This window comes from Protopterus annectens, chromosome 11.part0, assembly GCF_019279795.1.
Source record: "Protopterus annectens isolate FY-2018-M chromosome 11.part0, PAN1.0, whole genome shotgun sequence".
NCBI lineage: Eukaryota > Metazoa > Chordata > Ceratodontiformes > Protopteridae > Protopterus > Protopterus annectens.
The window spans coordinates 554,849,603-554,921,691 of record NC_056745.1 but is presented as its reverse complement, the minus strand read 5'-3'; positions in this window follow the sequence as shown (position 1 = coordinate 554,921,691).

Here is a 72,089-nt window from a genome sequence, read left to right as displayed (position 1 = left end):
ATGATTGTGTCTGTTTTATTACACTGCGGTTTTTACAAGGCTTCATGCCCTAAATGATCTCAAAATGAATGCTTTTAACTGTAATATTAGTGTGCCTTGCTTCCATTAGTATTTGTACTAAAATGGTATTATAGACCTTAGTATTTTCTTGTATCCAAGTGTACAAAAGGTGAAGTGATGGTGCCAGGTTATATCAAAGCCTGGACTGACACCCCACCAATATTTGTTGCTGACTTACTCTTTGGTACCAATATTGAAGATTTGTTCCCTTTATTTTCCATTACCAGAAAAATTATTGCAACTCAATATCCCTCACTAGATCACCTGCTAGGACTAAATTATCATAATTTAACTTGGGAATTGCCTTATTTATTATGATCTGGACATCAGTTCCTAACACAACCAGGACATTAAACATTGAGTTTCCCAGTACCCTCCAAAAAACTGACCCAACCAATCTACACTAGACTCCAGTTTCATTGCCTGTATAAGCATCATCTTCCAGAGTGATTCATAATCAAGTGAATGAATACAGATGAAATCTGAAATCCTAATTGAGTGCCAGCATTTCATGAGATCAGGTACATCTATGCCTACCATATGGTAGTAAAATAAACTTATCACATTCTACCCTTAGTTTATGGTCTCTCATAAGAAATTCTTCATAATTTTGTTCAAATTAGTAGAGAGCATATGAGGAGGGGATGCCCAGAATGAATTAGCTAAACAGAGTATATAGGATAACAAAAACAAATGCAATGCTTGTACTTTTTGATCCAATTCCATTACCAAATCCCCCCATTTTTTGAATATATTGCATACAGATATTTTGGTACTTTTCCATTATCAGGGCAACACTGTAAATGCGCTAGCTGGCGGTTGTAATTTTTGCACAGCTGTTACTGAGGGTTCTGATCACCAGCTAGCACATTTACGGTGTTGCCCCGATAGAGCTGCATCATTTTTCTTTGTGCTTTTTTTTTTTTTTTTTTGTACTTTTCCGTTATCAGGCCTTGTATGCCTAGCTACACCAAGTCTGCAAGCTGCAATGAACTGGCCAGGTAAGAATGAACTGCTCTGATGTTGGCAAAATTTCGGCTTCCATGCTGTTGTGTGACAGTGTGGTAGGCTGTCCACAGACAATAACAGTTCTGCTATTTACATAGTTCCCGATGGACTGTACAGTCAGAGGTCACAGTCCTCAAACCTGTGCATCAGGAATCAAGCTGTGTTACATTTAGACATTGTAAGCATCGCACTTTGCGTGACTGCAAAAAAAATAAAATAAAAACGAGATTGATTTTATTGAAGATAAGTGATATGCGCTAACCAGATTATATTCGAGAAATGATTTTAATATCAGTACAGTCATAGTGGGAAGTAATATTCTTTTGTCCATGTACACACATCATATTACAGTGTAGACTTTCTCAAGCTAAAATGGCATTTCATTCCACGCAACTGTCCAGATTTTTGCCATATTTCTGGTGTTTTCCACATCAAATTTGTGTTTTTTTCAGTGACTGAAGTCAGTAAATAATGACATACATTTGAGTTTCTCTGCACGTGAATCACAACATCAAAGCGATTTCCGTAGAGACAATCCGGGCTGGGGGCAATGGTCAATTTGTTACCCGATGAGTGCACTAGCTCAAGGGAAGTACACTGAAGAGCTTTGCACATGCCACCACTAGGATAGGCTGCTGAAATTCAAAGTAATGTACCAGACATATGGAAGATAACAGCTGTGAGAAAATTACAAGTGCCAGCTACCACATTTATAGTGTTGCCCCGATAACAGAAAAGCACCAATATTTCTTAATTGTTCATAGTTCCATCCACAACCCCTTTTTCCACATTTTTTTGCACAGGGGTCAGGGTGTCACTTCAACAGTGACGATCATCTAGAGCCAAGGATTTCACTGCCGGATGTTCATAGTTCCAATAAGGATAGAATTCAGAATTTGAAGCAAACCACACTTCAAGGTATTCCATTTTATCCTGTCTGGTGAAAAAGGGGTGGTGTGCCTCCATTGATTGAGTAATTTAGTAGTTTAAGGATATTGCTGCTATTTTGGTTAAGTTAATTTTATAGCTTGGTATTTTCTCAAATTTCAGTAACAGACTTGTTAGGACATGTAGGTCCTCTGAATAATTAGTATGAATGAAGAGATTTTTAAATTCATTGTGCCCCATTGCCAATGTTGAAGGGAAGATGCCTTAATTTTTGTGGCTAGCAGTTGTAAATAGATTGGAAATAACAGTGATAGAGAGCATCATTGATGAGGGACCCATGTTGCCTTAAAGTATCCAGAAATTGCTGAGGAAAGTCTGACTGCAGCTACTGCTCCCTGATGTTACTTCTGCAGAAGGAAGACAGATTTGGGGGAGTGAAATTTCAACTGAACAAGGACATTATAAAAAACAGTAGAATAGTCTACCTACCAAAAGCTTTTTTCTACATCTAGGCTTAACAGAAGTAATAGGCTAGCTGTTTCTTCAGCATCCTGTAGTTTTAGACTCATTCTTGTTAAGTTATCAAATGCTCTTCTTCCCATGACTAACCCACATTGAACTGGTTGTATCAATTCAGGTAAGTGGCAAGACAGCCTTATGGCTATTATATTCATAAACACTTTATGAACATGGTTAAAAACTGAAATTGGTCTATATGACAAAGAAAATGTTGGTGCTCACCTGATTGTAGTATAACAGATATCATAACTTGTTTCCAAGTATTGGGGTGAGGGGGGGTGTCACTTAATAAAATGTTATTCATCATAGTGAGTCATAGTTTATTTATCTCTTCCTCTCATAGCAACCATACTTCAATGTGTATGCCGTCTAATCCTGTGGATATCCCTTTCTTTTGACCCCTCATTTTTCCTTCAATTCTTGCAATGTTTTTGGAAACAAAAGATAAATTGCTTGATCTTGGGTTAACCTCTTGAAGTCCAGCTCCTCAAAAAACTGATGTCTGGCATTAGCTTGTTGCTGAGAGTCCCATTCTGCCTCATATAGGTTTGCGTAGTATTCTTTAAAGTATTTAATATACTCACTGGTTTGTTTATCACCTCTGTTGTTTCTGTTACATGAATTTGAGACATCTGTCTGTCCACTTTTTGTTGCCTATGGTAGACAGCTAAAAATTTACTACCTTTTAGAGATAAGAATTGCAAAAGTCGACTGAAGCACCACTTGTTGGAATTTTATTTTGGCATCAAGAAATGCCACAATATCCCCTTTAGCTTGTCATAAAAAAGTCATTTTGAATCAGTTCTTTATTACTAGTTTGCAAAATTCTTAACAGCTCAGAGGGTTCCCTAAATTTGCAAGTACTTTCATACCTCTTCCCATTGATATGGGTCACGTGTTTGTCTCTAAATTTACCTTTGAGATCATCCCAACACCTAATTACTTTTTTGTTTCTGATTCAAATATGTAATACATAGCCTCTTAACTTTTATTTTAAACTTTAAATCCTCAAACATATTGGTAGGAAAATGCCAGTACTTTCTAAGTTGTTCTGTCTCCCCCAGTTGTAAGGTTAATATTAATGGCATATGAAGAGAGTACGAGAGGACCTGTTTAAATGATTCAGACACATAAACCTGCTCGGCAAATATGTATATCTTAACTATCCTAGATCATGTGGCATATCTGGGGCAGAAATAAGTATATTCAGGATCTGTATTCAAAGTAGCAGTCCTACCTATGACAACCAGGCCCATGTCCCATGTGAAGGCTTTAACCGGTCTATTTTATATATTTTTCTGCCTTGGGTCAGCATTTATATCTTATTTATTTTATTTATTTATTTACTTTTGTTAACCAGGATAGTCCAACTGTGCATCAGTCCATTTTCAGCAGAGTCCCAGGGGTAAAAGCCCCAAAAACAGAGAAAATATACAAACAGCACAATAAATATACCTAAATTAAGAGAAAATTAGAGAGGAAAAAAGAAGCACGGAATATATTAAAAAAGAAAACATATGAATACACTAGCAAAATAATAATCAAGTGAATCAATGATTAAGAGAGTAAATAGACAAGTGAAGAAAGCAAATAAATACGACTACTACTTCTGCTCCACCACAATAAAAACGACAATCACCCAGTGGACCAAACAAAAAGGCACATACAAAACTTTTATTTTTACTCTCGCGCTTTGGTGTGACCACCTTCCAGGAGTAACAAACAATATCATACATTTCTCAAACATTTATACAAAAAAATCTTCAATTAACAGTCAATTAAACACTAATTAAAAATCTCATCCACATTTAAAGCAAACATTTCCAATTTAAATCATTGTTGAGTCCATTTGGCACAAGTGTTTTATACTTTAAAATATAGATGCATTCTTTATAACATTACTTATGCTTCAATATATTATCATCATCATAAAACCACTTAACAGTTTCTAAAATTGTCCCTTTCAATTTAGTTACATCACTTCCATAGAACATATGAAAATGTGCAGCTATTATTTTATCTTCTTTTTTATTTTTAATGTCTCTAATGTGTTCCGTGAATCTAATACGAAACTCCCTCTTAGTTTCCCCTATATAAAACAATTCACATGGGCATTTTAATGCATAAATTACCCCTTTACTTCTACATGTAAAAACATCCTTGGGCTCAAATTTAATACCATTGATGTTATCAAAAGTTTTAACCACATTGGTACAAATACTACATTTGTTACAACACAACGTCCCCTTCACATTCAAAATGTTTGGGATACCAACTGCCGGTAAATAAAATCTCCCATGTACAACCATATCTTTTAAATTCTTACCCCTCTTATACGAAAAAAGGGGTATATTGGGTAAGATTTTTTTCAGTGAGTTGTCCTCTAACAAATACTTCCAGTAGTATTCAATTAATGTTCTTATTTCATCACTACTAGTATTAAATACTGATACATAATAAATTGAATTGTCCATGTTATTCCTGCTTTGGTTACAACCAACCATATTGTATCTTTTTCCCAATGTGCATTTATGCTTTGAGCTACCATCCCCACCCTCTAACTCTTTATTGACCCTATCCTGAGCCTGATGTAAAATCTCAGGGTCATAACCTCTTCTTACGAACATCTCCTTAGTTCGTTCCATCTCTTCTTTTATTTCCTCTCTATTATTACATAATCTGGCAATACGAACCAACTCCCAATAAGGTAATGCTTTAATCACATGTGGGGGATGGCAACTGGTTGCATGTAGGTATTGATTCCCATCTACAAATTTTCTATGGATGCTGGAAGAGATACTCCCATCAACTCTCCCTTCCAAAACCATATCTAAATAAATCACCTTGTTGCCTTTTTGCAGCCCATCAAAAGACAAACCATATGGATTATTATGCATTTCTTGTATGAATTGATCTATTTCTTCAAAACCTCCATTACACACAAAAATTAAGTCATCTATAAATCTAAAATAATAATCCACATATTTCTTCATAAAATCTAACTTAAATAAAAATTGTTTTTCAAAATAAGACATGAAATGGTTGGCATACATGGGGGCAAAAGTTGCCCCCATAGCCTTACCCTGTCTCTGTCTATACAACTCATTATTGAAGAAAAAATAATTGTTTTTTAAACAAAAATCCACCATTTCCACTGTAAACTTAGAAAGAGAATTATTTCCCATGAAGTATTCAATAGCTTTTTAACCATCTTTATGCCTAATGGAGGTATATAAACTTTTAACATCAAGGACCAGCCAATAGCTGTCCTTATGCCACACTATTGGGGATATTTTTCGTAATAAATCTAAACTATCTTGGATATATGTTGGGAAAACTTTCACAAAAGGTAGTAATATCTTATGCAAAACTAAACCCATGTTGTGCAAAAAATAGTTGCAAGCTGAGATAATAGGTCTGCCTGGTGAGTCCCGCATATCTTTATGTATTTTCAGCAGACAGAAAAAAGTAGCTACTTCGCTATTAACAGGAAAAAGTTTGTCCTTTACATCTTTCTCCATTAAAAAAACCCATCCTGACACTTTTATCCAACATTTTTTCAAATTCCAATATTGCTTGCTTATATTTACTAATAGTGCATTTTTCATATACTGCCACATTATCTAAGTGTGTTCTACACATATTCAAATACTGCAATGCATTCATTACTACAATTTTATTACCCTTATCCGAGGGTTTAATAACAATATCCCTTCTTTCACTCAAACTTTTCAATGCCTGCCATTCTTTAAACGAAAGGTTATATGACACCTTTTTTCTATTTAAAGACGCACAGTCACAGATCCTCTCACCTCCAAACCTCACCATAGATCCGAACTGTGCAATCCGTTGATTCTCAAAAGGTGGTACAAATTTATTATGTGTCGGAATGAAAGATATATCAATCAAACTTCGTACATCAAAACATTCAATTTCTGTCACATTTCCACTCACTCCTTCAATCTCTCCAGAACAGGAATAAAAAATATCATCAGATTCATCAGATGAACACTTATTTGTAGCTGCACAAACAACATTAGAAATAAAAAAAAAATGATTCTTGAGATATAATTTCCTCAAAAATCTAAACATCTCCTGCCTCATAATATGTTCCCTTGGTAGTACCGTGGGCACAAATTTAAGCCCTAGGTTCAACACTGAAACTTCCTCCTCTGTTAAATTACAGCATGACAAGTTAACAACTAAATTTAAATTACGGCTAAACTCACCGTCTAAATTTCTTGTTGTAATATTGTCCATTATAAGAACCCTGTTTGAAATTTGTTCTGTCCCCTCTGTTAGACTCCTCGTATTGAAATCCAAAGTTTCTTGTTCGCTTCTGTCCCTGTTTAGGTTGTTGTATGGGCTGCTGTTGCCTCTCCTGATTACAAAATGTCCGCACATGTTCGGCAGGTTGTTCAGCTGGAGGCAGCTCTGGAAAATCCTCACTCACATCAGTTTCATATCGGCTCTCATCTCCAGATGACGCAAATGATGTAGATGCATTATTTTTAAACCTAATGTGCTGACGCTTTTGATTTCCCCTCTTCCGATTGGAGGAGTAAGTAAAGGCACACCCAGCCTCATAGTCTCTAACATCCCTCGTCAATTTAAACTTTTTCTGTTCAATAAGTTCAATTTTCAAAGACACCAAATTTTTATTAGCTCTCTCCAAGAAACTTTTTATATTTAAGGCTTCCATTGAGTCACTGATAGTCTGTGACAAAAGCGAAAGTTCCTGCCTCAAATTTTTGAGCTTGATTTGGTCTCTCTCCAATAAAATGTGCAACCATTCGGTAACACATTTATGTGACGCTTGAAACCAACATTCCTTAAACTGTTTGTCCAAGGAACAATTTAAATCAAAAGGCGTGCTTGGATTTTTAACAAATCTCAACCCTTTTGGGGTAATATCTAAATCAATATACCGTTGTAACCCCAAAATGTTCAAATATGTCCTGGTTTCTTTCTCAGATAGTCTTTCATGTTTAGCACATACCTCTCTCATATCAGCAGGAATAACATTTACGGTTTGTCCCACAGAGTTAAAAGAATCGGACACTCTTTTAGCCCTCTCTTTGATAAAATTATCAAAAAAAGGATTCACAGCTGTGCTTGTAGGTCTATTTTCTTTAGTTGAACCTAAGCGCACGTATTGACCCATTCAGATATTGTTCCATTGTCCTCTGGGGAGCTGGATATGCTCCCAAATTACCAACGTTTCCACCAGTCTGTGCCAAATCTTCCCAAAAAATACGGGGTACATCCACATTAGGATCAGACACCATCCACCTCACAAATAAATACGACTACTACTTCTGCTCCACCACAATAAAAATGACAATCACCCAGTGGACCAAACAAAAAGGTACATACAAAACTTTTATTTTTACTCTAGCACTTCGGTGTGACCACCTTCCAGGAGTAACAAACAATATCATACATTTCTCAAACATTTATACAAAAAAATCTTCAATTAACAATCAGTTAAACACTAATTAAAAAACTCATCCACATTTAAAGCAAACATTTCCAATTTAAATCATTGTTGTCAATGATTTAAATTGGAAATGTTTGCTTTAAATGTGGATGAGTTTTTTATTGTTTTAGTGTTTAGTATTTTGTTAGTAAAGCTAAAGACAGCAGTAGTAGTGCTATGATGGGGTGAAACCCATGTTGAGTGTTGGCTAAGAGGTTATTAGAAAGAAAGTAGTTTAAAAGCTGCTGGTGGATCCATTTTTCCAAAAATTTTAGAGAGATAGCTTTGGATATATGGTAAGAGAACTCAGTGGAGTTCCCTCCCTTATGTAAAGTAGAGTAATTGTTTGGGTAGTGTGTGTTTAATTTTATTTTTTAAGGAGGTTAAGGGAGGGGGTGATAATTTTATTTTTGGAATGGGAGTGGTAGGGGGAAGGATGGATGGACAGATTTGCAGCTGTTGTTGGGGTTTTGTACTTAGGATGAAAGTGCAGTTAGAAGAGTGGAAATGTGAAGAAAGCAGTTGGGAGTGGTAGGAGGTGAGGTAGCAGAGGATATAGAATAGGGGTAGTAGGAATATGATTTGTGTTTTAGAAGACATGATAATATCCAAGAGTAGTGAAGAGTGATACAGGGAGTGGATAAGAGTTAGTATAGGATGTGCTGTAGAATAGTTAAGTGGGTATAAGGAGGTGCAAAGTGCAAGGGGTGTGTATGAGGGGAAGTTGTGGGGAGGGGTTTAGTGAGGAAGTAGGGAGGTGTGGTTTGAATAGTTAGGTATAAAGGAAATAATATGGGGGTAGGTAAGAATGGGGGTGGGAGAAGAGCAAAGTGAGTCTGAGAGTAGCGAGGGCGAATGAAGCAGGGCTACACCTACTGAGTAGGAATGTTGCCAAAAAGAAATCAGCCAGCCCTGTGTTAGAAAGTCAGGATCACTGCTAGTACTAATAAAGAAAAATAAATGCCTTGATACACTTTTACAATTTAGAGAGTTTGTTAGTCAGTGTTTGTAAGGGGTGAGTGGTAGGAAGAGTGATATAATACTGAGGGGGTATGAGGGTGGGTAACAGTCATCAGGTTATTGCAGTATTGTGCTCACCCAGGGCTAAAATACCTAGGTTTCAAGAAGGACTAGGATAGATAAGTTTGCAACAACAAAGCTATCAAATTACTAGTGCTAAATATTCTGAGGGAGGGATTATCATACTTTGTTTCAGACTCCTGAGTTTGCTTTGCAGGTGTGGATTTGGTCCGGACTTGGTTCCAAGTTGGCAATGCTTTATACTGAGATTTGTTCAGACATATATCTCTTCTCCCCAAAATTTGAGCTTCATACTGGATTGGGTAACTCTTACCGCCCTTTGAATCAGTTGGCACAATATATATTAAGTATATGTCCTGGAAAACACTTTGCTACTGCAATGCTAGGCAGATTAATTCCAGAGTATTAGACCCCCAAGTGCAAGCCATGTTAAACAGTGTTTCATAACAAAAGTGTCCCTTTTAAAACCTTCCTATATATAGGTGCAAATGAATTATTTCTTTTTAAATTGCATATTTGTCTTTAAGGAAGACACTGTTACAGAAATGTAGTTACCATGTGGCATAGCATTCTGTGTCATTCTGAGGTAAATCTTCATGGTGTTAAGAGGTATATCTACTGTATCTCATTGATTACTTTTGACAATTTGTATACCTTCAGGTGTACATATACTACATGGTTTCAGGATGAAACTTAGATGATGCTAGATGTGTTTTCATTCTGCTCTGTATTTTGAGCTATTTGAACTGTTTCTGTCTTTTCTTATTCCACCAATTCAGATACTACAGTGACAAATCCACGAGACCGAGACCAACTATTTTTCTGTATTATTAATATTATTATTATTATTATTATTATTATTATTATTATTAATTATTATTATTATTATTACTACTACTATGCCCTACAGTCGGCATAATGGTTAAGGTCTTCACCTCTCATGTACAAGGTATAAGGTTCGATCCTGAACTCTGGTCAATGGCTGTATGGAGTTTGCATGTCCTCCCTAGGTTTCTGAGCCATTTCTACCACCTCCCAAAACATGCTGAGTGTTTCCATCTCATCCACCAAAAAATGGAGTTTGTTGCACACAGACTCTGGATGGAGTCCGATAGTGGGAAGAGCTGTATACACCAACCATTTTAGGCATCTCCTGGGGTGCACATTATTCTCAAGAATGTTGGAGGTGTGAAGAAGAAAAAAGAGGTAATTGGGAACATATTATCTGGGAGTGCACTTAATTGGTGGACTTTAGGGGTTCCTAGCAGAATGCACTGCCAGAGATGCTAGGTGGGCAAATTGGTCTGAAGATGAAGAAGATTTTTCTGAGTTATGATCCACACTCGGAAATGCCTAAACATGGAAAGGCCTTGCTGTGTCTTATAATGGTGGCTGCAAAAAAAAAAAAAAAAAAACAGTTTACTCGAAAATGGAAATCAAAATCTAAACCAACAATACAGGAAATAGTGAATATAGTAACAGAGATAAAACAACTGGAAATGAGAACTTTAAAAAAGGGCAGGAGCAAACTACATAAGAAAAAAGGAAATTGTGGGAACAGTGCATACAAGGGATGAATGAGGTTTAAAAGGTGTCAGGGCTTAAATGAGCTATGTAATGTCTGAGTGAGAAAAGATCGTGTAGATCATAAGTGATGTATAGTGTCTGCAGCTAGGAGTGCATGGTGTATGATGTAAAATGCTTGTAACTAGGACTGTGTTGGTGTGGTTTGTGATGTAAAATGCTTGTAACTAGGACTGTGTCGGTGCGGTGTGTGATGTAAAATGCTTGTAACTAGGATTGTGTCGGTGCGGTTTGTGATGTAAAATGCTTGTAACTAGGACTGTGTCGGTGCGGTGTATGATGTAAAATGCTTGTAACTAGGACTGTGTCGGTGCGGTTTGTGATGTAAAATGCTTGTAACTAGGACTGTGTCGGTGCGGTTTGTGATGTAAAATGCTTGTAACTAGGACTGTGTCGGTGCGGTTTGTGATGTAAAATGCTTGTAACTAGGACTGTGTCGGTGCGGTTTGTGATGTAAAATGCTTGTAACTAGGACTGTGTCGGTGCGGTTTGTGATGTAAAATGCTTGTAACTAGGACTGTGTCGGTGCGGTTTGTGATGTAAAATGCTTGTAACTAGGACTGTGTCGGTGCGGTTTGTGATGTAAAATGCTTGTAACTAGGACTGTGTCGGTGCGGTTTGTGATGTAAAATGCTTGTAACTAGGACTGTGTCGGTGCGGTTTGTGATGTAAAATGCTTGTAACTAGGACTGTGTCGGTGCGGTGTATGATGTAAAATGCTTGTAACTAGGACTGTGTCGGTGCGGTGTACGATGTAAAATGCTTGTAACTAGGACTGTGTCGGTGCGGTTTGTGATGTAAAATGCTTGTAACTAGGACTGTGTCGGTGCGGTGTGTGATGTAAAATGCTTGTAACTAGGATTGTGTCGGTGCGGTTTGTGATGTAAAATGCTTGTAACTAGGACTGTGTCGGTGCGGTGTATGATGTAAAATGCTTGTAACTAGGACTGTGTCGGTGCGGTTTGTGATGTAAAATGCTTGTAACTAGGACTGTGTCGGTGCGGTTTGTGATGTAAAATGCTTGTAACTAGGACTGTGTCGGTGTGGTTTGCTTTCATTTATATAAATGTATGATTGCCTATGTAGTAAGTAATGGTTTAATAAAGATGTTTCTTGTTTAAAAAAAGCAGGAATTGAATAACTTATGAAATATTGATTAGGTTACACAATATATAGCAATATATGTGAAGTATAATGTTTGTTACCTTAATTTAGTTTGATTATTTTTATATGAATGTAAATTTGCCTATGTCACAAGTCATTATCTTCTTTCAGCTGTTCCCATTAGGGGTCACCACAGTGGATCACCTGTTTCCATTTCTTCCTGTCCTGTGCATCTTGCTCTGTCACACCAACCATCTGCATGTCCTCTCTCACCACATCCATAAACCTTATCTTAGGCCTTCCTCTTTTCCTGTTACCTGGTAGCTTCATCCTTAGCATCTTTTTCCAAATATACTCAGCATCCCTCCCTCAGCACATGTCCGAACCAACGTAATCTTGCCTCTCTAGCTTTGTCTCCAAATCTTTCAACCTGGGCTGACCCTCTAATATACTTATTCTTAATCCTGTCCACCCTCGTCACACCCAGTGCAAATCTTAACATCTTTAACTCTGCCACATCCACCTCTAACTCCTGCCTATTTGTCAATGCCACTGTCTCCAACCCATATAACATAGCTGGTCTCATTACCCTCTTGTAGACCTTCCCTTTCACTCTTACTGGTACCCGTCTGTCACAAATCACTCCTGACACTCTTCTCCACCCACTCCATCCTGCCTGTACTCTCTTCTTCATCATCTCTCTTCCATCACCGTTACTCTCAACTATTGATCCCAAGAATTTAAACTCATCCACCTTCACCACATCTACTCCTTGCATCCTCACCATTCCTCTATTCTCCCTCTCATTCACACACATATATTCTGTCTTAGTCCTGCTGACCTTCATTCCTCTTCTCTCTAGAGCATATCTCCATCTCTCCAGGGTCTCCTCCACCTGTTCCCTACTGTCACTACAGATCACAATGTCATCTGCAAACATCATAGTCCACGAGGACTCCTGTCTGATCTCATCTGTCAACCTGTCCATCACCATTGCAAATAAGAAAGGGCTCAGAGCTGATCTTTGAAGTAATACCACCTCCACCTTAAACGCATCCGTCACTCCCATCACAGACCTCACCGCTGTCACACTACCCTCGTACATATCCTGTACCACTTTTACATACTTCTCTAACACTCCTGACTTCCTCATACAATACCACAACTCCTCTCTAGGCACCCTGTCATTTGCTTTCTCTAAATCTACAAAAACACAGTGCAACTCCTTCTGACCTTCTCTGTACTTCATCAACACTCTCAGAGCAAACATCGCATCTGTAGTGCTCTTTCCCGGCATGAAACCATATTGCTGATCACTAATCATCGCGTTCCTTCTTAACCTAGCTTCCACTACTCTTTCCCATAACTTCATGCTGTGACTGATCAATTTAATCCCTCTGTAGTTACTACAGCTCTGCACATCACCCTTATTCTTAAAAATCGGTACCAAAACACTTTTTCTCCATTCCTCAGGCATCCTCTCACTTTCCAAAATTTAATTAAACAATCTGGTTAAAAACTCCACTGTCATTTCACCTAAACACCTCCATGCTTCGACAGGTATGTCATCTGGACCAACAGCCTTTCCATTCTTCATCCTCTTCATAGATATCCTTACTTCCTCCTTGCTAATCCATTGCACTTCATGATTCACTATCTGCACATCATACAACCTTCTCTCCCTCTCATTCTCTTCATTCATCAACCCCTCAAAGTACTCTTTCCATCTGCTCAACACACTCTCCTCACTTGTAAGTATGTTTCCCTCATTAGCCTTTATCACCCTTACCTGCTGCACATCTTTCCTAGCTTGGTCCCTCTGTCTAGCCAATTGGTACAGGTCCTTTTCTCCCTCCTTAGTGTAGAACCTTTCATACAACTCTTCATATGCCTTACCCTTAGCCTTTGCCACCTCTCTCTTTGCCATGCACCTCATCTCCTTATACTCCTGTCTACTTTCTTCATCTCACTGACAATCCCACTTCTTCTTTGCCAACTTCTTTCTCTGTATAATCTCCTGTACTTTCTCAGTCAACCACCATGTCTCCTTGTCATCCTTCCTCTGTCCAGATGTCATACCAAGCACCTTTCTAGCAGTCTCCCTTACTAGCTCTGCTGTAGTTACCCAGTTATTTGGTAACTCTTCACTGGCACCCAGTGCCTGTCTTAACTCTTCCCTGAACTCCACCTCACAATTACCCTTTTTCAATTTCCACCATTTGATCCTTGGTGCTGCCCTCACACTCCTCCTCCTCTTCTTGATCATTAATGTCATCTTACAAACCACCATCCTATGCTGCCTAACTACACTTTCCCTGATCACCACTTGGGAAAAAAAGATAGGAGAACATGGATTGCCACTCATCAGTGTAAAATATGGCTCTAGGTGATTCGGTCATTTTAACTAATGTTGTTAAATGGACATGGGTATTTGTAAGTGATGAATGGGTTGAGGATCCATCATACTCTGACCTACACCAGGGACCCATACTATAGTTGGGAGGGGGTGTGTGCCCCTGTTGAACAGTGTCTGCCTATCATAATGCCCAGCATTAGCATTGGGTCAATAAGCTAGTGTGATCATCCAGTGACCAGATGCCAAGCTTGGGTTACCCGGGATAGCTCTGTTGAGTGAGAGCAACTTGACAAATATGAACTAACAATTGCTATAATCAGTGTAGGTTCCCTGACAGGAAGCTGCTAAGGAGGTAGATGACATGATAAGGAGGAGGCTGGAGATCCTATATATCCAGCAGACAAGATGGAAGGGCAGTGCAGCAAAGCCACTTGACTTGGGGTCCAGAGTCTACTACAGATAAAAAGGACAAACTAGAAATGGTATGGGAATTGTAGTGAGAAAGAGGCTTCAGAAGTCAGTGAGGAATATCATCAGAATTAGTGACAGACTCATGGCAATCTGACTACAGTGTAAGGATAGGATACTCTCAGCCTGTGCCCCACAGCAGGGATGTGATAGTGAAGAGAAGAGTGCATTCAGACAGCAGATGCAGGATGAACTAGATACAACTGGATAACACAAATTGGTGTTAATAATGGGTGACCTGAATGCACATATCGGGACAGATAGAGCAGGATACAAGGACTGCCTTGGTCCACATGGGTGGGGCAACAGGAATAAAGGATAGACCATCCTAGATTTCTGTCTGGCAAATGGCTTAATGGTGGTTAACATGTGGTTCAGCCATAAGATCACATACAAGAGTGGTCAACATGCAACTCAGGTAGACTTCTTCCTAGTAAAGAAAAGGCACTGGGATAAAATCAGTGATTGCAAAGTCATCTTCAGAGAAACAGTCGGCCCACAGCATAAACTACTGGTTCCAACAATCATTTGCAAGCATTGGTCAGAGAAAGCCCTAAGATCAACAGAGACTAGGCTGAACACCTGGAAGTTGACTGGAGAGAAAGCACAAGAGTTCATGGAATTACTCAGGGCTGTAGCACCTCAGAAAGAAGAGGAAATAGATGGAGTTGATGAAGAATGGCAACACCTCAAAACATAATGAGTGAGGACTATAGAACAAGTATGTGGCTGAGCCAGATATGGAAATAAGGTACATAAGGAAAGCTGGTGGTGGAATGAAGAAGTTCAGGATGCCATCAAAAGAAGAGGGAGTGCAGGGGAAAACAGAAGATAGAAAAGATGGGTCAGGCTAAGAAGGAATACTGGTTGGCTAATAAAGGTGCTAAGACAGGAGTTGCAATACCAAAGTACAAGGCATCAGGGGGAGAAATGCCTCCTGAGGGTACTCAAGGAAGTATGGAGATAAAGGTATATCCCAGATGACTGGAGAATAAGCATACTAGTGTCAGTGTACAAGAACAAAGATGACATTCACAACTGTGGGCAACATAGATGTATCAAACTCCCTGACACTGAAAAAGGTGACTGATAAATGAAAGAGTAGTAGAAAATAAGAGAGGAAATGAGCAGTTCAGCTTCAGATCAGGATGCAGCACTATTGACTCAGCATTTGCAGTGGGACAAATATTTCAGATGAAGCTAGAGATGAGGAAAGAGTCCAACTGAGCGTTCTTAGACCTGGAGAAAGCATATGACAAGGTTCCAGGTAAGGAGATCTGTGCAGTCCTGCATTGGTTCAAAGTCCCAGAAACATTGGTATAATTAGTGCAGGCTATGTACAAGGACCCAGTGACTCACGTATGAACAGCATTTTGTCTCACAGAGGGGTTACTAGTGGGAGTGGGTTTGAATCAGGGTTCATCTCTGAGCCCACTGCTGTTTATACTGGTGATGGATTTCATCTGCAAAACAGGTCAGAGGGGACAGATCAACAAAGTTTCTGTATGCAGATGATTTGGCATTACAGGCAATTTCTGAGCTAGAACTTCAGCAAAGGGTAGGGAAAAGGAATGCAAGGCACATAGGATGAAACTGAGTACAGATAAGACAATTGTAATGGCAGCAAATTGGGAAATCAGAAGAAGCTGAGAACTGAGATAGAAAGGAAAACAATGATATCTGGAAGGGGTGGTTGAGGAGAAGGGAAGCCTGAATGAGGAAGTCAAAGTTAAAATCAGAGAGGCTGCAGCCAACTAGTACACAATGTCAGGGGTACTGTATAACAGATGAATGCAAAAGAAGCCGAAAAGTAATGTGTACAAAACACTGGTGTGACCAGTACTACTCTGGGGTAAAGAAACCCAGGCAGTAAAGGCAGAGAAGTTAAATCCAGAGGTGATGGAGATGAAGTGTCTGAAACAGTTAGTAGCATACACACTGTGGAACAGGTGAAGAAATGAGCACATCAGAGTAGAAACCAAAGTAGCTACAATTGTAGAAAAGGTCAAAGAGAACAAATTACAGTGGTTTGGCCCCATGTGCAAAAAAGCAGAAGACAATCTGATGAAAAATATTTAGAAAAGACAAGAAGAAGGCAAAAAGAAACAAGGGCATCCCACAAATAAATGGATGGATTGTATGAAAAACGTTCTGCAAAAGTCAAGCATGACTGTTGAAGTAGGTTGGAGAGTGGCACTGAATTGAGAGAGATGGTGATAGTTGACACAATACCCCAGCACCATGTAAAAAAATGGAAAAAAGGAGGAGGATGATGATGAGGATTATGAGGAGGAGGATGATGATGATGATGATGATGATGATGATGATGATGATGATGATGATGATGAATCATACTTTAAAAGTCCTGGCTTCACATTTTTGTAGCTTCATCACTGAAGCAATGTATTTCTGTTTTTCTCTTATGCAGTATGGGATTGCTCCACTGGCTCATTCATTCCTTCAGGGCAAACGGCCTAGCATCCTTAAACTAGATAAGAGCCATATGGCCCATTCATTTTTGTTTAAGAGCCTGATTGGTCTATTTGTTCCCTGAAGTCAAGAATTGGAAATTAAGAAGAAATACAGTTTTAGTGGCTACATAAAGGCCTCCCCCCATCTCTCATAGCCTCTCCCCATAGGCTGCCAGGGTGGGGAATAGTGTGTGGGCTCCCACCCACATTTTTCACAATTCACTTGTGCATATATCACTTAACAGCACAAGCCTGCTCTAAACACTTTCACCAGTGATTTCCTACGCATGGGTATGCAAGGCTGTTGTGATGGGCTAGGCCACCTCTCTTTTCCAAGAATAGAAGAGATGATGTTTGCCATTCAAACCCATCCTTTATTATCATATTCATCAATGTCCATGCCACTAACTGAACATGGGTCACCTGGGTCATAAAACTTATTACTTAACCAAGCAGTCTGAAATCTCACCCTCAAATGGATTCCTTTCATCATTTTTTTCACTCTGCCAAATCACCATTTTTTCAGCTGCATCTCTTCAGTTTTGGTTTGAGATTCCTTTATTTCAAATACCACCAGGTCCTAAGCATCAAAGCAATCTCTCAGAAAATTGGAAGTTTTGGATTATGTCACCATTAGTAAACATATCATGTCAGAGGTAAGGAAGCTATCAAAGTACTTAATATGTCTAACTTTCTGCCCTGAAAAAAAAAAAGTTTAAAGGATACCGCAAGCCAAGGAAGAATGTATAGGATTTAAGTCAATGTCTGTGTAAATGACAAAAATGAAACCAAAGAGCACAAAGCATTAAGTCTGCAACTTTTACAGTTCACTGATAATTTTTTGATAGGACTGTGACAACCCCACTTTGGACTAGTAATCAAGGAGCTTGAGTCCTCACCACTGGCACTGGAGAGGGACATTCACTTGGAACAAAAATGGAAGCACCCTATATTTCCAGATGCAGCTCTCTGCATCAAACACAGTTTCCCTTAACAGCACACAGGGAACATACTGAATCCAGGGTCCAGATTTCTCTATCTGTCTCCCTCCAAGTCCCTAATAAGACTCCCCACTGTTACAGCTATAGGGCTGAGACCTCAGCCGAGTGTCCAAGTAAAGTCTTCCAGCACCCTCTCTGTGAAACCAGTGCTTAATGTCCCTGCTCCAACTAGCTGACACACGCACACAAGCATTGACATTTGATTTACATACATACACACACACACACACACACACACACACACACACACACACACACACACACACACACACATGCCACACACACACACACACACACACACACACACACACACACATACACACACACACACACCTGGGAAAGGCTGGCACAGATTTACTAATTATGCCTTCTGCCTAAACTATAAGATAGTTACACTGCCACCAGACACCCCAAAGACAGCTACTCTAAGGCTCTTGCAAGGGCACCCAAATATACTGAGTGAAATTAATATTAATACAAATGGCAGTTTGACCAAGAGCAAGGCATTCAGAAGTGGCCAGAGCTGTCACCAAATGTATATAAGTACTCTCAGAGATTAAAATATTCTATAAAAGACAAGTCACAATGAAAATAATATATATATATATATATATATATATATATATATATATATATATATATATATATATAATATTTAATAATAAATAATAAAAGAACATGAAATACTAAATATCTATTTACAATCAACACCAGAGTTTCAGTCACAGGAAATATTAAAAATAACACAGGTGGACAAGTTTACACAGTTACAGAAAAAAACAGCACTTAACTAATCTCACTAGATTTTCCTGACTGATCTAAAGAATTATTATTCCCTGGTTACTTTCTAGAGCAAGGCAAGATGAAGTATGAGAGGGGTGCTTCGTTGTCAGGTTTCAAGAACAGAATGCTCTGAGATGTCAGTCTCACCTAGTATTAAACATTATTTTTAGTGACGGATTACAGAATGATATCACATGCATCTGGTCATCTGACTATTGGTTACCATGCAACCCCCCATTGCTAGAAACTGTCAGGATTTAACACCTATGTGTCAATAATATACACACAGAGCCTTGCTAAGATCTGCTGCAGCTCCTGGAAGTCACAAAACAATTTCAAACCTCCACCCCAACAGAATAACAATTAGTTCTCCCCAATGATAATGCAGGAAGCTTCCTAGTACAGACGTTTTGTCTCTGGCTGCATTGAGAACTGTAAGATACAATCTTTGACATAAATTAAGTAATTTAATTTCTTACTATTTTCCAAAGTCAGGTGGATTGAGATTAACATCTTCTCTTCCAGTATCCTCTAATAGAATATATACATTTCAACAGTTACAATAATACATGTACATTTCTTCCTCTGTTCAGCAGGACACACTGTTGATACATTTTTAACACAAGCAACTGTACAAATACATTTTCAACACAGGCATCTGTACAAATCAGTTTGATATTCAAATAACATATAATTCTTTACTAAATTCCAGCTAACTGTGCTGGCATATGTTACTCATACATAGCCCTACTTCTCCTGGCATAGCTGGCAATACCTGACATCATCACAAGGACATACCATTCTATCAGGTGATACGTAGATTATTTGTGGAAACTGATCTGATACCGGGAAAATCAAGTGAACTTTCAAGTATACAAAAGAAGAGCATGCCCTAACAGTTGGAATGTATACAAAATAGAGTGTGTGAGTGAAGAAAAAAAAGAAAGCAAAATGAAGTAAAGAACTGCTAAAGATGAAAACAAAAGCAGCAATGGTGATGACCTCATGAAGGCATTACAATACATTATCTTTGCCAATTTCATTTGGATTGTACAAACAGCGTCCTGCTTGGATCCTGCAACTACCTTAAAACATTTTCCTAGTCCCTGATTACCAGCTCACCAACTCTATCATCATCAAACTTCTGTTGATTTTTTGCTTTTGTAATATCCTGTATTAATTTTCTGTATTAATTCTTGCTGATTTTTGTTTTGTATGTATGTAAATGGAGCTTTTCTCCCGGGACTGCATTGAAAAAGGGCGCATGTCAGCCCAATGGACTTTCCCGGTTAACAAACCACAAATAAATAAATAAATCCGTTTTTTATCTCAGTCTACTCAAACTTAGACACTGTTTCACCCCACACTTTTTTCCTCCCCTAAACTCTGCTCAACCTCCACTTTCTGTGGCCTTGTTTGTGTCTTTTTTCTCAAACCTCCTCTGCTATTTAAGCTTCACAGTTGTAGAATGCTTGGCTCATAACCTACGAGCGAGCCAAGAGTTATATTACCATATCCTCTGTTTTGGCGAAGCAATGCCTAGAAACAATCTGTATAGATGCTGATATCTCAGTGAAAGTCCCGTTGTAATCTGTGTAGATGCCGATCTCTCACAGAGTAAGTTTCCTTTAAAATATCCTTACTATCTAGACAGATTGTTTTAACTACTGAAGCATCTAGTTCACACATAGCTGAGCATTGCTCATCAAGTTCCTTGTGTTATTGACCTGCTCAATATTTAAATGTCCTTCACTCTTCCCTAGTAGACCAGTAGCCATGGATAAGCACTTCCTGACTCTCTGTGGTCACTCTGGTTGAGATAGGTATTCTGAGGTACTGTGGCAATTACCTTATGTGCACTGACAACCCATTTATTCTTAATAAAACAAACAAAATAAAGTATGTGAGATATGTAAATGCACTTCAACCCTGGAGGCAAAACTCTTGTACAATTAAAACTAATTCTATAGAGGTTATCAGTGACACTTGCACCACAAATACTGTACAGGATAAAGACCCTGCACATAAAACTACTCATGCTGAGGCACTTAAATGTATCTTTCCTAAAACACTAAGACCTCCTGCATAGCACAATCAAAAAAGGGTCCTCAGCTATCCCATAAACACTCCGTTAAGACACCACCCACAGCTATACATAGTAACACTGTATGCAATGCTTGTACTGCTAAGCCCTTAAGGCAAACCAGCATACAGCCACATTTCCTGGTCACTGGTGATTCTGTAGTGAGGCACATTGATGTCCCCTTCAAAAGATTGAGTAAGGAGAGAGTAAAGGTTAGCCACCTTTCCACTGCTATGATTCATTAAGTCACACAGGCACTAAGGCCATTGAACCACAGGTACCAGTATGACTCTGCCATAGGCCATGCGGGTGTTAATGACCTGAGATGTACATCCCTTGACTATATGAAGTGAGATATGCTCGAGCTCGCTGATTATGCATCTCAGGCAGGTATGAGCCTAACAATGAGAGGCATACTACCTTTCCAAGGATGATGCCACATTACCAACAGAAAATTATTGATTTTAACAACTGGCTTAGCTTCTGGTGTCAGTCATAGTGGTACAATATTTGTACCTGGGAGGACATGGTTGACAGACCATGGTGCTTTGCCAGGGATAGTCTCCACATTTCTCTCTAGGCCTTCAGGTATTGGCAAAGACCATTTCCACTTCAATGGTGCCTTTTTTTAGGCAATGCCAAACTGATACACCTCCTGAGTTAACTGAAGTTATGAAGGAATTTCTGAAGGTGGTACTGCTCAATGCTAGAAGTCTTAACAAAAAACTCCACTCCCTGCAAACCTTCATCTCCCTGGAGAGTGTAGACATCCGTGGCAAAGGAGATATAGTTTAAAGCCCGAGAGAGTACTCCGGCAGTGCAAGGTTATAATACCTTTCACACCTTTAGTCCAGCTACTGCACAGGAGGGAACTAAAGGGGAGGAGTCTCAGTTTATATTAAAAACAACCCCACATCTACCCTAGTTAAAGTGAAGGACCCACTGGAACTCATACATGTGCAACTCACCATAAATAGAGTCTTGTACCATATCCTTACAAGTTATAGGTCCCCCTCCATGTTCCAGGTACCCACACTATCTGTCTCAATGTACAAGAGTCCTTCACCCTTCAACCCAGTATGATCTTCATGGGGGAATCTCTACTACCTCTCTATTTATTGGGAATTCTACACCACTTCTAATGCACAAGCCCAGTGATTTCTAAACTTTGTTAATACCAACATCTTGAAACAGTTCATCCATTCTCCTACCATGGGTAGGAACACTTCTGACCTTTTACTCATGAACATGGAGGAGTGATGTTTCTCACCAAATGTAATGTCCTCACTGACCATAAGGCAGTACTGCCTGAAATAAAAATTAATTCCAGCGACCCAGTGAAACCAAAAAAACTTTAGGAATTATTCCAAGGCGAATCTCTCTCTACCAAGTGACATCTTGACTGAATTCCAAGCACCCTTAAACCCAGTAAACACCATAGCATATACTAAGCTATATAGCGCGAGTTATGCCCACTTGTATTAAGAATGAGACAAACTGAAAATCCAAGCCACCCTGGTGGAATCAAATATATCAATCAGTTACACAACAAAAGAAAAAAAATCTTAGTGAAGTATAAGAGCTACAAAGCCCAACATACAAAAAAAGCCCCCTGATCAATCTAAACAGGTAGCTAATAGGGTTAATTAATACTTCAGAGGTTACATCTGAAGAAAAAAATAGCCTCTTAGGCAAAGGACCACCACAAAGCTTTCTACAATTATGTACATAACCTCAAAGGAAAATCGCAATAATGTGCAGACCTTATTGTAAATGGCATCACCTACACTGTACCACAAACCATTGCCAGCCTTTTGGCTGACATGTTCAGCTCAAAGTTCTCCCCTGATACTCCAAAGAAAATACCACATACCACAATCCTCCCAACCCATAACAGGGAGCAGGTCATCAATGCACTTTCCAAGACTAAAAGCACTGCATTGATGGGCCCTGTAACATCTTGGTATTTTTACTAAATAGCATGAAATATGACCTCTTAACCTCTGTAGTCCACTTGAATCACTCTTCAGCTGGATCATACAGTCAGGTTTTGTGCCCAAAGAATGGAAGATGGCTACAGTCAATCCCCTGCACAAAGAAAGTCCAATCATTAATCTGGGTAACTACAGACCCATAAGTCTGACCAAGCTTATATGTAAGGCCGTGGAAATAATGATCATGGACATGGTAATTGGGGACATAAGCAAGCTGAATATGATGGACTCATCACAGTTTGGCTTTGTTAAAGGTGGGTCATGCCTATTATTAAATCAGGTGGACTTTCTTATGAGCATCACCAAAGTAATACATGAGGGAAAGTCTGTGCACACAGCTTACCTCGACCCGGCCAAGGCTTTTGATGCAATGCCCCATTCAGGCATTATAGACAAGCTCACTAAATTAGGTATAAACCCTATTATTTATTTTATAATTTGCATTTTGATTACCAGGGAAGTCCACTGGGCTGAATTGACCCATTTTTAGTGGAGGCCCGGGGAGAAAAGCTCCAAGATGCATTATACAATTTAGATACAAATGATAGTTAATATTAAAGATCTTATGTAGAATAGTTACTCATAAATGCGTTCAATATCATGCATAGTTAACAAATTCATGAAGCTTGAAGGTAGGGATCACACAGTTTAATTTGAGGAAAACAGATATGGGCTAGGTGTGGAAACAGTTTACATACACACCTTTTAAGAAAATGTAAATATGCTTTATATACAAACATCAACAGTAGAATGCTATTTACAATATTTACAAGGTTGGGCTGTGTGAGGGTAGCTGTAGGAGGTGAGAGCTTACAGAGAAGCTATAGAAATTGTTGAGAGCTTAGATAGGCTCATAGGAAGATAACTATGAGAGTTATAGAGCTTGGGAACCAGAGTGAGAACCCCCTTGGATTAGGTTGGGTGAAGGCAGGTACATTTACATTTAGTGGACAGGTGTTTGAATAGTTGGGTTTTAATGTTTTCTGAGTTTGGTATGGTTCTTAGTGTGGAGGGAAGGGAATTCCATTTTTTGCCTAGTGAAAAGGATAGGAGAAGTTGGCCAGCAGGACGTTTAGGTTTATGGATAGTAATTAAGTTCTGATGTTCAGATCTGAGAGCTCTGTTAGGTGTATAAGGGGGGAAGGATGTTAGCTAGAGTGGGACATTTTGTTGGGTGAAATATGAGTCTATGTGCAGTAGTGAGTTGGAGATAGTCTAGGTAGTTTGGGAGTTCAAACCAATTCAGGGATTGTAGGGATAGGCAGTGATGGGTGGTATTTTTAGATTTCGAGGAAAATTTAGAGATTTTGTTGTAGCAGTTTTCTAGTTTAGAGGTGATAGAGGAGGACAGGTTGGTTAGGAGAGGAGGCTCCGTATAATAAAGAAGGAAGAAGATACGTCGAGGCCAGAGTTTGCCTGGTAGAGTTGGAGAGAAAGCGATTATTCCCATACAGCATACCTAGCTTTTGGTGGGTTTTCTTAATATTTTGTTGAATGTGAATATCAAACTTGAGGTGATCATCTACAGTAATGCCAAGTAGTTTGGCAGAGGAGACTGCTTCTATAGGTGAGTTGGTTTGACTATAGACTTTGAAGTTGTTTTTATCATAGGAGAGGGTCTTTGTGGAAGGGAATAGTAGAATCTTTGATATATTTGCATTGAGAGAGAGGTGGTTTTGGCGCATCCAATTTTCAGTTGTTGAGAAGGCAGTTTGGGTTTTAGTCAGCAGTTCAGAGATGTTTGAGGCAGAGCAGACTAAGGTTGAATTGTCTGCGTATTGAATGATTTTAGCATCAGGAATAGCAGTGTGAAAGTTATTGATGAAGATGTTAAAAAGCATTGGTCCAAGGATGGATCCCTGTGGTATGCCAGTTGGGGTAGGTAGGAAGGAAGAGATGGAGTTCTTCAATTTGACTGCCTGTGATCTGTCTGATAGATAGCTGGAGAACCAGGATAAAGCATTATGTGAGAGATTAAGGTTTGAGAGATGACAGAGAAGGTGCTTGTGGGAAACAGTATCAAAGGCTTTAGACAGATAGAGTAAAACAGTAGAAACTAAGGGGCCTGAATCTTGGGCTTGATTGACAGTTTCTAGGAAAGAGAGTAGAGCAGTTATTGTGCTATGGCCTGGACGGAAGCCAGGATGGGTAGGAGTGAATAGATTGTTTTGGGTCAGGAAAGGCATAAGTTGGAGGTGGATGCATTTTTCTAGGATTTTGGAGATTGCTGTGAGCGAAGCAATGGGGTGAAAGTTTGAGATGCTGGTATTTTTGCCTCCTTTATGAAGAGGAAGAATATAAGCTGAGTGCCAGAGTTTGAGAACATATGATTCTTTTATGGATCGGTTGATAATGATATTGATTGGGAGTGCAATGCCATCAGCAGCACATTTTAGGAAGGAAGAGGGAATATTGTCGGGAGCGTTAGAGCAAGGTTTAAGTTTGGACAAAAGTTTTTTTATAAAGTTATGTGAGATGGGTTTGAGTTCAAACAGATGAGGTGAGTCAGAAGGGGGAGAGTGTAGAGCAGTTGGGTTATTACTGGGAAATGTCTTGGTGAGGGTAGTAATAGTGTCTATGAAAAATGAGTTAAATGCAGAGCCTAGTTCAAGATCCGATTTACTTGGGTCAAGACAGGGATTACTCTTGGAGCCTGGCTTGAGGAGTGAGTTTACCGAGTTCCAGAATTTATGGGGGTTTTTATTGTTATTGGACTGAAGTTTAATATAGTAGGATTTTTTGTCTTTGGTGATTAGTCGTTTTGCATGGTTGCAGAGCTGTTTATATTGGAGCAAGGTATTGTCCAGTTTATTGTTTTGGTAAAGCTTCCATAGTTTGTCTCTGTGGTGCATAATCTGTTTTGTCTCTTTGGATAGCCAAGGAGCAGTTTTAGTTTTTATCCTTTTGTTTCTTAGTGGGGCTAGTGAGTTTAAAGTATCAAGGAAGACAGAGTTGAAGTATTCTATAGCCTTGTCAAGAGGAAGGATGTTTAGAATTTGCCAGTTCATTTGTTTGAAAGTATTTGAGAAAGTAGTTGGGTTGAAGCTACTGAGGTTACAATTTTGAATGTACTGATGCTGGTGTGGGGAGGAATTAGTTGAGCGATGCATGAAGGCTGGGAGGTGGTCACTAAAGGTATCAGGAATTGTGCCAAAATTGGTTATTTTATTTGGATCTGAAACTAGAATCCAATCTATAGTGGATCCAAGAGGGTTTATTTTGTTAGGTCACGTGATGGAGATGATTATTTGAGTGAAGTTATAGAGGTTAATGGATAGGGAGGGAGAGGGGCAATTGATTTTATTCCAGTCAATATTCACATCACCAAGGATATATGTTTCATAGTTAATTTCAGCAGAGGCCCATAGGAGAATATTTTCGAGTGCAGAGATATTGTTACCAGGTGAGATATATAGGGCAATGATGCAGATATTTTTATGTTTATTTAGTTTTAGAATTCCAGCAGTTAGTTCAGTGTTCTGGAATTGAGGAATTGGAATTCCTCAATTCCAGTATTAATGTAAGAAGGTTGGAGTAGACTAGGGCAGTGCCTCCACCTTTTTTATTTAGTCAGTCATTTCTGAGACAATGACATCCTGGGGGCAGAATCTCAGAGTTGGAGATAAAGGGCTTGAGCCAGGTTTCAGAGATAGCTAAGATATCTGGTTGGTTACGACTTAACCAAGCTTGAAATTGGTGTACTTTGTTGTTTAGACTTTGTGCAGTAATTGTAAAAATCTTTAGGGTGTTGAGATAGGAAGTAGAGGGTAAGGGATGAGTGTTGTTAATAAAGGATGTAGGACCAGGGTTAGGATGGATATCATCAGCTTGGACTAGGTTGTTGAAGGAGATATCCTTTAGCCATATTGGTCTGCCAGGCATGAATTTTGGTAGATTGTAGATTGGATCAGGTAACAGTATCTTGACTTTAGAGAGAAAAGTTTAGGGTGGAATAATTGCAGAGGGTTGGGCTGAATGAGAGAAGAGGAGATAGAGTGGAAATGGGAGTAAGAGTGAGGGGGGAGGTGGGTTTGTATGGTAGTTGTCTTTGTAGGTAGTATTGGACAAGCATATGTGGAATATGAGGTAGCATAGTATAAGGGAAGTAGGAATAGAAAGAGGAGGCTGGGGGACTGGATGGTGTGATAATTTGAGGAGAGCTTGTTGGAGCAAAGAGAGAGTGGTATGACTGGTTAGGAAAATAGAGAAGGCTATGAAGAAGAAAGGGTTTAAAAAGTGATGGAGGTATTCTAGAGATTTAAGGAAAGAGGAGGGGACAATAATTATTGGGTGGAGTACAGATTACAGAGTTTAAGAAGGATGGCTATAGGTAGGAGGAGTAATGAGAGAGGAGCTGGTATTGGGTAATTAGGCTTAGAGGGTGGGGTAAGATAGGAATAAAAATAGGAGTACTGAAGGTGTGTGGGAAATGGGGGAAGGGTAGGGGAGTAGAGTGAGCCCATAGAGCGAACGGAGCAGGAAAGAACACTAGAGGTGAGTATGGCAGAAAAAGTATCAGCAAAGAGCAGTTTAAAGGCTGTAGTTGGAATGTATGAGCTAAATATTTCCAGCCAGAAAAAGAAGGCTGCCTTTACAGAGGGTAATTTAGCAGGGGAGAAGATATTTACAGTCTAAGGATATTAACTCATAACCAACTGTTTGTTAAAAAATAAAACTTGTTGGGATTATAAAGAATATCTAGGATTTATATTGGTAAATGCTGCCACCTAATGGTAGAAGGAGATAGCAAACAGCAAGGATAGTTGGACCAGTCTTAGGTTTAAATATATTCTAGGGTAGTGATAACAGGAGGGGGAGAGGGCAAATGGTCTACGGTAGGCTGCTAGAACACACACACACAGGAGGGCAGATTAACTCTATAGATAGTACATTAAGTCTACATTTAGTATTAAGCAACATACATTTACACAATCTTGTTGGGGGGTCTTCTCAGTAGTATTTTTCTAAGTACCAGGCAAGCTGGCCAATTCAGGGTGTCTTCAGGTGATGGCCGGAGGTATTCCTTTTGTGTTTAAAGCAGGGAGGGAGCACCTGGAATGGATTACTGTAGAGGAGAGAGAGACAACACTGAGTTAGTTAATATTGCAGATGTAGAGGGGAAGGTAGAAGGTAAGGGATGTTTAGAGAAGAAAGGAGGGTGTAACAAAGCACAGTAGTAGAGAGAGGCTATGGTTAGTTGAGGCTACAGCAAGTATGTATAGGAAGATTAGGTTTAGGGAATTAACAATGGAAAGCAGCAGACATTATGCCATGAACAATACAAGTTAGGCAATATAGGCTCAATTAAATAGAACAAAACATTCATTCAGCAGTTCAGCATGCTATAAGCAGCAGAAAGCAAGGGGTAAATGATAAAGTAATACTATAAAATCTCTAAACAGTGCAATGTATAGTGCTCAACAGACTAACACAGTAAACTACGATATGTTCATGCTGTGTAATAACTTGCGCTGAACAGTTTTCAAAACAGTTTTCATAACACTATAAAAGCCATGTGGTGCCCTTATAGAGACAAATGGAAAAGAAAAATAGCTGCTAAGCCAGTAATTAAGCTAAAGGCTCTAATAGGACCATTGATCCACCTTAAAAGAGAAATAAAGGCTTTCAACGATATATGTTCATTGGCATCTTTTTAATAGGACATCTCGCGAGCAGACTAGGCCAGCAAAGTGCAACAGTTGAGCCCTGTATACTCAGACTAAAGTAATGCAGCTGGCGACAACATAAAAAGAGACCCACTCATCCCAAAAAGCAGCTTCCAGCTGCTAAGCCGGAAATTAACCTAAGCAAAGGGCAAATGACACAGTACAAAGCAAGCAGTCAAACAGTACAGTATATAGGGCAAAACGGTCCTCAAAACCATGTAGAAGCTGTGTGGCGCCCTTATAGTTATGAATGGAAAGAAAAATGGCTGCTAAACTTGATCTTAAGCAGAAGACTTGAAAGGAGATTGTTATTCCACCTTAAGAGGCTATCCGGCATTCAGCGATGCACTTTGGTTGGCGTCCTTTTAAAAGGAGATCATTACACCAGGTTTCTGGTCATGACAAGCCAGCAGTAGTCAATCAAGCCCCTTGTACCCATACAAAATTAATGCAGCATTAGTCATTGCAGAAAAGAGCCCCACTCATCCCAAAAGCAGCTTGCAGAGGTCAAAAACACATGTAGGTCACAGATAAATGAAGCTGTCAGCACAAGGCCAACAATAACCATACAACACAGTTAAATAAATCCATAAATAAGCCAAAAGGTCTGCAAACCACTGGCAAACTAATAAAAATAAAAACAGAACCTCGAAGGGTCCACAATAAAGCTAACAAGCAGCTATATCTTCCACTTGTTTATTGTAAGTATTCACTCCACGGTACAGCACAGTATAGCACATACGTACATTAACGCTCAATACAAACAGTATGTTTTCATTTTAAAACTTCCTCAGATGTGGGCTGGTTAACACACTATCGATATTTAAACACTTTCCAATTAAAAGTAGTCCAATGAAAACACATCAATTAAGGTGACTAAAGTTTTTTTTAAAAAAACATTAAACACAAAGTGAATGTGATTAAAAACAATGTATAAATAGTATGTAAGATATATGAAATTGTTAAACCTTCCATTAAATATTAGACATGAGAAAAACTGTCAATTCATTTAGACTGCTAATGTTTTAAAATTGTAGAAAATAATAATGAGTTAATGAATCAAAACAATAATAAACTTGATTATAGCACCATCTTGTGGTAGAATACAGTACATACATTTGAAAGGGCATTCTAAAACTTTCAGTTATCACCTATTTAAAACCTTATAAAAGAAACTAAAACAAGTGTAAAACATTGCTTCCACTATAAATAAGAAATACAGTAAACAAATAAGTACATCTGAGTAAAATAAATAAATACCTTATAACTATTCAATAAAAAACTCATTATTCTTCTATTAAAAAATTCAATAGAGCAAACAAAGATATAAATAAATAAATAGATGAAGTAGAACAACAATACAAAAATTCATGTTCAAGGGCTTTATAGACCGCTGTGGTGCAGCGGTAGCATTGTTGCCTCACAGCAAGAGGTTCTCCCGTTCGATTCCCGGCTGGAGTGTGGGGAGTGCCTTCTGTGTGGAGTCTGCATGTCCTCCCCGCAGTTGGGTGGTGTTCAAAAGACATGCGTAAGTGGGCGTGCCTTCGTTGTAGGTTGAACGTCGAGCTGGCACCTTGGCGTTTGGGAAAATCTACTGCCAATCATTATCGGACCAGAGTTCTGCTGTGGCGACCCCTAACCGGGAATAGCCGAATGACAAACATGTTAAAGGGCTTTATAATTTAGCAGCTCTTAGTTTGAGAAGGGGGGCTATCGGAATACAATCATTTAGCCCTGGCCACTTGTTAGCTTGCATAGTGACTTGCCACCAGAGCTCTCTATATTCAATTGTTTCTTCCCATAAGCCACCCCTTTTGTCCTTCTTCACCTTCTCTAATACAAAAATAAATAATGTGCATCCAAGCATTCTAATTGATGTTTGTAGAGTGCATTTGTTTCTTTTTCATTTTGTACCTCATATAAATGCTCGTAAATTCTTCTTTTTAATTTATGTTCCATCTTTCCCACATAGAATGCTTGATGCACATATATTTTGCTAAATACACTATCCCAGTATCTTCACAATTACTATATATTTTGCCCTCTAATACTATTTTTCTACATTTCAGGTATATGGTTTCCTTGTTAAAAATGTATGAACATTGAGCACAATGCCCCCATTTGAATGTTCCTTTTCTTGTCAGATTATTACTTCCTGTTCTTGTCGTAACATTCCTTTCCAATAAGTTCTTTAAGCTACTGGAGTTTTTGTAAACCACCTTTAACTTTTCCTTAGCCATTCTATCTAAGTCTGTGATAGAAGTGAACCTGTCTCATTCCCTTTCTATTATACTTTTAACTAAAGCAGAACTTGCATTAAATTCTGCAACCAGGGCTCTATTGAAACCCTCATCCAATTTTACTTGTTGCTCAGTACTTTCATCATTACAACCTAAAATAGGATGAAATTTCCCCCCTCTTCCATCTAGGACTTCCTTCTCCACTTTCTCAATTAATTTGGGCAAAGCCTGACATTTGAACAAGTAACCCTTGTAAAAATTCCCAAAATTGTATACTGTTGGTCTGTCTTTCCTGCTGGTGAGCTTATCTATAATGCCCGAGGGGGTATTGTATCGAAGGCTTTTGCGAGGTCCAGGTAGGCTGTGGGAGAGAAGTTTGCGCTGAATCTGTCAGCTAGGATGTTGGCAATGTCTGTGGGTTTGGTGTATTTTTTGTCATTTTGGACTAATTCTGAGCATATCTGGGAATTCCCACCCAGGTTCCTAACATAACTAAAGAAAACTAATCTCACTGGATATTCACATCCTGACCCCACCCCCTGCCCAGAAAACCACAGTGAAAAGCTTCTCTAAAGCAAATTTCACACTCCTCAAAACCGAGGTGGAATCCTTCAAAGCCCCCAGGCCTGTGGAAAATATGGCCCAGACCACAGAATCCTTTATAAACGCATTCTATGAACACCTTCAGGAATGCATGGATCATGCAATCCCAAATAAAACCAAGACCCAATCCTCCAAAGGCAGGCATCCTGTCTGGTGGACCCCAGCCATAAACAAACTATACAATAGAAGGAGGAAGCTACTACATGATAGAGCAAAATCCCAAAAAGGGAAGGCATCTCTGATCAGTATTAGCAAAAAACTACGGGCACTCATAAAATCATCTAAGGCCAGCTTCGAGAGAAAAATTGCACAGGACACTAAGAAAAATCACAAGGCTTTCTTTAGTTATGTTAGGAACCTGGGTGGGAATTCCCAGATATGCTCAGAATTAGTCCAAAATGACAAAAAATACACCAAACCCACAGACATTGCCAACATCCTAGCTGACAGGTTCAGTGCAAACTTCTCCCCCCCTCCCCACCAAAAGGGCAAATATCTATCCCAGCAGAGTGCTGCCCCCTGACATCTCAGATGCTCAGGTAAGAGCCGCCCTCTCCAAAGCAAAAACCACAGCATCAATGGGACCAGACGGTGTCCCGGGCAGTGTCCTACATGAACTCCAAGAAGAGCTAAACCCAAACATAAAACTACTGTTCAATCTCAGCCTTACTACAGGATATGTACCCAAAGAGTGGCGTACAGCAGCAGTGGTCCCTGTCCACAAAGGTGGTGCCTCAACGGATCCTGGAAACTATCGCCCCATAAGCCTGACTAGCTTGGTCTGCAAAGCTATGGAAGGATCATCATGGACCTCATAAATAAAGATATTGGGGACCTACAGACAGTGGATCCTACCCAGTTCGGCTTTGTTAAGGGCATATCCTGCCTCTTAAACCTGGTCAGTTTCTTTTAAACAGTCACCAAGGCCATTGACGAGGGGAAGGTGGTCCACACAGTCTACCTGGACCTCGCAAAAGCCTTTGATACAATACCCCACTCGGGCATTATAGATAAGCTCACCAGCTGAAATATAAACCCCTATGTCACTAGATGGGTTGCAAACTGGCTCAAGGACAGAACCCACATGGTTAGAATTGCTGGAGCCATGTCAGACTCCAAACCAGTTACAAGTGGCATCCCACAAGGCTCAGTCCTGAGACCTCTCTTGTTCGGTATATATTTCTCGGAGGTACAGGCTAACACGGAAGGACTGTGGCTGACCAAGTTCTTAGATGACTGCAAACTAGGCGCCATAATCGACTCTCCAGCCGACACAAGCATCCTACAAAAGGGCCTCATAGAAACAGACAACTGGTGCCAGAGCCATGGCCTCAAGCTAAATGCCAAAAAGTGTATAGTCATCCCCTTTGGCAAAAACAAAGTGCCCACAAATTACCACATAGGTGGTAATCCATTAAGTATGGAAGAAGTAATTAAGGACCTGGGGGACCCAAGTTGATAGCAATCTCTCATTTGAAAACCACATGGCCAAAGTGGTTAAAAAAACATTTTATATAGCCCACCTAATCATGAAGGGGTTCACATCTAGATCAGTGGAGGTCATCGTGCCTCTTTACTCATCCCTCATCAGGCCCATAATTGAGTACAATGCCCCTTTTGGGATGTACCTTACCAGACACCTGCAGCAACTGGAAAGACCCCAAAAGTACCTCACCAAGAGGATCAAAGGGCTCAAACAGATGCCATGTGCTGCCCGGTTAAAGAAACTCCAGCTCTACTCAGTGGCATACCGCCTGCTCAGAGGCAATCTGTGCCTAAAGTATAAAGCCATGTCCAACCCGGAATTAATGGACATGCTGCACCTCAGAAAATCCAAATCCCATCGAGCTATGCGCTCGAGAGACTTGAACCTCAGCACTGAAATAAATAGGACATGCTGGAGGGACAGATTCATAACCCAGAGGCTCCCTTCACTCTGGAATAAAATCCCAGTCCAGGTTAGGCAGAGTCCCTCATTGACTCTCTTCAAGAGGAATCTTGATGAGTGGATGGGAGATCGTAGGTTTACCCCGGGTATCACTTCTGTGTCACTGTTAGAAAGAGGCACAGTATACTAACCTCAAAAAATGGCATAGCAAAATTCATTTAAAATGGGTGGCAAAAGCCAAACACACTCTGGCTAGGCTTATAAATGCCCAAGGGCAGATACCCTAGTATGAACCTATGAACCTATAAACATAAGTGAAATTACAGTGCTGAGTTCAAGTAACATTAAAATTAAAGTAATGAGTGCAAATAACACAGTGCTGAGTGCAGATTTTAGGCCCTTACATTCAACTTATCTCTGGTGTGGTGTCTTGAGTCAATCAGGGTATTCCCTGTAACCACTCCTACTGCCTTCTCTTTTCCCCACCCCCCTCTTTCCTCAAACAGGTTAAACTGCTACAATTCAGTACAGGCATCATTTTCAAATCTAGGTGCTTAGGATTTCCCTCTCTCTTCCCCCCTTGGCTGACCTGGTGTGACTTAGTGTAAGTTTCTTCATTGTATGGATCTTTTACTGTGTGTAACTGAATGACCTGCTGCAAAATTCTGATTCTGCACAGACTGCACTATTTTTTTCAGAGGGTCTATAAGTAGCTAGTGACTTTACTGAATTTCTGTGGTAATATTTGTGTTTAAACTCAAACTGTACCTAGAGAAAGTGTATAATCAGAGCTCCTCCTTGCTGCATGTGTTTTTTAATGTTTAAATTGCATACACACATTGAAGAAGTGCTTTTATGACTTGAATAACTTGGGCTAGCTATACCTGAAGTGCTTTTACTGGCAATTTTCCAGTTGTACAATTGTGAATAATTGATTTAGTTTTTCTGGTATATCTTTAAAATCTGGCAAGTGTTTATTTACTGCATTGCTCTCTTGATTAGGTTTCTTAGCTATAAATCTTAGTTCATTCTGAAGTATGCTACTTTACCCCCCTACCAAACCTTTCTGAATGCATTACTATATAATAACTGCCTGTTGTTGCCTTCATGCTTACCCTAGAATCTCTGCTTTTCTCTTTTCCTAGTTGAACTCTACAGTTCCCTACAAAACGGTGTCTATAGGACTGCAATCAGTTTCTCTCAACATTTAAACAGAGTAGGTTGCACACACAAAAAGCATTTGTTAAGCTTTCACTTACAGTGCTTTGTAATTAAGCAGGTCACCATATTGGTCAGCCATAGGGCTCTTTGTTTCTACTTGAGTGGTTGCCTCCTTCCCCTGTAACTGAAGTAAATTGACTCTTACATTAAGAGCTGTAATATTTACCTTATAGCTTTAGGACACCTTAGGAAACCTTGTAAACTGCAATAGCCCTGCTACGTTTGCCCTCGCTACGCTCAGGCTCTCTTCGCTCCCTTCCCTGCCCCCAATTCCCTCCCGCCCCCAGTACCTCTAAATTTATAGTACTATAGCCACTCCCCCACTTTCTAGATCCTATCTGCTTTCATCTGGGATAATTCCACCCACCCCATTCTACTACCTACATTTTAATAGCACCTATTAGCTTTCATCTGGCATTCTCCCATCCCCTTCCAGTACCTTTACCTCACCACTCTATCTTCTGGTGTTGCATCACCAGGTAAAACAGTTCCTTAACTCACTAGCTGAATCACAGATAATGATATACTCCTCTTTACTACCCCTCTTGTTCACACCATACCTCCTTACCTTGTATGAAAACCAGTTTCTCATGGGATTTCAGGTCCCAAAAGGCCATACTATCACCCCAGCTGTAAATCCTTCCACCTTCAACCATACTTACAGTACCAGATCCTATCCAACATCTTGTTCAGTCTATCAACATCTCAACCCCAGGCACATTAGCTCTAGATGCAAACACTACCACAAACTAATAAACAAATTCCTGAAGTTCATCACCAAGTACAGACTCAACCTAATACTTGGTGGTGATATTCACCCCAACCCTGGCCCACTCACTTCAGATACACATACCCCCTCTACTTGCAATCTAAGCTACAAACCTACAATTAATAGGCCAACTAACTCTCTCCTAGTCTGTCATCTCAATATTAGAAGCATTAATAACAAGGTACATGAATTGCATGCACGTCTGGCTGGCCACTCCCTGAATATTCTCTGTTTATCTGAAACCTGGTTAAAACCTAACACTAAAGACAATGAAGTGTTACCACCTGGGTACAACATACACAGGCTGGATCGTGCTTCGAGGAAGGGGGGTGGGGTAGCTGTACTCTATAAATCTGAGTTGAATGTCACCATAGATGTAATACAACCACCTCAGATTAATAACTCAGAGATTCTTGCCACCAAATTGCAACTTAATAAAAATAAATGCATTAATATAATCTGTATGTACATTCCCCCAGGTAACAATATATCTACATTTGAAGATATCCTGCACTGGCTATCATGTTACTACCCCCAAGAAACCCTACTACTTGGAGATTTTAACATAGACTGGGGCACTTGTTCCTCAGAATCCCCAACCACCCATATTAACCTGCATGCATTTACACAAATCATATCCACCCCTACCAGGATAGGTAAACCCAACCAAAAAGAAAGAATATTTGACTGGGTACTCATAAACAGTCACCCCCAACTGTACACCTCTGGTACCCTCCCTAATGGCCTAAGCGATCACCTTCTCACATATGTAATTAAGCACAAAACCATTAATTCCCAACAACCCTTACTCAGAAAGGTTAGAAACAATAAAAACTTTGACCCTGCCAAATTCCAACAAGAACTAAACTCATGTAATTGGTCTATTCTAAAACACCTCCCCTTAGAGGAAGCAGTAGCATACTTTAACAACAAATTCCTTGCATGCACCTATTCGTTCAAAGAGAACTAAGGCAAAAACTGCACCATGGCTTTCTATAGAGTCTAAACTCAAAATGACCCTTAGAAACAAAGCATGGGCTTTATGGCGTTCTTCTAAAGACCCTCAAGATCACATTAAATACAGGCAATCCAGGAACGAAACCAAAAAATCAATTTTACAAGACAAAAACACAATACTACTGTAATTTACAGACAGTAAATCAAAATAACCCTCAGAAGTTTTGGGCAGGTTTAAATAATCTACTACATCCTGGACAAACTTCAACCCCAATCCCTGCTGCTACTATTGATAAAACCCCTGAAGATGTTTCTGATAGTTTTAACCAATTCTTTACTGAGACAATTTAAGCCCTAGCTAGCCATCTACCTCCTAGCTCCCCTGGTCCTGAAAGTAGCACCCCTAGAAACCTATTCGAGTTCAGCTTCCAACCAGTCACCACTTCACTTATCCGTACCTTGATCAAAAAATTAAAACCCACTACACTTTCTGCTGATCAACTCCCTGCCGAGTACTTACAAAAATCAGCTGATGCTATTGCTTACCCCGTCTCAATACTAATCAATCGAACCATACTAGAAGCTAAAACTCCCACCATCTGGAAAATATCCTATGTAATCCCACTTCACAAAGGAAGCAGCTCTACTGAATTCTCCAGTTATAGGCCAATAGCTATACTCTCTCCACTTGCAAAGATTATGGAAAAATGTATTCATAGACAACTCATGCACCACCTAATCCCAAATTCGCCTTATGGCAGACACTCAGCATGGCTTCCGTCCTCATCACAGCACTACTTCAGCCCTCCTAGCCTTTACCAACACCATAAACCATAATCGCAACAATAATTATATATCATCAGCCTTCTCTTTGGATTTTTCCAAGGCATTCGATATGGTTGATCACCAACTTTTAATCCACACCCTGCAAACATTCTGTCTAGATACTGGAGCCCTCCAATGGTTTCAATCCTACCTGAATGGTCGACAGCAGGCTGTCCTCTGGCAGAACAAACTCTCTAACCTTCTACCTAACACCCTTGGAGTACCACAAGGCTCTATACTAGGGCCCTTGCTGTTCTCCATCTTCATTAATGACCTTTATACTGTCATACCAAAAGTCAGCTGTATCCAATATGCTGATGACTCTACTCTGATTTGCTCAGCCACATCTCCAGTAGAGTTATGGTCAGCTACCCAGACCACCTTTAATACAATAGAAAACTGGCTTTCTGAACATCGTCTGATCCTAAATCCCAAAAAAACTAAAATGCTGTTATTTTCACCAACACGTAGGTCTACCGCTTTCACCTTTAGCATAAAATCAAATGATGGCACAATAATCTCCCCTGACCCATCTACAAAACTATTAAGGGGTCATCATAGACAATAATCTAAAATTTGACCTACATGTTAACCAAACTATCAAAACCATCAATAAAAAACTAGGGTCACTTTACAGAATAAAAGCCTTCCTAACCCCTCCAGCTAAAATTGCCATAGCTCGCTCTCACCTTCTTTCAACCCTTCTGTATGCATCCCTCTACTCGAATTTAAACAAGACTGTCCTTAACAAACTCTCAATTTGCTACAACCACATTGCCAGGTTTGCCACTGGGCTGCCTTTTAGGACACATCATTGCATCAATCTAAATCAGCTTGGGTGGCTTGAACTACCCAACCTAATCCAGTATAACCAACTGATTATGGCCTATAAAATCCTCTATAATCCGGACAATACTCCTGCACTTAAAAATATTATCACCCCCTATAACAATCTTAGACCACTTCGATCCTCTAACAAAGTACTAATTCAGACTAGCAAAATTAATAACGCAGCCGGTGATTCTCTCTTTGCAAACTCTGTAAGTAGATCCTGGAACTCTCTTCCAGCTGATATTACCTTACTTTCCACCTTAGGTCAACTAGACTCAAACAACATTTGTCACTTAACTGGCTATGTCAATGTATCAAGCCTGGCTAACTCTCTCTAGAATGTGTAAAAATCTGTTAACCAGTTTACTGTGTAATTTAATTTAATCCTGACTTGTGCTGAGGACTAACTGTAACCTGTGGAACTTGTTTAACTTGCTTACTTATGTAATCTCTGTAAATAGTCTGTTTGTAATATGTAATGCTGGTATTATGTAATACTGTATCTGCTTACCCTTGGAGCTTTTCTCCCCGGGCCTCCACTGAAAATGGACATGCATCCAGTCAAACTATCCCGGTCAACAAATGTAAAATAAAAAAATAAATAAAAATAAGTGCTTGGATAGTTTCTTTTCTTAAATATTTGATTCAAAGTTTTAATTTCATCCATGAAATCTTCATTATTAGATGTCATTTTGGATGATCTAATGTATTGGCCCCTAACCATATTTCTTTTCTGGTGTACGGCATGTGCACTATTGTAGTGTAAATAGGAGTTTGAATAAGTAGTTTTCCTATATACTTTTGAATGGAATTTATTTTCTTTCTTATATATCTCTTCATCCAAATAATTAAATTTTTCATTGCCTATTTTGTGTGTAAACGCTAAAAAAAACATACTTTAACTCAAAAACTCAATAAAATTACCAATTTCTTCCTTTGGTGCCTTCCAAAAAATACAAATATCATCCAGGAACCTCTTATATAATGACCATTTTGAACTAAATGTAGAATCAAGCACCCATTTTTCTTCCCATTTCGCTAGGATCAAATTTGCATATGTTGGGGCGCAAGCTCCGCCCATAGCTACACCCTTAATTTGGTGAAAATACTTCCCTTTAAAGTAAAAAAATTATACTTTAAAACTAAATCTAACAACTGTATGATCACCATGCACTCATCACGTGTTAAGCTACCATCCTCAAAAAATAATTCCTCTAACATTGCCTTTCCTTCCACCAATGGAATACAGGAAAATAAGTCCACAATATCAATAGTAAGATAATACATATTGTCCGTGTATAAATCCTGTTTCATACTCCTTAGAAAGTCCCGAGAATCTCTAAGAATATTATTATGTTTTAACCATATATTTTTCAACTTGGAGTCTATATATTTTGCAAGGGGCAAGGTTTTTGACCCTTCTGCTGAAACAATTGGTCTCAATGGTGGATCCATCCCATTCTTATGTATTTTAGGGATCCTGAATATAGTGGGTATTCTTGGTTTTTCCACTTTCAAATACCCCAACATTTTATTGTCAATGAGACCTTCTGTATATAAGTCCTCGAGGACTGTGTCTATCCTTGCATAGGCTATATTAATTTCATTCTTATAGCTACTAGTATACCTATTAGGGTCTCTAGGAATTTCATTCATTTCCCCATCATACATAAGAGCATCCATTAAAACCACCCCACCCCCTTTGTCTGGTTTCATTATTCGTGTGTTTGCATCCTTCCTTAGTTCCACTAAATGTTTGTTTTCTCCTACATCTAAGTTTTTTTTATATCTAACTTTATTAAAATTATTTCTGATTTCATTTTCAACCAGACTCTCAAAATTTTTTTTATTTGGGGTGTAAAGGGGGGTTATTTGTGTTCTTTTTTACTAAATTGCTGGGCCTTGTAACCACGTCACTGTTAAAAAGAAGTTGAAAATTAATCTTCCTTAAAAATACCTTAAAATCTAATAGAATCTTTGTAAGCTCTCCTTTGATAAGGGGTATGAATTTCATACCTCTGGATAACAAACTAAAATATTCATCATTCAGTTTTATAGAACTAAAATTGTTTATACTAAAATCACCCTTAGTGAACCTAAAGGGATTGGAAATATCCTGAATGATATCTTCAAGTTGGGGCTGGTGGTACCTATACTTTTTAATACCTCCCCTTCCCCCTTCTTGCTACCCCCCAACAATTTGAATAATACTGGTTTTGTTGGAAATCACATTTGTTCTGGAGTCTTTCAGATCAACTTAATGGGGGATAATCATTAAAATCTTCCAGGTTACCTACTTCATCACTTACCCTTGGATATTCATTATGTATTTCTTCTTCCCTACAACTTGCCTGTTCACTCACTCAAAATCTAGGCCTAGACCTGGGCATAGGGTAACTAGTATTGTTCTTGTACTCAGCCAAATCCCTTTCAAGTTTTTTAATTTTCCTTTGCACTAATTCACCACATTGATCATCAATTCCATTCCTAATCTTAAAATATTTCTCTCTTTCTTCCACAATTCCCAACATAAGGTCAATCTGAATAATGTCATTTAACATATCTATCTCTTTCCATAAATCACATTTTACCCTATTATTTTTTTCAATCATGCTTTTCAGGACTTCCAGCCCACACCTGTTAAAAATAACAATTACTTCCTTGTGAAAACTGCTCCCTGGGACAACATTATTAGGATACTTGCATATCCTGAGCCCCTTGGGAACAATGTTCTCAGAAACACATTCCTTTAGATAACTATTTTCTATATCCAAAGTTTTATATCTAAACAACAGTTTCTCAAATTTGCCTAGCTGTTTCTTGTATGAATCAGCCATTGGCTTAGGTTTAATGTGTTTCTCTTTAAAATTAATAGAAAAACTAACCTGAAGCCATTCTTTGAGGTTAAAATCATTGTAGTCAAATTAAAAACATGTGTGACATGTGCCTGTCATAAGAATGTGTTATTACATAGGTTGAGTATGCATCCGGGGTATATATATGAGAATATAGTTAAAGGACAGGCGATACGTATCTCCAGGTATAACCCAACACAAATTGGATTTGAGAAAGAAATGGATGAACTATGTGAGAGGTTCACCCAACGAGGTTATATGAGTAGTGATATCCAAAAAGGTACACAAGATATACGTGCTCTTAGAAATGACAGTGCAGCACCTTACTTCAAGTGCCCATCTAATGAAATTACAGGACAAGCAGTGCAGGTGTTAGAGAGGAACCATGGACAGAAGATTGTGAATAATATTGCCTATCCCCTATTTTACACCACAGACGTAGGAATGATCAAAGATATTGTTAGGTCACATTGGAGAGTGTTGTTAGCTGACACTGAAATCGAACAAATAGTTGGAGATACCCCGAGGTTCATATATAAGAACAAAAAGAACCTCAAGAGACTTTTATGTTACCCGAGGAATCAGATAGACTTTGACATATATACCATTACTGGCACACTTTGTTGTAACAGATGTAATTTTTGCAACTATATTAGTCCAGATCATGCATTCATACATCCTACTTCTCAGAGAATGTATGAATTTAATGTGAATGGTACCTGCTCTACAAAGAATGTGATTTATTTAGCTAGGTGTGAAGGGTGCTCTGCATTCTACGTCGGTAAGACGAATAGAATGCTGAGAGAGCGGATACGTGAACACCTATATAATATCAGAACAGGCACCAGAACCAATGCGTTGGCAAGACATGTTATGGAAAAGGGTCCCACACATGTTTTTAATTTTTGTATTATAGAACAAATAAATTTAGGACCTAGGGGAGGAGACATCAGAACACTAACTGAGAGTAGAGAAGCAATATGGATTATGAGGCTTAGGTCTGATAGACCTCCAGGTATCAACAACATGGTTCCAATTAAACCCTTTTTGAGAACACGTAGATTACATAGGTAAATTATATTTCTACACACACTTTTTTAACTGTGTTTATATTCCATACATATTAATAGAGATATATATTTTTGTACAGGCTGCATCCATATATATATATATATATATATATATATATATATATATATATATATATATATGTGTGTATGTGTTTACATCTTATTAGTATTGATAGATAGTGTTTAAAATGTCAGTGTAGGTTCTATCTATGGATTTCTTATATATATGTATATTTATTTATTTTTTATATATACATGTATATATATTTTATTTATTAGATAACGATGTATTTTAACTTTTTAAATATAGATGGTGAGTTTTTATGAGTTTTCATGAGTGTATAAATTATGTCATAAACAGCTTCGTGTAGCATATCCATGCACAGTATAGATTTTTAAGTATTAGACACTTATGTTAGTGTTACTTTAATAATTAATTGTTATATAATTGTCTTGGAATTTTCCCACTCTTTTTACTATTAAAGCGCAGATGAATGGAATTAATTAAACAAGGTCTGAGGAAGCCCTATGGCGAAAGCGCTTACCTACTATTGTATGGATTTCTGCTAATAAATACGTTTGTAATACAAGAATATTGGAGTATCGCTTGGGATTTTGTTTCATCGTATGCTGCATTTGTTTGAGCTCCATGGTTTGCTTCCTTTGTTAATAACTTTTTATAACTTTTTATAAGTTTATTATTGTCTTGATTTATTAACTCATAATTATTTTCTTGTGGAGACCACGGTGGTGGTGCTGCGGTAGCGTTGTCGCCTCACAGTTAGACGTTGCCCGTTCAATTCTCAGTTAGAGCGTCTTCTGTGTGGCGACATGCATGAATGGGCATTCCTTCGATGAAGGTTGTGCATTAGGCCCGGCAAGCCAACACGTAAAGCTCTACTGCCAATCATTAGTGGACCGGAGTTCCGCTGTGGTGACCCCTAACCGGGAAAAGCCGAAAGACACACAAAAAATTATTTTCTTGTGGAGACATGCGTGAATGGGCGTACCTTCGTTGAAGGTTGTGCGTCAGGGCCGGCAACTCGGCATGTAAAAATCTACTGCCAATCATTAGCGGACCGGAGTTCCGCTGTGGCGACCCCTAACCAGGAAAAGCCGAAAGACACAACATTATTATTATATTCTACAATTTTAAAACATTAGCAGTCTAAATTAATTGATAGTTTTTCTCATGTCTAATATTTAATGGAAGGTTTAACAATTTCATATATCTTACATACTATTTATACATTGTTTTTAATCACATTCACTTTGTGTTTAATGTTTTTTTTAAAAAACTTTAGTCACCTTAACTGATGTGTTTTGATTGGACTACTTTTAATTGGAAAGTGTTTAAATATCTATAGTGTGTTAACCAGCCCACATCTGAGGAAGTTTTACAACAAAAACGTACTGTTTATATTGAGCGTTAATGTGCATATGTGCTGTACTGTGCTGTACTGTGGAGTGAATACTTACAATAAACAACTGGAAGATATAGTTGTTCGTTAGCTTTATTGTGGACCCTCCGAGGTTCTGTTTTTATTTTTATCATACAACACAGTTACAAACATTGCATTGGCATGATAGCCATCAGCACAAGGCCATCTATAACCCAAAAACACAGTTACAAGTAAAAACGCGGAGTTTAGCACAATAGTTGCTTAGAGGCTTGCAAATGATAGACAGATATGCTGAAAAGACCTACTGGGAGGTGAAAACAAGCAGCCTAAACTGCAGGACCAGCACAGAGGAGCTGTGGATGCTCAGGACAGGATTTAAAAATGCCCCCACAGTCTGTGGGAGATATAAGTAAACTCCAGGAGGAAACTAGCTATGGGGAAGGGGACAGGTGGAGGAAAGGTGGTTGGACTAGAGGGGTAGAAGGTAGGAGGGACTAAAGGGGTGAAAAGTTGATAGGAAGAACAGTTCCAGGAGGGGGGAGGGCTTAATAGAGGTGAGTATGGTAGAAAAAGTATCAGCAAAGAGCAGTTTAAATGCTGTATTTGGAAGGTATGAGCTAAATATTTCCAGCCAGAAAAAGAAGGCTGCCTTTACAGAGGGTGGTTTAGCAGGGGGGAGAAGATATTTACAGTCTAAGGATATTAACTCACAACCAACTGTTTGTGAAAAAATAAAACTTGTTGGGATTATAAAGAATATCTAGGATTTATATTGTACATGCTACCACCTAACGGTAGAAGGAGATAGCAAACAGCAGGTATAGTTGGACCAGTCTTAGGTTTAAATATATTCTAGGACAGCGATAACAGGAGGGGGAGAGGGCAAACAGTCTGTGGTAGGCTGCTAGAACGCACACACAGGAGGGCAGATTAACTCTATAGATAGTATATCAAGTCTACATTTAATTAGTGTTAAGCAATATACATTTACACAATCTTGTTGGGGGGGGGGTCTTCTCAGTAGTATTTTTCTAAGTACCAGGCAAGCTGGCCAATTCAGGGTGTCTTCAGGTGATGGCCGGAGGTATTCCTTTTGCATTTAAAGCAGGGAGGGAGTACCCGAGATGGATTAATTTACACAATCTTGTTTGGGGGGGGGGGGTCTTTTATCACTCACTGGATAGTCAACTGGCTCACTGATATGACCCAGGAGGTCAAAACTGGTGAGACCACCTCCACAAAGAGACCAGTCACTAACAGAATCCCCCAGGGCTTGGAACTGGGCCCACCCCTTTTTGGCATCTATTTCTCTGACGTGGAAGCAAACACTGAATGCTTATGGCTGACAATGTTTGTAGGTGATTGCAAGCTGAGACTTATCACTGACTCCCCTGCAGACACTACCAATCTTCAAGATGGCCTGTCTCTGACCAATAAATGGTGTTAACTTCATGGTCTTAAACTCAATGTTATGAAATGCATAACTTTACTCTTTAGGAAGTCAGACATCACTGCTAATTACCATATTGATAATATATGCCTCCTAAGAATCAATCCAGTGATCAGTGGTCTGGGTGTGCACAAAGATATTAGCCTTACCTTCAACCACCTTGTGACCATAGTGGTGAGGAAATCCTTTTGTGCTGTGCAACTTATAAGTAAGGGCATGGCATCTAGGTCCAAAGTAGTCATTATCCCACTGTACTCTGCCCTTATCAGACCAATCAAAGAGTGTAATGCTCACTTCAGTATGTACCTGATCAAGCATATGCAGCAACTAGAATGACCTCAGAGGTTCCTTACAAAAAGAATGCAAGGAGTAACAAACCTGCCTTATGCAGAGTGTCTTACAACCTTTTCCCCCTACTCAGTCTCAAATAGATTGATAAGCGGTAATCTATGCCTGGCTTACAAAGCATCTGCAAACCCCACACTTATGAATCTCCTGCTTATTTGTAAGTTAAACAGTACCGGAAATACAAGGTTTATGGACCTGAATTTTGTCTGTGACTTCAACAGAATATGCTGGAGAGTCAGATATGTGTCCTAGAGTTGGCCCCAGCTATGGAACAGGCTTCCCATCTATGTGAAGAGGAGTTTGTCTATTACACAAATGCATATCCTAGTCCAGTGTATGGGGAACAGGAAATTTACACCAAACATGGCACCCAGTTCCCTAATGGACAGAGGTAGCTTATACATGCCTGACCTTCACTGTCCTGTCCGGATATAGGACATCATTATTCTTTCAGGAAAATTTGGCTAAGCTAAAATATGCCCCTCGGGTCATTAGTCTAGTAACAATCTTTGATTCCAAGAGCTGTACTGGCATATTTTCCGACCCTTCCTTCATCCACTTGCCTTTTGCTGCTTACCACTTCATCAATATTCATTTATAACCCCACACACACTTGACATTCTTTCTAGCTATTATTTCTGGTGCTCTCCACTACAGCCTTTATTTCTGCCCTTCTAATTTCTCCATTATGACTTTGACTGTGTGTCCAGACTTGCAGTGGTATAATGTTATTCACACATCTGCACTGCTGCTGAACAGACTAGGAATTTTATTTCTTAGTCTGGAAATAACTCAAACTACATCTTTTCTTACCTTCAACGGTGGGTGTCTCCTTGTAAATACAGCTATAACTGCTTCATTTTCCTCTTAACCCTCAGTTTCTTTCTGCACTTCATCTCTTTACTCCTCCATTGGGATTTTGTCCTAGGATGCATGGGTAGGCTAATACACTTAAACTGCTCCCTAGTGGTGGCCCACTTCTCTCCTGCTTCCATCCTCTACCACCCCAAGATCATTTCTTTGTACTGTTTTAACACCTCTTCAGAGATTCTACTAGATATTAAAATCACTTCTTCTATCCTATGGCAACAACCCTAACTCAACGGGTCTCGTACTGTTCCTCGAACGGCTGTTTCACCGAAACTGAAATGGCCGGCCATACTTTCGCAAAAGTGCTTTTCACTGAAAAAGCACTTTCATGGAACTATGCTGAAAAGGAAGGGAAATCATGGGGGAATGGCTGTTGCTGAGATCGTAGTACTGTGTGGGTATAAGGGAATATTCCCTTTTCCCCACTGTAGTGCGATCTCGAAGTGAGAATGTAAAAGCAGGGGGTTTTCGTTCAATAGTCCTAGACCCAACTCAACCTACACGTTTTCAGACCTTACTGCCACAGTTACTACTCCCTTTCACATCTGTCTCCTACTATACAATAACTCTTTTTACTTTCCATCTCATCTACTCTCTCACCCATCCTCGTCAAGTCACTAACCAAAAGCATCTAGCTTTCTCTTTATATTTCTACTACTATTGTACTCTGCCACTACAGCACCAATAGCATAAATTTATGTTTGTTTAGTAGAAAGGTCTGGCTGGGCTTTGCAAGGCCAATTTTCAGTGGGAGCCTGGGGAGGAATGCTCCAATAGTACATATAGAGTAGACGTAGTAGCAAAATTGATAATAAATGGGCTAACCTTGAACTCCTTCTTAATCATTCTCAGACTAACTTTATAGCCATCATGGAATCCTAGCTCGAAAACAACTTTTGGGTCTCCTGTGTTATTTCTGACCCTTACCATTCTTTCTTAGATAAGTTTTCTGGTGAACATAAACATGATGGTACATTTACTCTAATATGTAAGTGCACGATTATGGCTAACTTTGGTTACTAACAGCAGTTACAAAAAAGACACAAGCCCGTATGGTTTCCTCTTCAATTTACATTCATCAACTCGACTATGATTTTATTAGCTACTGTTAATAGCTCTTCACCCACCATTCTTAATTTGGCACAACCACACAATATCTGAAAAGATTCCAAAATACCAAATACCTTAATTTATTGTTAATGGTTTTTAGCCTTTAATTATGAAGGAAAAAACCTCTTTTTTGCCATAATTTTACCCAAATGGTAAACTATGAAACAAGACTTAAGCAAAATTCCTGAAATTCATCCATCAATCTCATTATAGTCAGTATTCCCAACAAACTACATAAGCTACACATACTTCCCCTCTCTTGGCAACTACTGTCCTCTACTGTCACTCCCATTCTCTGACTCTTCCTTTCTCTCTCTCATTGGTGTTTTAAGACCCCTAAACTTTCATCTACATCGACACTTAGCAGAACCACCCTTGAAGCCTCTTCTGCTATCATTCAAGAATTACAACTTATAAACTGGGACCCATCCTTTAAAATAAAATACAAGATCATAATATTGCCTGGATAACAGATGGTTTAAAAAACAAATCAATGAAAGAGAAAGTGCATGGAAGCTCTAAAACATAATTCTAATAATACATGCACTAATGACAACTGCCTAAAATTAAGAGCAAATACTAGAACTAATACAAATGAAACAAAAGTGGCCAACTTTAGGTCTCTTTAACTTACTCATATCAGTTAGCCTAAACACTTCCAAAGAACTATTAAACAGACTACCCCCAAAACATTTTTTCTCTTTAGCCCAATACAATACAAACATTTCATTCTCTAACTAATAAAATCATCCCTATCACCAATACTCCCTTACACAAGCTAAGTAGCAAACCTCCATTCTATCTTAAAGCTATCTCCTCTTTGGCTACATAAAAGTAAACCCCCTCCACTGAAAACCTCACTCACTTCACTACCATGTACATCATTACCAAAAATCGAACTAAAGGCAAAAATCTGTCCTGTTGAAAAACAATCTATATTTATTCCACCAGAAATACAAACATTGCCATAAGGAAGTCACCCAGATGTAAATCTCAACAATAAAACAACATGGCTTACTTCATACAATGTAGGCAAAAACAAAACACCCCCAAAATCCAGCAAGTCCCTCATTCTCCCACACCTCTAATATACATATTCCCATTACACTTTAAATGTATGGAAGCAGAAGAAATCTCATCACTTCTAGAGTACTTCCATACAGACCCATTTTCTCACTCTGACAACCTAGCCCCTTGGTTTATTTATCAATCTAGAGGTAATATACTCACACATATCTGCATTCTCTACCTAACCAACAAAATTGTCAAACACTTGGAAAACAGCACTAATAAACCCTCTCCAAAGCAATCACACCACACCATACCTCTCAACTGTCCATATTTTCACAGAATGTTCGGATTTTTGTCTAATAGTTTTGGTTTATTCCTTATAACAATTGTGGTTTTCTGACAAATGACTGGGATAATCTGAGAAATACATTTGTGTTTCAAACAACAAATCCTTCAGAAAATGTATGTTAACACAAACCCTGTTACTCTAGCAATTTTCTAAGTTTCTAAAAGCAATATTTAAAATCTGTCCCTGTTTTTCAGCCTTTGTCCCCCATTTCATCAGCCTTTGCCAGATTTCTTGCACTAAGACACTGAAAGTTATGCATACCACATATACTTCCCATTTGTGGTCACTCTCTATGTTTAGATACATTTAAAAGAAATCATATACATTTAGTTGTCTGAATGCACTAAGCAACATGGCTTCCAGGAAGGACAAAGCACAATGAAAGCCCTCTGGTCCCTAACAGATGATATACTTCTATATAATGAAAAAGGCAACCTCACAGGCATCCTTTTCATTGACCCACCAAGGCATTTGACCTTGCAGAGAATTCCATCCTCCTTGATAAACTAATCAGCTTTGACACCATCTGTCACACTGCCAGCACAGCTATCTGGAATTTTGTAAATAATCATATGTCATTTGTGAATATCAATATACTTGTCTTACAAATGTATTAGAACTGTGTGTTATGGATGTATTAAACTGCTGGCACAGAATAGTGTGATGAACAGGCTTTGTACAGTGCTGAGCCTGGATGTGTGACCACAGCATGCCTTGCTGGATTAGATCAGAAATGTATATAAACTATTGTACATGAGTAAATGTATATGTTTCAACAGTGGGAACTAAAACATAGAGGGTTAACTTGCAAAACTTCTGGACAATAGTTGAAATTAAATTGTTTTATGATTGTGTTATAAAAGTTAGTTTCAATACAACAAGGAGACAGGATGTCTAGCACTACGGTGCCTTCTGCATTATTTTGTAAGTGTCTTATTGTTTTTATATCTTCCAGCAGTTGCAAAGATCTGAGAGATATGTATTTATAACAGAGGGATGCTAAAATGTTGGTAGTTTTTGACAATGGGGATTTAGCTTGGGAACTAAAGTCAGGTGACAAAAAGTATTGTCATCAAAGCTAACCCAGCAGTAATATTTGATATTAATTTAAGAACTCTCTGAAAAAGAGAGAGAGGGGACATTTTGTATTTTGTCTTTGACCTAACAAGAACATCCACTCATCACGTCTGCCTGCTTGTTGTTCTGTAAGTAAGTGTTTAGGGTATAGTAACTCTTTCAGATTCAAATAGTAATATAGTAAATCATAGTTTAGATGTTTTCTTTGTTTATTTCTGACTGCAATGTTGTTTTAAATATTTCCTGTTATTTTGATATAACTGATTACTTATTTAGTATTGGCTTGTTCTTTTATTATTTATTATTAAATATATTTAAACCTTTCAATTGTGGCTGGTCTGTTTAGAGATATTTAAGCTCTTAGAGTACTTGCATATCTATTTGTTGACACTGAACAGACCACTCCTAATAGCCTGGCACTTGGCCAAACTACCATTTGGATTAATGGTAACATTACACAGTAGGATTGGACACCATTTGTTATGGGCCTTAAAATAGCTGATAAAGAATGGCTGGTGACAGTTGGAACTACCCTATAGTCTGGGCAGAAGGGGGCATAGCTAGTAAACCCATGCCAGCCTTTCCCAGGAGTGTGTATGTGTGTGTGTGTGTGTGTGTGTGTGTGTGTGTGTGTGTGTGTGTGTGTGTGTGTATAAATCAAATCTCAAAGAGTGTGTGTGTCAGCTACTTGGGCAGTGACACGAAGCACTGGTTGGACAGACAGGGTACTAGAGATCTTGGTTTGGCAACTCAGCTGAGATCTCAACCCTATATCTGTGCCAGTGGGGTGTCTTATTGGGGATCTGGAAAAAGAGGGAGAAACCAGCCCCAGACTAACTGTGATCTCTGTATGCTCTTAAGGGAAATTGCACCTTACTGTGTGTGTGTACTTGTTATCCTCCCAGTGTGTATGTCCCCCACTGTTGTCACTGGTGAGGATTGAGGCTCCCTGATTACTGGGCCAGTGCTGGGCATCACACCATCCATTGGTTTAAGATATTTTGCAGTAAAAGCAGAATAATTGACACATCACTCTCAGGTAAAACTGTTCTCCACAGAAGGTGTTTGCTAAGGCTCTAGTCTCACTCCTCTCCTATTGTCTGTCTTCATTAACAAGCTACCCTACAACCTATCTCACATCCCAGTAACATTAGACACAGATGATATGATCATTTCAGATCCAGCAAGAGCCTAAAACACCTTCAGGCCTAACCAAAATTTGACCATCACTCACTAAACACTTGACTTAATAAACAAAAACTAATGTTTAAACCCCACAAACCAAAACTTCTATAGCATTCCCCATTTCCTCTTACACTTTTCCTTCTGGTTTCTGTCTTTATTTCTTCTTATTACAGAGTTTTACATTTTACCAGCAATGTCAAACTCTTTGTCTTGCAATTTAATCTGTTAATAGGATCATAGGAGTTACATGGCTTTGGGTTTATTTCTGCCATGCTATAACCCTCTCTTCGGCTGTGCCTCTCATTTTAACTTATGAACACCCATCCAGTTGTCCAACACCTTTTTAAAGGCAGACAGTATGGCACACTACTTAACCTGGAGAGGGAGTTTGTTCCAGAGAAGGTCAAAGATGACAAAATATGGTAACTGCAGACATTGTAGGTACATAAATGATGGACCTTATGTTAGTGTAGACAGTTATGATAGGACTATACTCTCTGCCACATTTTGCAACATCAATACTGTTAGGGTTGTATATTTAGCTACTTGTATTTCCTGCTCAGCCTTCTATGTTGGAATAACAAAAAGGTGGCTTAGAGACAGAATAAATGAACATATGAATGATATTAAGAAAAGCAAAAACAGTAATGCATTGTATAGGCATTCAATTATATGTGTTGATTTCAACATATATATTTTTGTCATTGACAGAGTGTTCAAAATCATGAGAGATGGTAACAGTGATAATTTACTTGATTTTAAAGAATTATGTTGGCAGATTAAGATAAATGAGAACAATGAACCTAGTTTAAATGATTATGTCTTTTTTATAGACTGGTTAAACAACATGTACTTAATATATAAAAGCAATTTAAAAAGAACATCTGTTTATCCAGTTGTTCTTGAACGCAATAATATATTTTCTATTGTATTTTATAAATATGGTCCTTTTAAACTGTAATTTTTGTAGTTTTATGAAATTTCACTGTTGTATTAGCAAGATTGGTATTTTTTTTTGTTTGTGTTCCTTTAAAAATGACTATAATTTCCTTGGATCTGGATGCCATACCTTTACTTATAAGTTGTGCCACATAAATGAAAAGTCTTTCAGATGTCTGTAGACTGAGGAGCTGGATGGTAGATAACATGGCTGATGATATTGTACAAGTATTTATTGTGAATGGGTATATGAAGATGAGCATATTTTACATCTAGAGTGACCAAAAAGACTTGAGGGAAAAGGAGGGGGAGCACAGTCTGTAGTGCCAATATTTTGAAGGCATTTGGTAAGAGTTGTCAGAAGGTTTTTCCTTTGAGTATTGGATTCCTGACATCCATTAGGTTTTCTTTTGGAAACTCCTTGACATTTTGTTTTAAACGCTTCTTTTCCAGATTGTTGAAGACCTTATTTTGGAGGCTTATGAAAAAGAGGGCCCTGGTTTGGTTGGATAGTTCCTTTGAAACATATGAACTGGAAATAAGAAAACCTGTTTAACTTCCTACCCTCTTTTAACTTTTTGAAAACCTCTGCAGAAGCATTTCTGAATAAAAAGTCCTTCTCTAGAGGAGCATTTAATAGTTGAGCTAACATCTTCAGTGAAGGATTGCAGTCTTAATCATGCATGCCTTCTCACTGCAGCTCATCACATCACAGGATCATCCACAGCATCGTAGGCACATTTGATGGCAAGCTTAGCTACCTGACAGGCAGATTGAGCATATTCATTAAATTAAACTTTACATCAGAAATAGGAGAATTTGCCATAGCTTGTGGCATACTGTTCAGTAGAAATATAAGGAACTTGGTCATGTGAGTTTAACAGGTAATAGCTCTAAAAGCTACAGTGGCAGATATATACACTGTCTTCACATATCCGTTTAGGGCACTGCTGTCCTTATCACTAGGTATAGAATTAAGGAAGGAAAGGTTCTAGTACATCTGTTATAGCTCAGAGAGCTGACAGCAGGTTCAGCAGTTGGGTTTTGTAAAGATACTTATGATTCACAGGGACTCTTTAGAACCTGTTGAGCTTTCTAGGAGTTGGAGGTTAAAAATCAGGAGGCAATGAAGCAGATATTTTTTCTATTAAGCAGTGAAACAAAATGTATGACAGAAGTACTCAGAACAGTAGGTGTTTCAGTTCCTCATTGCTGCATTAGTCACTGTCAATCATTAGAGTTGTTTGAAATGTTTTGACTGGAGGGGTATAAACAGGCTTTGGCATGTCCATGTTCTGTCCATAGTATCTTTTTCTGGAATTCCAAAACCTTTTTATTCCCCCATTTTAAGAAGTCTTTCATTTTAGATATAGTGACTCCCAAAAAAAATGTCAGCATTATGGAAATTCTGGGGAAAGTTTCATCTGTCTCACATTCAATCCCAAAGGGAAAAGGAATAGGAGAGGCATTATTTAGGCCTCCTTGGCGAGACTCAGAAATGTCTTCTTCCTGAGAAGAAGATGGAATCCTTTTCATCTTTAAAAGAGAAGTTGAGGAAGAGGAAGAAGGCTGTGAAGACTAAAAAGACTGAAGTGCTTTATAACGGCTTTGAGAAAAACTGACCCAGGCATCTTTGTTGGCTTTCTGACTGAAAAGGAGAGTATACAGTGAAGAAAGTAAAGTTGTGCAAGTTGCATTTACCCAGAACAGTAGATGTTGGATTTTTTCACTGCTGCATTAGCCTTTAGGCTATATGGTGTCAGCAATCCTTCTACCTGGTGTGGGAATAAAATCCACAGCCTTCTACACCAAAGGCACCTGTGACAAGAAAGCCTATCGAACCTCGGAGGAGGAAAGACATGGATTCAGGACCCCTGGAGAATGGCTCTATCAAAGCCTGCTCTGAATCTATACAAAGAATCCAGTTTGTAATGCTTTGTAAAGGTTATGTATACTTGACCATGTAGCTGCCTCTAGAATGCTTCCAGAGTACACCCCTTGCCAATAAGCCTTTGAAGAAGACAGGGACCTTGAAGAGTGAGCCTTGATACTGCCTGGAACTGGTTTACTTTGGTGAACATAACAAAAGGCAATAGCAGAGGACAACCACCTGGAATTTGTCTGTTTTAATACAAGTTGTCCTTTCTTAGTCCCTATATAAAAAATATATAGCTGATCAGTTTGTCTAAAGGACCTGGTTCTGTCAAGATAGTATCTGATATGGATATTCAGAGTGTATCAAATTCTTTCTCCTTAATTCTGAGGGTCAGGATAGAACACTGGGAGACTGATGGCCTGATTCAAAGTAAACTCGGAAACAAACAACTTTGGGCATGAATGAGGGATTTGTTCTTAATGATACAATATCTTTATGGAAAGCCAGATAAGTTCACTCACAATGAAATATTGTAACTGAGATACTATTCTTGCAGATGTCAGACGAATGAGAACAGTTTTTCACATAATGAACCTTAAATTTGCTTGATGTGCAGGTTCAAATGAAGATGTGGCTAACTTTTCCAGCACAAAGTTAAGATTCTAGGAAGGAGAAACCTGTTTGCATGGTGGTCTCAAATGTAACACTCCTTTCAGACACTGTTTTATTAACAACTAGAAGAAAATGGAGGATCCATGGGCAGACATCCTAAAATGGACACAAGATGTACCTTGATAGAGGAGTACAAAAGGCTAGAAGCTAGTAACTTGCACAAATATTTCAGTACCAGTTCTACATAATCCATGTTAAAGCCCAAGTAATCAGCTAGGCATTAACTACAAAATCTCTTCCACTTGCCTATATAACATTTTCTTTCCTCTTTTTGTACCTGCTGCATGTTCTCTGAAAAGTGCCTAACAGGTATTAGAATTATGTCATCCAGGGAGTTAGCTGAAGATGTATGAGATTGGAGTGTATGACACATCCCCCATCTAGTGTGACTATGTCCAGTTTGGGAGGAAGCTTACAGCTGGGAAAATCAGAGTTGCTTGGCCACCACAATTATTTTTAGAGAGTCCCTCTGAATCTTTTAAGTACCATCAATATCAGTGGAAAGGGCAGAAGTACATAAATGAATATTCCAGTCTCTAGGAATGAAAAAGCATCTGTTTTCTAGGCCTGTTTGCACAGAGTCTTGGAGAAGAATCTGTTTTGAAAGGAAGCAAACAAATCTACTTGAGTTGTTCACCACAACTAGATCAATTCCTGGAAGGCCCCATCATTCAGTTTCCATTTATGAGCTCTAGCCTACTCCTGCTCAATTTTTCTGCCACTATGTCTTGTTCTAATGGAATGCAGGATGCTTGGAGGATAAAGGAGTGCTGAAGAACTACCTCCCAAGCAATCATAGGCAGTCTGCATACAGAGAATCACTGTGGTGGTTACTCCCCCACAATCAAAATCTGAGGAGTATGTAGTTACATTTTGACTTGGAAGTACAGAAAAAAGGGGAGACCTGCTTTTGCACGTATTTTTTTTTTTTTTTTTTTTTTTTTTTTTTACAAAGCCCAAGATTATCTGAAATTCCAGAGGATACAAATGTTGGGTCAATGTGTGTGTGTGTGTGTGTGTGTGTGTGTGTGTGTGTGTGTGTGTGTGTGTGTGTATTTTTAAATACCATCTAATCTTTTTCATGTGTAATCTGGTGAAAGGAATCATGAAAATCATAGATGCCATGAACCCCAAAATTCTGAGAAACTCTCTGGATAAAGTTAGAGACTGAGTTGAGAAGCTCAGGAAAGTTTCCAGATAAAAATCCATCTTCTCCTGCATAGAAAAGGCCTGTCTATAAGACACCTTAGAAAGACAATCCTGTGTGATGGGGTCAAGGAGGATTTCTGCATGTTCATCTGGACTCTCAAATTGGCCAGAAGCAATGAAATCCATGTTAGGGACTTGACATCTGGGAGAAGACTCAGCTGGCTTGGTCATTCTGAAGCTGTAGAATGTCTCTTTTGGAAAGGATCCTTCATTCTCATTGTTCACCTCCTGCCAGCTCTTTTCTATTGTTTGGCCTAAGAAGTCAGGGATTGCTTGTTCTGTTTGTTAGGTATGAGAAAGAAAGAATATGGGTGATTTGGGAGGGAGGGCAGAAAAAAAATCTTAGAAACTCCCTGAATTAATTTCCATCTATTATCAATTTGTTTGAGGACCTGAGAAGCAGGTGGAGTAAATAAAACCTCCTTATCTAAAGCTGAATTCAAAATTTCAGAATTTACATCATTAGAAAGTTTTTCATTTCATACCCAGGCATGCCTCCTTAACATTAAAAAAACAACAAGTAATCACTGTGGTATCCCTGAAGTCTCAAACAACCCACTAAATAAGTATAGTGGGTCCAAAAACAAACCAGTGTAAGAAACTTCACTGTGTGGAAGATTTTCAATCCATATATAACTAGTTAATCACTGTATATTAATCAGATCAGGTAATGGTAGTAGAAGTAGCAAACTTAAACTAGACCTAAATCAAATAAATAATACAAAATATATAATTTAAAATATTGTACAAAATTATTAAGTATTTGAAAGTAATCCAAGCAGGGTAGGCTGTCTGTTTCCAGTCGAAAATCCTTTATTAAGTACACAGAAAAGCGATCCAAGTGAAACAAAAATAACAGAGTAATGGGGGACCAAGATATACATAATCGGCCACCGGCCAGGTGCATTTTTAATGAATGTGAGCTTTAATTAATTTTCATTTAATGGGAGCTTCGAGGGAAGAGGAGTTTACTGTGAATCATGCTAAGTCTGTTTTCAATATGCAACATTTTTTGCTTTGTTTTGTTTAGTAAATGTTCATTAGTATTTGTGCTATAAAATTTGAAAGCAGTGCTGATGGTGCAACAGGTAGCGTACTCCCCTTTGGTGCAGAAGGCTCTGGGTTCTACTCCCACACCAAGTAGATGGATTGCTGATATTGCAGTGCAGCATGGGGGGGTGTTGCACTCCTTTGGATGAGATGTTAAACTGAGCCCCATCTGTCTCCGTTGGTGGTAACTTAGGTGGATGTAAAAGATTTTATGACAGCTATTGAAAAGAGAAGTGGAAGTTCTCATATGTCCTGGCCAAATCAGGTCTCTCATGAAAAGAGGCTACTAGCTTAGTGGGACTAGCCTGGTCAACAAGGGATAAATAAATGAAAAGTTTTAAATTAAACTCACATCTCTCTAATCATTTCAGAAGTAAAGAAGAAAATAATATGAATTCTGACTGCCTGAACTATGCCTATGATAACGGAAGGGAGAAAGGCAAGTAATGGGACACTGGAATGGCTGCAGGGGAGGTACTGGTCCATTACCCTGCCTCCGGCACCATGTAACCATGATCTGGCTCTGCCTCTAACTTCATAATGTCTGGAAACCTTGGACAGAAGTCATATACAGGTAAGCTAACTTTTTTCTAACTTTACATGATCTTTAGCAACAACTGTGCCTCCCTACAAGGGTGTGAGCACTTATTCTTGAGCTGTGATCAATAGGTATTTACTGACTTTAACAGAGAAAAAGAGACTATATCATGTACTCCAATTCATTATAGTTTTGCCAGCTAAAGTTAACAGTGACCACTGCTCATTGTTAGTTGGTCAGATGTTCTCTGTCTTACTGATCCTGTCAGTTATTAGCCAGAATTTCTGCTGTCTGCAAACTCTTGATATATATATATATATATATATATATATATATATATATATATATATATATATATATGCACACATACATACATACACACACACATGCACCATTATGTACTTTCACACAAATTTGTACTTATGAATGCTTGTGTATGCACACATACATTCACATTTTCATGCATTTACATACATACATAAAAAACACATGCACACACATATATATGTATATATGGGTCTACTTTGTTTCATTGAATCTCATTTCACTGAATTTCATTTCACCTCGACCATTTCGCTGAAAACTCAAATGACTGAAAACTCATTTCACTGAATCTCATTTCACTGAACTACATATATATATATATATATATATATATATATATATATATATATATATATATATTCATATTACCCATTTAATCTAATTCAGGACTACAGAAGAGGAGGACCTTAACACTGCAGTTGCTGGCCGCAGGGCATGAGGCTGTATTCCTCCTTGACTGCTATACCTGATAAAAGAGAACCTATCATCTTACTAACATAAATACTGCTGTGAACTAGATTGTTTTCCTGTGCTTACTGCCTTCCTTGAGAATGATACTGGCTGACTCCTCCCTGTACCCTCCAACAAGGACATTGCATGTTGCTGATTGCATCTGTTTACTTATTCCTTATCTCTACTGCTTCATTGTCAGGCTGCAAACTGTTATTACTTGTAAATGCACTAACAACGTAAGTGCTTAGTAGCATCTTTCCTTACCCCCCTGTACATAGAATTTTAGCTGTACGGGCACCAGCAATTAGTGTTTATCATTCTGTCCTGCCTGTGTGTCACGTTTTTCTTATATGAGCACTGACAACTACTTTTTTTCTAATTTTTTCTACAAAGCTCATAGAAAGCTTGCAAGCCTTGTTTATTATTGCAATTGGATTTAATTACTTTTTCTTCTCAACGCTGCTTTATTTAGAGACATCAGTTATACAATTCTTCATGTCATGCAGGGTACACTCAATATCCCCACAGGTTACTGACCCACTTTGACACACAGTTTGCATTTTAGTTACTGTCTTTCCATCAAAATATAATAGGTCAGTCCACCACACAGGGTAAAAAATATATATGCTTAAATATATATTTACTATATTTATTCCCAGTGCAATGAAAAAAGAAAATAGATAAATAAAAGAAAAAACAAGAAAGAGAGTGCGAGAGAAGTGCAGTCAGTCCCATCTCTTCATCCTGCCTTTCATCTGTCATACGACTTTCTCACTCTCAGTTTTCTCCTTGACCTTTTCCCTCATTCTCTCAAGCCTTTTACACTCATATCTAAGGAATGTCATTTCTTATATTTTTTATTACTTTCCTGTTGCCTAATCCCATGTCATCCACTTTTTGTGATGAAATCTGCCCATGTTTTCCCTTATTACAGTATTGTGTGGGATCCACCTGACTTCCATTTTGTAGTTATCACTTTTTTTTTTGGGGGGGGGCAATAATAACAGGGCAATCAATGCTTTCCGATAATGTAAGCCTTGAAAATTACTAACCCTGTTTAACAAAACAAAAAAAAAAAAAAAAGTTTTTATTTCCCACTCGCCATCTGATAATTTTGCTATTAAACCTTTAAGAGCATCCGTTAACTCTGTTAACCTTTCACATTCCAAGAATATGTGCTCCCGTCACCGTTTCATCTAAGCCACATCTACAGTATTTTTTCTGGGGCCATTTATATATATGGTAAAGTATATTTGTTATGTAAAAATATTTAAGCAGGCACTACCACTCAAATATCTGAAATCATCTGAACTGACGTTATTTTTTTCCATATGTCACATATTTTCTCCCAACTTTCTTCAAGGCGATTCTCATTCAATGTTTTTTTCCATATATAAATACATTTTTGTCTCACTTTTTGCTCCTTATCACTCATTAAAGCTTTGTCCAATCTGCTTAGCAGTGTCATTTAGCTCTCATCACTTGTCCTTGCTTCTGCTATTATATTAATGATTTTTTGTGATTGTAACCCTCTTATTTTAATGTTATTGTTGTATTTAGCTAGTGCACTTAACAGACCTCTATACTACAGCCACTCCCCTTCTGCGTTACGTTATGTCTGTCTGCTAGTTCTTCCCAAGTTAGCAATCCTTGTCCTGTTCTTAATTTTTGCCAGTAACTTATTTTGACATGTTTTATTTACCATTTATTTACTATGACTGTATTTACCTCAAAATCTGGGCTACCAAGTCCTACAGAGTACACCTCAAAGGCCCTCCATGTTCACCCTGTTTCCAAATATTCTACCCAATATTGTTTTAATAACTCATAACAAAAGCTGATTGCCTTTTTCTCTGCAACTGTCTCCAAAACCCTATGTCATTCTTAAGGCCATTTCTAGGGTCATTCCTAGGTACCTTTTTAGGTAGTTCTGCCATTATTCTTATTTTCCAATTAGATTCATATTCCTTATTTTGAAGTAAATAATTTTTTTATCTGCATTGCAGTATAATATTCCTCCAAGTTTTGAAAATGTAGTCCCTCTTCTTCTACAGGTTTTGTCATTAATTTCCCAATCCACTCTAGCCCCCCCCTCCCCCCCAAGTAATGTGACAGCTCTCTTTTCTATGCTATTCCATTGTTTTCTTTTCTTTCCATCTAACATTTGAAAGTCTGGCCTTTCAGTAGTATAAGTGATGTTATGAATATTTTTACTGCTAATATTCTAGGTCCAAATCCACATAGATTGGGCTTCATCATTTTAGCATAGTACTTATCAGTGACCACATTTCCTGCCAGGTCACTAGCTTTTTTTGATAATCATCCCAAGGTATTTAATTGTATAATGACCCCATAAACATGGGTGATCTTGTACTAGCCTAACAGACAGGGCATAATTTATACACAGATACTTTCTTTTATCCTCATGAATTTGCAGCCTGCTATTTCTGTATTTTATCTTAACAAAATGGGATGTCTCATTCTGGTTTAGTTAAAAGGACTATAACATAGTCTGCAAAAAAGGCTATTTTTTTTCCAGAATCTTTTCAACCACTCATCGTAGATGGCTTCAGGTGCGGCTTGTGCTACTGGCTGCTAGCCTTCATTAAACAAACAAATAGAAAAACCTAAAAAAATGAAGTTGTACTGATTGATTCTTATAGTTATTATGCAATATTTTATATTCTGTACTAATTATTCCTTTTTTAACAACAGCTTCTCTTCTAGATTCTACTAAAAACTCTACCAGTGCTGGACTTTTGTTTAGGACTCCACTATTTCTTTCTCTTTGCCTATAGTCTGATATCAATCCTTGATAGGGAAGGCAATCTCTAACCCGCAGTCCAAATAATTTCTTGGCATCTTCCCATTCTATCATCTTTCCCTCTAGAGTTATTTGCTCCCACTACTTTGGTTCCTTTGCCAGTTTTCTCCAATTAATTCCAGCCCCCTCATTCCTATTGTCTGTATCCCCAATTACAGTCACCCTATCAGCAGAATCTCCTTTCTTCATTTCCGTGTTAGCTTAGTTCGTAGACTACTTTCTGCTACTTTATGAATATATTTGTATGATTATTGTTATTCTCCTTAAAGGTCTGCTTCCAAAATCCCAGTCTCTCCTTGTTTCTTGAGCCCCCCCCCCCATTTCATCATCATCACTTCCCACTTTGAATTATTGGTTTCTGCTTGTGCTATGCATAGGAGCCTTAACTGTGTATCACTGAAATACCCTTTCAAATCAGGTAATCTCAATCCATCTTGTTCTATTTGAATAATCAATTTATCCCACTTGACTCTTCAACCTTCTCCTTGCAGATAAAAGCCTTTCATTCTTTATTAATTGCTATCCATAACTTCTCAACTACTTGATAAAAATATGCCTGATCTCTGTATAAAAAAATGTAACTGCTTGTATCTTACTATCCATATCCATATAACAGAGCTTCCAAGTTCTCAGTTTTTTGTATTATCTTTTGTTAACTCTCTTATAGGTTCATAGGTTCATAGGTTCATACTAGGCTATCTGCCCAAGGGCATTTATAAGCCTAGCCAGAGTTTTGTGGCTTTCGCCACCCCTTTAGTTTGGAGGATACTATGCCCATTATTTTGCTGTGCCTCTGTCAAGCAGTGACACTGAGATAATCCCTGGGGTATATCTGCGATCTCCCATCCATTGGTCAAGATTTCTCTTGAACAAAGCCAGCGAGGTGCTCTGCCTCACATGTACCGGGATTTTGTTCCACAGCATAGGGAGTCTCTGGGTGATGAATCTGTCCCTCCAGCACGTCCTATTAATAACTGTGTCAAGGTTTAAGTCTCCCGCCCTTGTAGTTCTGAGGGATCTAGATTTTTTGAGGTGAAGCATGTTCATCAATTCTGGGTTGGACATGGCCTTGTATGTCAGGCACAGGTCACCTCTGAGCAGATGGTAAGCGACTGAGTAGAGCTGAAGTTCCTTCAGTCGGGCAGCATAGGACATATTTTTGAGACCCTTTATCCTTTTGGTGAGGAACTTTTGGGGCCTTTCCAGTTGCTGCAGGTGTCGTGTCAGATACATTCCGAATGGGGCATTGTACTCAATCATTGGCCTGATGAGTGATGAGTACAGGGGGACGATGACTTCCCTTGATCTAGATGTGAATCCCTTCATGATCAGGTGGGCAATGTAGAAGGTCTTCCTAACTACTTTGGCAACGTGAGTATCAAATGAAAGGTTACTGTCAACCTGGGTACCCAGATCCCTGATAACCTCTTCTGTGCTTAGTGGGTTGCCGCCTATATGGTAGCTAGGAGTAACCTTGTTTTTCCCGAAGGGTATGACTATGCATTTTTTGGTGTTTAACTTTAGGCCATGGTTCTGGCACCAGTTTTCCATTTCTATAAGACCCTTCTGAAGGATATCTGTGTCAGATGTGTTCTCAACTATGGCACCCAGTTTGCAGTCATCTGCAAATTTTGTCAGCCATAATCCTCCTGTGTTTGCTTGTACTTCTGAAAAGTAGATGCCGAACAGGAGAGGGCCCAGGACTGAGCCCTGTGGGACACCACTTGTGACAGGCTTTGAGTCTGACATGGCGCCAGCAACTCTGACCCTGTGGGTTCTGTCACTTAGCCAATTTGCAACCCATCTTGTGACATATGGGTTTACATTTAAGCTGATGAGTTTTTCAATGATACCTGAGTGGGGTATTGTGTCTCACATATCCTTAGCTGCCACACTGGAATCATTTTTAATCCATACTGCTATTGCCTTTGTTTTAGCTTCATTAATTCTGTATCTCAAAAAAGATTTGAAACTGTCTCAAAATGTTCCACAACACTGTAATATCCTTTTCTGGTTTTATCAGGTATAACATGATGTCATCTGCAAATAGATCCATCTTTTCTTGACTACTATGCCAATTATATCCTTCAGTTTCTGAATCCCTTATTCTCATTGCCAGTGGTTCTAAATATAATGAAAATAACAAAGGGGAAAGAGGACACCCTTGCCTGGTCACTCTCCTCAAGCAGAAATTAGAGATGAGCCCACCCACTTTAATTTTCACCACTGATCCCACATATATCCTCCTAATCAACCTTATAATTTTATCAGGGAATATAAATGCTTCCATTGCCCTGCTCATAAAGTCACAGCTAGGGCTATCAAATGCTTCCTTTGAATCAAGACCCACCAACAACAGTGGTATTTTCTTATATTTTGCCTCCTTCTGGATCATCAGTGTTCTGTTAATGTTGTTGAATGTTTGCCTCCCCACCACAAAACCACATTGATCCATATCTATCAAGTTTGGCATCACTTTTGCCATTCTTTTAGCCACTATAGACATAAGCAGTTTATAATCATGGTTTAGTATTGAAATGGGCCTGTATGAGGCTGGATCTGATGGATTTTTACCCTCTTTAGGTATATTAGCTACCACCACTTTCTTCCAGGATGCTGGTACTTCTTCTCTTAAAATACTGTTAAACAAAACCTTCCAGATCTTTTTCAGTTTTTCCATCCTACCTTCCAAATGTCTACAGGAATACCATCTATTCCTGGGGATTTTCCTGTAGATTGGGTATATATCACCATTTTTATCCCATGTCCTCCTATCCTAACCATTGAAAATTGAGCCTCATCTACCTCTAATCTTGGCATATTTAATTCTTCCATAAACATTTCCATTTGTACCTTTTCTTTATTTCTGTATTTCTCTGTTTCATACAGACATTCATAGAATTTCTGAAATATTTCTAATACTTCTACAGGATTTCTTGTTATGTTCCTTGTTATAGGCTCCCTAAACCTGGTGACAGCCCTTTCTACTTTCTGTTGCCTCAGCCATTCTGCTAAAAATTTGGTGATATTTTACTTGAGGGCCTCACCAGATGTGCAGTAACAAGCCTCGCCCAAAACCCGCCCGTGCTATTTCGTAATCGGGCACTAATGAATATGCATTCCCTCAATAGCGACACTAGCATATGTTTCGAGTATGTAGAATCTAGTGTTAATATCCATAATGTCCAATAAACCAATATAGTTTATTTAGCTATGTTGTTTGAGTAAAATATCACCATACATTCTACAATTAAAACTAGAACATGCAATGCTACTAGTCCATATTGAAAAATAATACATACATACATACATAGGGTGGGTGGATGCCAAGTTAGTCAGTCAGTTAATATGCCATACAGCCTATGAGTCACTTACATCAATAGGTTGCAGAATGCAGAAGCTATCTTAGCAGATGCAAGGACCATGGCAGTATGTGCAGCACCTGTCTACCCCTTAATAACTGCACTTTGAGATTCCCACACTGTGAAAAATCTCACTCTGTAGTAACATTATTGCAAGGCTGTCCAAGTCTTTTGACACTCAACTCTGGTACAGCAAAATGATCTGCCAAGACATCAAATCCATCTTTTCTGGGATGTCTCTGATTTTTTGCTTCAGGTGAATGTGATCGTGACATAAACCAATGATAATTAGTCACACAGCATTGCTGGAAATTACAGAGACGACCTGGTGTCCAGCAAGTACAGGCTAGTAAACATCTTATTTTTTTGCATTCACTGTAAAGAAGGCAAATACTTTAAAAGTGTCCTTTATTACTGTCAGTACTAGTATTTGTTTTTGTTTTTGTCATTTTCGAGTTAAGACTTTAAAAGTTATGTGCCACACAAACCTACACCTGACCATAGGTTAATCATAACAGGTTCGAGACTGCCGTGTAGGTATTTGTGCCTTTCCCATCCAGATCCTGGAATGCTTACAGTACAGGGAGGGTGGGTCTTGCCATCTGTAGATGTCACGGCACAAATCAAAGGTCACCCCACAGTCATAGGAGCAGGAACATTGCTGAACTTCTTAAAACGGCAGATGTCACATTTTAAAACTGGCAGCAAATGCTTCATATTTAAATAGCTTTCGTTTAACATGTTCCTTTGCTGTTTTTGAATGTGGGAGACATCTCTGTTTTACACAGCATTATTTTTTACCCAGCTGCCATGGATTTTGAATAATAGCAACAAACGTGAAGAGATGAGCCACACGTTTTGCCAAAACACTCTGTAAATTTTCGGAAAAATAACAGTAAAAAAAATTCATAATAAATTTAATGGGGATATTTTACTTCTCAATGGCTGATTAGAATGCCATGTCAATCATGGCTCATTACATATGCAGACCTGGTTGTCAATCATTTGCTACACACCCACTTCTGTGCGAAACCAAAGGTCAGGCCTTCAAGTAAAATATCACCAAAAGTTTTTGTGCTCTACAGTTTTTATCAGGAAACAGTTGCTTAACAGCAATCTCTCTAAACTCATGCATATTATCGAAGTACTCTCTTATTTTGTGTTTAACATTCTGCAGTTGTTCCTCCTCTTATTCTATCAAATTCCCCCTATTTTGCAATATTTTAACATTTGTCAGTCCCTCTAAATTATTCTTGTTACTTCTTAACCATATGTTCCTTTCTTTTATTTCCACCCTATTTTTAAACTCCACCTTAATTTTTCCCACTCCTATCTATATTTTCAGAAGAAATTTCTTATCTTCTCTGATAGCTGCTGAATAATTTCCACTTTCCTATTCCTTAAATTCCTCTCTTTTCAACAGACAGGTAGGAAAGTGTTGTGTGTCATGTTTATTTCATTACCGTGTGTTTTTATTTTAGTTATTAGCACGTGATCTGAAATAGTTATTGGGTGCATAGCAATACCTTCATTTAAATGAGCATGTTCCTGTGAAATGAAACCTCTGTCTAGCCTAGCCCAGTTTTTGTATCTTGGGGAATAATATGCAAATTCACTCCAAAATCCTAGCATTAAATTCACATTTTCCATGCCAAATAGTTTTATAATTTTCTTCAAAAATCTACCTTCCTTTGTCATACTATCCCTTCTGCCCCCCCCCAGCACATCCTCACTGTTGTAAATCAAATTCCTGTCCCCACCTATAAGTAATATTCCTTGCTGAAAGCTGATTATTTCTCCAAGAATTTTTAAGCTCCATTATAGCAGTTTTAAGTGAAATATAAATATATGCCAGTGTATAATATTGTTTAATGTCTTACCCTCCTCCCTTTCCAGTAGCCCCTTAGTACTACAAATCTACCATTATTATCTTTTTTATCTTCTTCTATCACTATTGGAGCTCTTCTTGCAACTAGTATAAGTACCCCTCTTTTCCCTTGTCCCAGGTATGCCCCTGAATAATGATATGAAAACATTTCTTTATCAAATTCACATGTTCAGTTCTTTCCAAGTGACTACCCTGTAGCATAGCTATTTATTAATACAGTTCACTACTCTTTCTTGTTGTATTTATCTGTGAGACCATTGACATTTAAAGACATTACAAAAAGCATCATTGCATTAAAAAGTTATTATTGCCACGTTTTATGTCTAACAGTTTTTTTGTTAAAAGTCTGTTACATGTATATACTGTTTGGCAGGTTGATCTTTTATACAGTTGTTTCTTGTCATGTCCATTTGAACCTGTATCACATCTTATAAAACATTTTGTTTTATTCAAAGCTTTCAAACAAAAAAAACAAACACATCCCTAATACCCCCCACAAACCTATTAGCTTAATAATAGCACTCAAAACTATGTACATATTCAAATCCTAATAGGAACAAATGTTCTAAACTGACAGCCACAATCACAAACTTGAGTTAACCTAAAAGAAAGGTTATCCATGCTAAGACGCATAGTGCAGCCTGTGCTTCAACTAAGTGCTGTCTGGTTTTGTAATGTCTATATAGCTCTCCCAGTCGAGTAAACACTTGAATGGTTCCAGAGAACATTATCTCCTAACCATTTCTCTTCATCAGATTGTCTCCTGGAGACATGAGGACTAGATACAGAATTGCAAATAAGCATATATGTATTTTCTAGAAAAAAGCCTTATAATATTCAATATTCTTTTTCATTTACTTGCTTTCTCTTAAAACTTGTTACTAGATAAGGACCTCAATCCAGTCATTACTCTATGCAAGAATGAGAAAAAGCACACTGTTTTTGTTATGCTCTTTTAACCAGACTTTTTTTTACAATGCAGTAACTACATTCCTTAAAACCGAACAAGAAGAAAGCAAGAAGAAGGGAGAAAGAAAAAAAAAGAAAAGAAAAAAAAAACAGGAGCATCTGTTTACATTAGTGTCCCCATTACACTTAAAACTAACTGAGAAAACTTTACTTTATGGCATGCAAAGAAAACCATGCACTATACAAAATAGTAGCATTAAGAAAAAAATTGTTATACTTACAGTTTACTTTCTTCCCCCAAGTATTTTTCCGAAAATTAATGACATGAATTAGGGCATATGCTTTAGAGTCCCCTACACATTTTACAAAGTCCAAAAGAGTCCAATATTTTCAGATTTTCTTGTTCTGTCATGTTTCGCAAATATAATTATTGCTTTGTAATCCCACATTTGTTAATTTACAAGTTACTGGTTTTATTCCATTTCATCCCATCTCACAATCCTGTGTCTGTTTCATTTCCAATGTACTTTCCATTCTTCTAGTCGACTCTTGTGCTCTTGTGCTTTTTTCTTTCTCTCAAGCATTTTTTGTTGAAACGTTGGAAAAGGTTTCACTGGCACAGTCTTTCTGTGGTCTTCATTACCAGAAAAACAAGAAGCAGAATCTCCTTCTGTTTCACAGCTCAATTTTTGTCGGACAAACTTTGGTATTTCCTCCTCAGCATGTACTTAATCAAAAAATGATTGTGTCCCTCCAGGGAGGAATCTTTTGAAGAGAGCTGGGTACAGCAGTTTGAATCTCATGCCTGCTTCTCGACATTCCCTGAATACGCAAATAAATTTATTCTTATTCTGACTGGTATACAATGAATAGTCATTCTCCACAAACCCTCTGCTGTCTCCCACATTTAATATTTTGTCTTTTTTGCCAGAGTTTTGTCAGAATCAACTCCTTCTGCTGATAGGATTTCATCTTTACTATTAAAGGTTTAGTTTGTTTTTTTACGGCCAAGTTTGGAACATATATATAATGTTCCCTTTCAATTAACTACTCCTGCTTTGGAATACCAGTCCAGTTGCTTATTTTTGCTTGCATAAAATGAATACAGTCTGTTTCTTCCAGCTTCACTTGTACAGCAGAAAATTTCAGCTTTTCTCTATGTGCTCTGTCCTCTAATTCTATTATTTTTGAAACATCTCTTTTTGAGCAGTCTCATATTCAAGCCAGCCTTTTCTTCATTTTGACCTCTGATTTTTGCAGTTTTATCACCTTACCTGAATATTTGTTTATAGCTTCTTCCATTTTTTCCATCCTTTTGTTATTTGAGCTGATATACACCATCAGTGTGTCTTTTATTTTAATCAGGTCTGTGTGCAGTTGTCTTATACTTTCCTCTAGGTTACTAGAAGTCTGTCTGGAACTTGCTCTGATTTCGCTGAACAGCTGCACTAGTCTTACCAGTCAGTGTTTTTTCCTCACCTATTATAGCTAATTTTCCTTCAGATCATCTGTATTTCTTTTTTTCCTGGCATCCAGGCAATGCACTTACTAGCCAGTTACTGAAATGTATCCAGAAATGTAAATCTACTGACTTTCCCCTGCTACAGTTCTGTTTTCACACTGGGGGCGCTAGAAATAAGCTGTTACTCAATGTGCAGCCATCTTGGAAGTCAGTCAAAAGTGTGACACTGTTGATATTTACTCATTTTAAGCAGTCATTATTCTAGCTTTGCAGAAGTATTATACAATTGGATGAATCCAACTGGAATACTGTGTGTCCATCTTTAATAGAATCAGATACCCGAAGTGTGTGCAATCATTATCTGGCTGTAATTCATGAGCATGGGGACTATCTTGTGATGAAAATGACCATGTATGTGTTGGGGGGTGCAATGTATCCAAAAGTAACAAGTTGGCCATCATTTATTTCATTTTACATCAGAATATAACATCAGCATTGTACTCAAAAAGTAGCTGTCTGGCTGTGGTGGTCAGAGTAGGATATGTGTGACAGCTACTATCATTGGTGCACAGTTTTTTGCATCAAGTAGTGTTGCCATCTAGCAGCACTTGGTTCTCTGGTTGAGTTTTTGTCTGTATTTCCTTCTGTGTGCACTATGCATGTACACCCTTCTCTGTGTGGGTTTTACGAATGAGCTTTGGTGTCTTTCCTCTGAACCTCAGCCGCATAATATGTGTCTCTGGCCATTATGCTTTTGCTTTCATGCCAGTCTAACACCAGAGGGGCATACAGAAGTTAAATATATTTTTGGGAGGGGTAGGAAGGCAGGCACTATTACCAAATATGAGTATATATTCTTGCAAGCATTTCTATTGTCACTTTATTGGGGAACTACTATTATGTTAGCTTTGAACATTAAGATTTAGACATCTTATTTTTCCTTGAAAGAACAAAGCAGACTGAATTATTTTCTTTACTCAAGATTTTTTGTTCTGGATCATTAGATCAAAAGGTTGCAAAAAGGTCTAAGATGCATCTCAGAACATCTAAAACCTTATCCCCAGACACCTAGTTTATTTCAGTTACTTCCTGCAAACTTATTACAGTGGAGTCTTGGTCAGTTACGGTGTGTTTAAAAGCATGGGGGAAGCTAAAAAGTAAGACAAACTTTGAAAAAAGAAAGTTGTAATCTGTCTGGATGGTGTTAGCTAAGGATCAGGAAAAACAGAAGAGGGGCACTTTGGATTTGAGAAGGAGAACTATTGTGCATCAGGGAAGCTCACAAAGTAATTTCTCTCAGGCTGTAATGGGCATATAAATATTACTGATACCTCTCAACTATCTGGATTTTCGCAGAATGTCCAGATTTTTGCCTCATATTTTTGCTCTGTTCATCATAAAATTTGTGTTTTTTCTGGCAAATCACTGGGATGATCTGAGGACTGACGTCACTAAATAATGACATACATTTGAGTTTCAGACTTAAAATTATTCAGAAAATTTATGTTAACACAAACCCTGTTACTCTAGCAACTTTCTAAGTTTATAAGAGCAATATTTTAAATCTGTGCCTATTTTTGGGCCTTTGTCCACCCATTTCATCAGGCTTTGTCCAGATTTCTTGCACTAAGAGATTGAGAGGTATAGAAGTAATCTGTGAATGAAAGTAAATGATCCCATCTGATGTTTAATTAAAGGTAAGGGTTACTGACCTGTTGTAATAGAATCCCACCCCATTCCAGTTTGCCCCACACATTTAGTTGTTTCCTGCAGACCCCTTGATTTGAAGTCACCATCTACCACTGGACTGTGCTATCTTTTAAGCTAAGGGTTCTAGGTAGGTAGCAAATAATAACCAAGACATAGGTCATCCTTGTTTAATGCCACTTTCTAGCTTAATTTCTGATGACAGTTTTCCATTATTTTTTTAATTTGGCCACTGACCCGCCATATAATTTGCTTATTAACTGAATTAGGTCTACAGAAACCCCATTTATATAGCAGCATCCACAAATGATTCCAGTGAACACTATGACATTCTTTTTCAGTGTCTAATCCTAGTAAAACAAGCACCTTTCTGGTTCTTTCAGGCTCCCTCTGCATCATGTTTGCTCACAAGATATTATCAGATGTTTGCCCCCTTCACAAAACCATGTTGATCAAAGTTTTCAGGACTGGGAGAACCTATGCTTTCCTGTTTACTAGGACTGAAGCAAAACATTTGTTATCTTGGTTTAAGTCTGTTGTAGACCTATATGATCCAGGTTCACTGGATCCTTTCCCTCTTTCCACATTACTTTTGTATCAGCCTCCTTCCAGGAATAAGGCACTAACCTGTCTGTCAATACCTCATTAAACAGTCTTGCCCAGAGCAATATTATATCTTTTTATTTTCCATATTTCAATTGGACTATCACTACCATGTGGTTTGCCGCCTTCTAACCTTTTAAGTTGTTCTTTAATTTTCTGCCAGTGGCAGATTTAGGCTTTGACGCAGGGGCGTGCACCTTCCTCTTTTGCTACCTTAACTTATAAGCAATAAAAGCATGCACCAAAATTTAAACAAAAAAAAAAAAAATATCAGCAAATCTTCAAAGTTGAAAACAACGTACTGCCAAATGCGGTACATTGACAGAACATTTTCAGACTGCAGGGGGGGGACAGCCCAGCCACTTCCTGGCAGTCCCACTGACTCATCATGTGAGCGCAGGGCAACTGTGTAGACAGTAAGTTCCCAGACTGCCAAAACTAAATGGAAGACTGTCCAGCTGGAGTAAATGCACTCATTAACCTGGATCTTCAAACTTCCTGTGAAATAAGTCCTTGGTGAGTACTGATTGTCAGGTTATAAGAGTGTAATAATTGGGCTGTTAGGAGTTTACCAAGACCGTTGGTAAATGATATTGTCGGATCCAAATATAAAGAGGGTACAATCATCCACTGTATTACACATAAAATGCCCATTTCAAATACCCTTTTTGTAGAAACCTGAGATTTTGCAAGACAAAACATACCCACAACCAATGCAAAAGAAATAGTTTCACTTTTCTTGCCAAAATAAAATGCTACTCTTGTAGCTTTGGAATTACTTATCCTATTTCCTATAACTTTTAGGTATGTCAAATACAAAATAGCTACTTTGTACAACTATTAAAGAAAATTTATGAAAGTGAATATTTCACATTTTTTTGTCCTAAAATCTTAAGACAGTTGACATTTTTATAGTTTTTTTCACATGACACAACTGACCAGGGAGAGAGTGCACCTTGCACAGAGGGACATAGTTACTCCAACCGGAGCCGGGAAAAGACAGAAAACATTTTGGATGGGATTACAATCCATTATGGATCAATACGCCATCCTAAATTCTAAAGTCAATTTAAAAAAATTGCAAAAAAAAAAAAAGTGCAAATTCATGTTGGTGTTGCTGTTAAAGCTGAATAATTCATCATGAAGTAGCATGTGGATTTATTATGTGTTCATCCTTCCCATTGTTGAAGTAGCCTTTAGGCTGTATGGTTTATGTTCCAGCTGGCCAGCTTCTCAAAGATCTGGGGCCCGCCACCCCAGCTCCCACCACACTTCCACTCTGACCAATGATTGGTCAGCGCTGAGGAGGGAAAATCATGACTTTCTTGAGGCCTCATTAAGAAGTTATCTCTCGGTTATCTCAGAGGCTCCACTAAAGCGGCCTTTCAGCTACTTTCGCATAGGTAAGTCATCTTTGGAGGAACACTTCCACGCAGTGCAAATGGGAAAAGGGTTTGTGGGTGGATGGATGGATATAAGGTATTTTTACTTTACTTTATATATGTTTTGGTCCCTTTAAAAAACACTGTTTCATCTCTGGGACCACTATTTTAGCGTCTTTATGCATCACCAAGCTGAAACGCTGTATTGTAATAATCTCCACAAATAACAGCGTGTTAGGCGTATGTATGTATTTTTTGAAACAAATTATAAATTCCAAGATCTTTCAGAAATATAGTGAAACAGCAAGTCTATTTAGCAATTAA